The 70,642-nt window shown below is 45.3% G+C and overlaps 3 protein-coding genes and 1 long non-coding RNA gene across 4 annotated transcripts; 3 read left to right on the forward strand and 1 right to left on the reverse strand.

Annotated features, from left to right (window-relative positions):
* The first annotated feature begins 10,057 nt into the window (after positions 1–10,057).
* Positions 10,058–17,556, forward strand: TMED7 (transmembrane p24 trafficking protein 7). The gene is made up of 3 exons (XM_063179829.1): positions 10,058–10,228; positions 12,517–12,762; positions 14,638–17,556. The coding sequence occupies exons 1-3, from the start codon at positions 10,061–10,063 to the stop codon at positions 14,872–14,874; spliced, it is 651 nt and encodes a 216-aa protein (XP_063035899.1). The 5' UTR covers positions 10,058–10,060; the 3' UTR covers positions 14,875–17,556.
* Positions 17,557–25,664: 8,108 nt separating this feature from the next.
* Positions 25,665–26,577, reverse strand: LOC134432262 (uncharacterized). The gene is made up of 2 exons (XR_010031278.1): positions 26,247–26,577; positions 25,665–25,993 (listed from the first exon to the last, which is right to left on the reverse strand). It is a non-coding gene; the product is annotated as an uncharacterized LOC134432262 (long non-coding RNA).
* A 240-nt stretch (positions 26,578–26,817) lies between these two features.
* LSM5 (LSM5 homolog, U6 small nuclear RNA and mRNA degradation associated) lies at positions 26,818–29,600 on the forward strand. Its single transcript, XM_063179669.1, has 5 exons — positions 26,818–26,922; positions 27,365–27,460; positions 27,688–27,715; positions 28,339–28,411; positions 29,341–29,600. The coding sequence occupies exons 1-5, from the start codon at positions 26,877–26,879 to the stop codon at positions 29,371–29,373; spliced, it is 276 nt and encodes a 91-aa protein (XP_063035739.1). The 5' UTR covers positions 26,818–26,876; the 3' UTR covers positions 29,374–29,600.
* A 5,670-nt stretch (positions 29,601–35,270) lies between these two features.
* On the forward strand, positions 35,271–45,558 carry LOC134432552 (RNA polymerase II elongation factor ELL2-like). The gene is given in 7 exon segments (XM_063181397.1): positions 35,271–35,345; positions 36,799–36,954; positions 38,997–39,121; positions 44,668–44,799; positions 45,111–45,117; positions 45,281–45,325; positions 45,460–45,558. Coding segments are annotated over 7 exon segments (639 nt in total).
* The last annotated feature ends 25,084 nt before the right edge of the window (positions 45,559–70,642 follow it).

Below are 70,642 nucleotides of genomic sequence, written 5' to 3' on the forward strand. Positions count from 1 at the left end.
GCCTGCCATCGTGCTTGTTCTTTCTTTCTTTCAAAAAATATGTCTCCCTCAAAAAATAGGCAATCCTGCTGCCTGGTGGATGTTGTCATTCATCCCATCCATCAGATTTTGTAGCAGGACTTGGGTTACTGTTTTCTCCCAACAGAGTGTCAGATGAGCAGCAGATGCTGATTGTAATATCACCTCTCATATGAGCTGGTTTTGTACTTCTTCACAGGTGTTTGTCTTCCACATGACTGACAGCTGAAGCCAGTTCAAAAAGGATGACTAAGGCTGGAATAGGTATGAAGCCAAGTTTCCTCCTGGTTTCTTTTCTTCTTCCTGCTGTGCCCCATGTGGCTGGCAGAGCTTGGTCACTGTGGAACAGAGGCTGCTGGAAGTGAATTCTTCTTAAGCTGACTGGCTTTTGTTCAGTTTTGACTCAGGCTTCCAGTCCAAACTCTTAAGCAATCTGCACTGAGAAAGCTCTCTGTGTCTGTGTACAAGGTTTGTGTTGGTTTTGTTTTGTTTTTTGTTTTTTGTTTTTGTTTTTTTGTTTTGTTTTCTGTTTGTTTGAGTTTTTCAGTCTGTTGGTTGGTTTTTGTTGTTGTTGTTCTTTTCTAGAGGCTTCCAGTCAGATTCAATCTGTGGTTCAGAGAACCATTTTCTGAAAGACTGTGCTCTGCACAGAGGATCTTTATTATCAGCCTTGTGCTAGCATATTCTTTGAAATTTACACTAAATTAGGCTTTAGGTTTAGATGCAGATGAAATTATTCTTAGGTTTCTATACCTCAATTTCTTTATGTGGGCAAATTGTGGAACAAATCAGGGAGGCATACTGCATTATTTTACTTCTTGTCTATTAATTAATTCATTTTCCCCCTGAACAAATGGGTGAGAAAAGTCGTGTCTACATATGGTGTCTACATTAAATTTTTCTTTCTGAAAAAGGAACACATGATTCAACAGCTCATATTCTGTCACAGCCATAATTTCATCATGTGAAATCCAAGGGTGCTCTGTGTTCTAAAATATTCAGTATGTTCCTCATCTTTTTGTGGACATGCAAGAGGCAAAGAGTTTTATGGGTTTTACTAATCCTTTTCCACTTCTCTTGGTATGACTTTCAAATTCAGTATCTGCAATGTCTTTGCACAAGTCTACAAACTGAGACACTCTAGCAATATAATTTTTTTGGGTGCACTTATATCAGCACAATGTTCACACAGCATTTTGTGTAACTGTTGAAGGAGTATCCCTCTTTCATTTTATTAGTGACAATGGTAGACAACCACTCCTGTCTGTCTGGTAGAAGTTGTCATCACCTCTCACCCAAGTTCAAAGCATTTCCAGCCAGCCTTTACCTAACAGCTATTTTTGTTGAATGCTTTGGTGAATCATACAAAAACTGCATGTGCCTTTTGCTGCAATATACACTATATAGATCCTTTACTTACTTCTTTTCCAGCTAAAAAGAGAGGATTGAGTATTATAAATAGTTCTTATGTTTCTTCATCTAACTCCAAGTCCCAAAATTCACATTCACCTCTCTCTACCTTTTTCTGCACAAGGCAATTTAGAACAGCTACAAGCTCCTGGGTAACAGCTTTGTTGTTGATATTTTTAATCCCACCTAAGAGACTTGCTTTTCCCCCTTAATCCTATTTTCCCCATTCTCATTCCACCTCAAGAAATCCCTCTTCCTCTGCTATTTCCTCTCCTTCTCCATACTGCTTCATGTGATTTTCATTCTGAAACTGTTTAATGTTTGATCTTTGCCTGGTCTTAATCTGTTACAAATTGTCACATCCCAGCTTGAATTCCTACTTTTTAAACACCATGACAATATATTTCTTCTCCAAATACTTCTATTTTCTGTAAGAACACATGAATGTACCAATACCGTAATCTGTCAAATACCTTAAAAGCAGCAAAACGTACAGAATAAGTGAAAAAAAGCCACAAAACAGAACTCCAGCTGACTCGCAGTGGACCTGATTATTATGCTGGAATCACTATGAATGGAGTAGTCCCATCACTACATGCCCTTTTAAAACTCTTTCTCCAGCTCTCTTGCAGACCTCCTCAGACACTGGAAGGCCCTTAGAAAACTGTCTTGGAGCCTTCTCTTCTCCAGGCTGAGGGTTAGGGTTGGTTTTCTGGGCTGCTGGACATTGCTGGGTCACGTCCAGCCTCTTGCCCACCAACAGCCCCCCAAGGCCTTCACCGAACCAGGGCTGCTCTCAATTCATTTCCTACCCAGCCAGTACCTGTGATTGGGATTGCCCTGACATTGGCCTTGGTGAACTTCATGATGTCCACATGGTCCAATTTCTCCAGCCTATCTAGGTCTCCCTCCACGCATCCCTTTCCTCCACTGTGTCAGCTACTCCACACAGCCTGGTATCATCAGCAAACTTGCTGAGGGTGCTCTCAATCCCACTGTCTCTTGTCACCAACAAAAATATTAAATAGTGCTGGTCCCAAGGTTCCCTGATGAACATAATTTGTCAATGGTCTCCACCTGGACATTGAACTGTTGACTGGAACTGTCTGACTGCAACCCTCCAGTCATCTCCTTATCCTTCAAGTGGTCTAGACACCAAATCCATGTCTCTCCAGTTTAGAGACAAGGATGTTGTGTGGGACAGTGTCAAATATTTCCCACAAATCCAGGTAGATGAGGCCAGTCACTCTTCCCTTATCCACTACCTCTATAATCCTGTCATATTACATATCCACATATCTGGATTTGTAAGGCATGATTTGCCTTCAGCAAAGTTTGTCACCAATCACCTTGTATTTTCCACATTCCTTAGTTAGTTACCAGAAGGTTTGGCTTCATGGTTTTGCCAAGCTCTGAGGTGACTGACAGTTTGGTAGTTCCCTGGATCTTCCTTCCTTATTTCTCTTTTTGAAAATATGGATTATGTTCCCCTTTTCCAGTCAGTGGGAACTTACTGGACTGCCATGATGTCTAAAGTATGATGGATAGTAACTTAGCTACTTCCTTCATTAGTTCACTCAGGACCCACACAAGAATCTTGTTGGGTCCTATTAATTTGTGCAGCTTCAGGTTTCTCAGATATTCTTGAACCCGACCTACAGCAGGCAGCTCTTCATTCTCTCAATCCTTGCCTACACCTTCTGCAATTTTGACAGTGTGGCTGGAGAACTTATGGGTGAAGAAAGAGGCAAAAAAGTAATTGAGTATCACAGCCTTTTATCTCAGGGTTACAGCCCCGAGTAACCGAGTTTCCAATACTCATCCTTAAAGAGCTCACATTTTTCCTAGTCTTCCTTTATCACCAGTGTACCTATGGAAGGTTTTCCTGCTGGCCTTGATGCCCCTGGTCAGGTTTAATTGTATCAGTGATTTAGTTTTCCTAATCTAATCCCTGGGTATTCAATTTCTCCATATTCCTCCCAGGCTACTTGTCCTTGCTCCAAGCTTCTCTAGGTTTCCTTTTTTGTGCTTGAATGTGTCCAGCAGCTCCATATTCATCTCTGCACACCTCCTAAGGTTTTCACTTGGCTTCCTGTTCATTGGGAGTCTCCTGAGCCTGAAGGAGGTGATCCTTGAACATTACCCTGCTTTCCTGGGGTCTTCTTCCCTCCAGGGCTTTATCCCATGGCACTCTACCAAGCAGATCTCTCTAGGCCGAGACAGCTGCTCTGAAGTCCAGGCCTTGCTTTGCCCCTCCTCACTGCCCTAAGGATCTCAAACATCACCATTGCATGGTCACAGCAGCCCAGGCTGTCCTTGAGCTTCCATCCCGCACCAGCCCCTCCTTCTTGCTGAGAACAAGGTCCAGCACAGCACCTCTCCTTGTTGGCTTCTCTATCACTTGGAGAAGGAAGTTACCATCGAGGCATTCCAGGAAACTCCATGCTTAATGCCCTGCTCTATTGTCCTCCCAACAGATAATTGGGTGGTTGAAGTCCCCCAGGAGCACCAGGGCTTGTGAACACGAGGTGGTTCCTATATGGCCTGTAGATGACTCATGTCTCCTGTCCCTGCCATCCCTTTAATCCTGGTCCATCACCCATCCCCAGCCAGAGCTCCATGCACTCTGAGCTTATCATTGACAGAGAAGGCAACACTTCTTCCTCATTTCCCCTGCCTGTCCCTTTTTGAAGAGGAATATATAAAATATGGAGAATTTTTATTGGTTTTGGTCTTTTAAGATGTGTCAACTATTATGAAGCCACAATATTTGTTCTAATACTTTCAGACTGTTTCTGTAGGCAGAATGATATATTTTATTAGACCGATTATGTGTAGTTGTAAAGGCAGTAAGTAATTAAGTTTAACCCCAGATGGTGGCTCAGCCCCATGCAGCTGCTCATTACCCCTAGTGTGATAAGGGAAATCAAAAGGGTAAAAGTGAGAAAACCCATGGCTTGAGATAAAAACAGTTTAATAGGCAAAGCAAAAGCCACACATGCACGCAAAGTGAAACAAGTAAATAATTCGCTCCTTCCCAGGGATAGGCAGTCATCTCCAGGAAAGACAGGCTTTATATCATGCATAAGAGTGACTGGAGAATACAAATGCCATCTCTCTCTTTTCCTCTTCCTTTGTCTTCTCTCAACTTCATATGCTGAGCATGATGTCATAAGGTACAGAATGTACCTTTGGTCAGAGGGGGTAAGCTGTCCCAGCTGCATCCCCTTCTTAGCTCCTTGTGAATCCCAGCCCGCTCACTGCTGGGGAGGAGCAGAAAATGCCTTGATTCTGCATAAACACTGCTCAGCAAGGAGAGAACCCTGAGTTATCAACACAGTTTTCAGGACGAGTCCAAAACTCAGCTCCATACTAGCTACCATGAAGAAAATTTACTCCATCCCAGATAAAATCAGAATGTTTTATAACATGTTAAAAATCTAAGTGAATCTAAATCGGAGCGAATACAAGTGCACATATGGAAACACAAGTCTTTCTTTCATTAGGTAAAGTGAAACAGGATTATCAAAATTCAGCCATGACTGGGAGGAAAAAACCAAACCAAAACAAAAGGTGAGCCACTGAGAGGAGTGCTTTGGGAAGGAATCTTAAAATGCTTCATTTAAAATCTAGCCAGGGCATCCTTTAGGTTTCCTATCTAATTCACTGCAGCCAGCCCTTCATTGTCTTTCTCTCTTCCTGGGTTTTTCAGCCCTTCCCCAGATCCCTCCCCTTCACACTATCCACTGAAGTCAGGTTTGGACTAACAGAAATTGATCTTTCACACATCCTGAGCACTCCAAGTGCTAATGAAACTAAAATATTTGGGGTGGTCCTACTGTCATATCCTAGCAGTACATGCTGTGTAACAGGCTGGGGAAGACATCTGTCCCTGGAGAAGACTGGGAACTGCTAATGTCAGCTAAAGATTGCTGACAGTGGGTCACATCTGCCACTGATGCCGGGACAGAGACATTTCCCATGGGGTAACATTTCTTCATTTTCCATGGAGCAACTCTTGCAGCTCCCTCCCTGCTGAGAAGACGGGTGCTTGTAAGCCTCATTGCTGGCGATCCCTGTAGGTTACACACACGGACTGCTGGTACGTAAATGGATGTGTGGCTTTCACTGCTGAACTGTGAGCAGTGAACTGAAAGGAGTAGGCCTCAGATGTTGCGCTCTGTTGAGCTATGCCTACAATGTTTGGCTATGATTGCCACTATTTACTTAAATATTTTTAGCTTTTTGATATCCATTTATCACTGAATTGAAAGAGTCAGTTTGAAAGGAAGAAAACCTTAGGTACTGAATTTACTTTGAACAAAAACTGAGAAGAGGGAACTAAAGGGGTAATGATTTTAAACAGAAAGAGGATTTAGACTATTTAGGAAGATTTTTACCATGACATGGTCAAACACTGGCACAGCTTGCCCAGAGAGGTGGTAAATGCCTCACTTCGGGAAATACTCAAGGTCAGGTGGGATGGTGCTCTGAGCAACCTGATTTAATTGAAGATGGCCCTGCTCATCGCAGGGACACGGACTAGACGACCTTTAAACGTGCCTTCCAGCCCCAACCATTCCATGTTGAGATGGTTCCATGTAAATTGCGGTGACCAAGAGCTCCCTCTTGTGTGTCACAGAAAGAGCAGCAGATCCGTGTCTCCACAGGTCTCCTTGAACCAGTAAGTAAAAGCTTTTTCCTCAGACATTTGCAATCATGTAAAGTTTCCTACCTTATCTGAAAAGAAATAAGAAACAAACAAATAATAAACCACCATGAAATGGAAAACAAATTCTAATCCATTAGACCTTATTATGTACAAACATATTTTTAAAAGACATTGAAAGACATTGACATTTCTTGATATTGTGTTTATACAAATCCAGGTTCACAAATTGCTGTTGCCAATAACTCAGGACTCTGCAAGAGTGCATGTGACATATTTCAGATCATAAGAGGGGTCACAGCGTTACCAATATTCTCCCTTCTTCCAACTCCTTGCACAGCAGCAGCTCTCAGCCTGTTCCTCTGTGAAGCTGTACATTTGGAAAGACAGTAAATGCTTAACTTTGGGTGCACCTAAATTTGGTTTTCATCTAAAACATTTATTTGAATTTGTTATTTTGTTGTGTATTCTTTATGAAGGTGTTTGGGCTTTTATGTAATCAACTAACATAAGCACAGCCAGTAGTGCACTGACTTTTAAGACTCAAAGGAGCTCATTTCTTGTTCACTGCAGTTTTGGAAACATGAGAACAGAGGTTAGAAAATGCACTGAACCTTGAAAAAAAGGATAAATTCAAGCAGTTTTAAGGTCCACTGACTTTTTCCTCCACAGCATGACTTTGCACAAATCACACTGAAACAGTGTGATGAAAATGTGTTACTATACTTGACTGCACTCCAAGTGTTTTTTGCAAGTGCCAGAGTTATTCAATGCCACTTTTTAAAGTATGAAGGCCAGTGAAAAGCCTGTCTCGTTTATTTTAGTAATTTTAGCCTATCCAAAATTCAGCACTATACTGGGAAGTAAAAAGGAATTAATTATCTTGACATCAAGGTCTATTATTTATATAAAATCTGCCAAAGCAAGCCCAAAGCAAAGGCTTTTAAAGCAGAGATACTTAAAATGGGGAAACTTTACCATTTTAGGTAGTTTGAGCAGCAAGATAAAGTGTACTGTGGAATATGCTTTAAATGAGAATTAAATTAAAACAACAAAGTGGAGTTTTCTAAACGGTTACACAGAGATTTCAGGAAAGATATTAAAGGACTGTAAAGGTGAAGAACAGGTTTTTTTCTGTTCTACTATTTAAATAACAGGAACTGTTCTTTCAGTCGTAAGATCTTATAGGTCTGCAATTTCATCCATATCTACAACATCTAACACAGGTAAAAGATCTACCTCAGGAGAGTAGCTTGATTCAGCTACTAAGCTGAGAAGAAACATTAGGACCGGAACATCTTGTATTTTGGAGATTTCCCTGGTCTTTCTGCAGTGGTTTCCGTGTGTTTTGGAAGGAATGAGAACTGCTTGTACAACTACGGCTCATTAGCAGTCTTCAGGAGAGCATGTTTCAACTGTATGCACAAGAAACATGTGCCATTTGTCAATTTTCATTTTCCCCATACAGAAAGTGGCAACATACATTTACAAATCAAACCAATGCAAAAATAAAATGAATCTCTGTTTTTTTTTCCTAGTCTTTGACTTTGCATGTAAGGTAAAAAGGATCCTCAATAAAGTCATGTATCTATGCATGCGTGTATGGAGGAAGTTGTAATACAGACTTCTGCTTGAAAATATTCTGTCATAATAGAGGAAAAAAAACCCTATAAAGGTTTTTCTCAGGGAAAAACTATGCTGAGAGCATCTGAAACCAATTCTCACCCTACTTAAACAGATTGTCCAGGAGGAAAGGAAAACTCTTCATATTACTCTCTCTAAAATACATTTTTGAACTTATTATTATATTTATTGAACTTATTTCAGTTTCAAGCTGCTAAAGAATTACTGAAATTCATAAGCAGTTCATAATGCTAGTAACTAGTTCTCTTACTATCATGATTGCTACATATATAAAACAACTAGTCCTTAACAAATCTACACCAGGTGAGCTGCAACCCCACTACAAAGTGGAGCTGATGCTATGCAGTTAGTGCTGACAGCTCCGCCTGCTGATGGTGTAATGAGGAGTCACCAGGGTTAAGGGGACCAGCTGGAGAGCTTTTTGGATGCAGTCTGCCTTCCTCACTCCCTTGATGTTTTATAATCTCTGACCTCAATCCAAAAAGAAGTTGATGTAATCTCATCTACTCTTGCTGATTTATTTTGGAGATTGGAACATCTTCTCCATTTCTCCTTATTCTGCAGGTGTCACCAGACTCCTTTCTTGCCTGCTCTGTATCTCACCCCTTCTGTGTTGGTGATTATTTGGTGATATGTTTCCAATCATCATTTCTTAGGGAAGCTTCATTTTGCCCATTCAGTGAAACTTTCAGAAAACAGCTGGAAAGAATGAACTAGGAAACTGTAACCTGGACATGATCACTTCAGTTGCTGTGAAAAATCACAGAGGAAGTCTTTTTAAAATGTATTTCTTGCCACATAAGGAGAAGTTGATTAGTTGTTTCAGTTCCTGCAAGTCTTTGGTCACTGATTTAAGTAAAATGACTGGAGCTGCATCACATGGCCCAGATATATAAACTGCTTTTGAGCCACCTCAGCTACCAGCCAACACTTAAATGCCACCTAAAATAAAACAGTGTGTTTAAATGAAAACAGCAAACATCTGAGCATTAATTGTAAATAGATAATGTCTGCCTCAGCTGTAAGGTGGGTACTTGGTAAAGCATCTGCCATGTCACTATAATCCACACCTGCATTATCTATCAGAGCCTTCTACACATGAATTTTGGGTACCTCTGCCCTATGAAATCCACAGTCCTCAAACTGATGCCCAAGTTTCTTACACAGTGGTGAGGATGAAAATCATACCTTCCACAAGCTAGCACAGGGCTGCTCTCCAAGGCTAGAGGATTATACAGCAGCACCCCAGTATGGTGCCTCTTTTGGCAATAGGTACTTCATGCAGGTTCAGCCCCTCTTCCAGAGAAGCAAAATGGGTGACCAGACGCAGTGCATTCCAAGCTCATGCTCCTGACTGGGAGGAATTTTTCTTTTCCTACTTTGCCTGATTTGCCACAGAACTTAATATAATAAGAATGGAGGGTATCTTTTCTCTTTATTTTTTTCCCTTTTATTTATAAAAATAACTGAGAAAGGCTGAGAGCGTTGGGGTTAGAGAAGGAAAGGTTTTGTGCAGACCTCGCAACCTAGCAGTATGTGAAGGGGGCCTACAGGGAAGCTGGAGAGGAACTCTTCATCAGGATCTGTAGTGGTAGGACGGGAAATAATGGGTACTACGTGAAGGAAGGGAAACCTAGGTTAGACATAAGGAAAAAAATTCCTTACAGTGAGGGTAGTGAGACACTGGAACAGTGCCCGAGGAGGTTGGGAATACTCCAAACCTGGAAGCGTTCAAGGCCAAATGGAGCTCTGAGCGACCTGATCTAGTGCAAAGTGTCCCTGCCTAGGGCAGGAGGATTAGCAATCACTGAGATTTCCAACTTTTAACGTTCTACGACTCCATGACTGACTGCTGCAATCAGCGTGGGCACTTTAATCGACGTTTTATACCTCTGTTTATTCATTCAGTTCTTACTGACTCTGCAATGAACGTTCAAGGATCTGCACGGCAGAACTCCCCCGACTCATCTCGGAGGGCACCGAGTTCACTCTTTGCGTGCGCTCGGCCACAGGAGCCCGCCATTGCCAGCTACAGGGCCTAGGGGGACCCCGAAAAACTTAATCTGCGGGCAACGGCGCTGAGCGGACACCGAGGCCCGGCCGCGACACGGCGGGAGAAAGGGGCGAGGCCGCGGCCCCGCTCCCCCGCCCCTTCCCCGCCGGACGCCCGTCCCGGAAGCGCTCCGGGAAGGCGCGGGCGCTTCCGGGTGCCGCCGCTCGTCCCCTCGGCCACGCCGCGTCCCGCCCGCGCCTCGCAGCCCCGCAGCCCCGGCCGCCCCGAGCCCCTCCGCCCCTGCTCGCCTCTCTCCGCGCCGGGCGATGCCGCCGCGGGGCTCCCGGGGGCCGCTGCCGCCCTTGCTGCTGGTGTGGGCGCTGGCGGCCTGCGCGGCGCGGGCCTCCGAGATCACGTTCGAGCTGCCCGACAACGCCAAGCAGTGCTTCTACGAGGAGATCGCCCAGGGCACCAAGTGCACCCTCGAGTTCCAGGTACCCCTGGTGCCGCGCTGGGCCGCGGCCCCGAGCCCTAAGCCCGGGCCCCAGCCGGGGGCTCTCCCTTGGCTTCCTTCCTGTCGGGAGCGTTTGGGAACAGCGCCCGGCCAGGGAGTAGCGGCTGGATCCAGTGAGAGGTTTCCAGCTTGACTGAGGAAAACTCTGCGGGAGCGGATGGGAGGCTTCCGCGTAGTGCAGGGCTGAGTGAGTGGGACACAGAGTTGGTCCTGAAAACCGGCAGCGTCCGTAACGTGGTGGCTCCCAGTAGTGCCCTTCCAGAACCGCGCAGAGAATACCTAAAGCGCGCCTGACCAACAGGTCGGTGTGCCGCAGACATAATTGCCTAGTGGTTTGTGAAGCATCGAGAGGATGAGCACGGTGCCTCTTAAGAGCTAATAGTTCGTGTTTCAGAGTACAATTCAGATTTAGCTTACATACTAAACAGTGAAAGGGTGATAGAAGAAGGATGTGATACAGCATCACTGTTTTGGTGCCTCTGAGTGTATCAGCAGGGCTGGAACTTTTCAGTCTGTCACTTTAGTAGATGAACTCACTGATAGTACAGCAGCAGGAGAGAAAACTCATGCCCACTGACAAAAATCACAGTTATCTTTGGGGGCTTTTGAAAGGATTGTGTAATTTTTATGAGCTGACTTTTCTGGCTGAAGTCCTGTGCTTTCTAGTTTCTCAGTTGCTGTCCCATCTCAAGTATATTTGGGGAATGTTGCTCCCACATATCAGTCCTTGTTACTCTGTCCTGTCTAGTCTCAGTCCTGGATATCTTTTTCTCTACCCAAATATTTCTTGTCTCTGACTGTTTCTTCCGTACAGTCTTTTCTGTGCAGTACTTTACCCTGTAGTTTTGAAGTGGGTATTACTGGACAGGTAAGCATGCTGTTGCCACTTTTATTGGTGACCAGAACAGGATTAGCACTGCTAAAAGAAAAGTCTGGATTTGACCAGCCACTGGCAGCTTGAAGTGCTGTGTGAATGTCCTTTGGCAGTATGTCTCAAGGGCCAACAGGAGGCACAAGCAAGTTCAGTGGCAAGGAATCCTAGGGGAGCTTTAAAGTTCTGGCCAATCTTTACTACCTCTGTGTAAAAGCAATATTTTCAGGGTGCCTACACAACTGAATGCAAGTGACTTCCATGAAAAAGCACACCCTTATCAAATTGTAGATCATATTTCAAAAATGAAGAGCTGTGTTATTGCTTGCCCTCTGGATGCTTTTAAAATCTTGTCTTTGTGGAGGAGCTCTGCTCCAGTCTTTTGTTTCAGTTGTACCACTAATGTAATAATTTTAATAACCTGGCACTTGAGTAAATTGATGAGCATTTAAATAATGCCATGTGGACTGACGTGCAGATACAGAGATACTAAAATATTCCAGTGATTTCTGCACACATATGAAATAAGTCTCTTCCTCCTTAAAAGTAAAAAGTTTGCAGCAAGGATAAAGTGTACAACTGCTATGGTAAGAGTCATCAGATTACCAAGTTGTGAATACCTAAACTCCTGATCAGTCTTTCTGGACAATCCAGGTAGTAATACACTATAGACAAACAGTAATCAAAGCCTCAGAAATCCCCTTGAAACAGTTGTGAAGTTTTGAGTCAGTTGCAGGCATTATCCAGATGTGCTCATTTTTGCAAGAGCTCCTGTGTCTAACTTCAGAAGGGAGGCAGCAGGTTCTCCAGAGCTTGCTCTGTTGACAGCAGCTGACAGGAAAATGGACAGATTGAAGCCAGACAGTTCGAAATTCCTGTTATACTGGTTACACACCATTCCTGCAGCCTAATGCAGCTGAGATACAGCAGGGCAGTTACACTTTCCTGGCCACAAGAAGGGAGTGTCTTGCTGCATGTTAGCAGTCTCAGCTGGATGCATTAATTCCACGGAGGATTTGAGTGTACAGCAAATGTCAGACTCGTTACTGTCATGTTGTTGCTGTCCCATGGAGTGTCATCTACTGTAGACTTTGCTGTTGTACAGTTAGTAACAACAAAGTAACTAAAATTGTTCTCCTAAGGGTTTGAAAATACAGTTGACATTGCAAATGCTGAACCAGAAGCATTTTTAATTATTTAATTATTTTCTGTGTGTCGTTCATAGGAAAATAATTTTGCAGACTTTCTTTGAAAGATTCTCAAATGAATGCATTATATTTTACAACACCTGTCAAGGCAAAAAGCTTTGCAGTTCCATCTGCCAGACCAGACTTTTTAGAAGAAATATATAGGTGTCCATGTTTTTAAAAAGACGATTTCTTGGTTTTTGTTTCCAGGTGATCACTGGGGGTCATTATGATGTTGACTGTCGGTTGGAAGATCCCGATGGCATTGTGCTGTACAAAGAGATGAAGAAACAATATGATAGCTTCACATTTACTGCATCCAGGAATGGAACATACAAGTTCTGCTTCAGCAATGAGTTCTCTACTTTCACACACAAAACTGTGTACTTCGATTTCCAGGTTGGAGAAGATCCACCACTGTTTCCTAGTGAGAACAGAGTAACTGCACTTACCCAGGTAACTGTTGTTTTTGGCAAAAGTTGTTAAGTGAAGGCAGTTTTTCTTCAAGTTTAGCTGCTTTAGTTATCTACATTGCTTTTGAAAATTCATGAAGTGAAGCTGAGTAGGAATCACCAAATGTTTAAGAGGAAATTAGGACAGAAACTTAAAGCCGCTGTTGTTTGGGGTTTTGTTGTTTGGGTGGTTTCTGGTATTTTTTTGATTGTTTTCCATTTGGTTGGTGGGATTTTTCTAAAGTTTCTAATGGAACATCCTTTCAGTGACACAGTATTGTGTCTCTTGACATGTGGATTTCACAAAATAGATATTGGTGGAATAGGGTTTAAAATATTTCCAAGCTCTGGAGAAACTGTCAGAATTATTTCTATATTTAAAACAATAGAATTATTTCTATATTTAAAACTTTTTTTAGCAGGAGAACTTGTGTAATTATTGTTTTTAAACTGGAGAAGGAAATTCTAGCAAAATAAATAAAGTCAGCTATATTTATTTGGCTTCTAGATATTTGGGCTTTTTAAGTCTAGAAAGTGTCAGAGCATTATTGTTACTCTGTTTTCAGGATTTTATAGTTTTATACCCCCTGTGCACAATCTAAATACTTTAAAACTTTCTTTGGATCATTTCATTAATTGCTGCAGTGCTTTTATTTTGAGTCCGGATTCTTGATACTGTATCTCCTAGTTTCTTTTTTTTGCTGCTTTGGAAGGAGATTCTTTTTGCAGTTCTGGTCAGGCTTGTGGCATGACCAAATTTGGGCAGCCTTTCATGGAAGCAGTTAAAGGTAAATCCATAAAACCAGAGTGACCTTGTGTTAGATCCCTTGTGCAGATGAGGATGTTTCTACAATTTACAAATAGCAAAACTTAGTTTGAAAAAACTCATTCTGAATTTTGTCGAGATTATCTTAGACTTGTTCAGACACATGTCTTGAAAGTCATCAAAATGTGGTTAGATACAGATTTAAGGGACTCAGAGCAGCCCTACAAGGGCGTTAAACATTTCCTTTAAAATAATTTGTGCTGTTTGACCTTCAGGAAATATTAATTTTAAGCCATTAAAGAGAAACTTAAGTTGTGAGTAGAAAATAAGTATTTTGAAGATCTAATGACTGTCTCTTAGTGATCAAAACACAGTTAGGAGTACTTTTACTTAGAGCAGATAAACTAAAACTGCAAGAAGTTTATATAAAAAATTATCTAGGACTTGGAAAACCAATAATGCATTTTGGTTTTTTTTAAAATGAAAAATCATTAAATTGGCCAAGTTGGTAAGTATTTTTGTATGAATAAGGCATTGAGTGTTCAGGAGCACTGAAGGATAAAAATTGTCCCTTCTCTAACCAGTTTTGTTAGATGAGTAAGAGAATGGTCCCTTGACAACAGAGTACATGTTGTACAACTTGAGTGAGAATTAATCAATGCAGAATGTCATATTTGTGAAAACTGAAGCACATCGTATCTGCTCTGTGTATCTTAATATTATAAGCAACTGCTTTTTTTCCTGTGGAATTAACAGCTGGAGGATCAATGACATTTCAAAAATATTTCCGAGGGTCATTTTGAATCCAAGTATAAATTTGGAATTTGTTCATTAATTCTCAGAGCTTGTTGCTTTTTATTAGTTCTGTGGTTTTATCTGCTTCTGTATTTAACAGCATCACATTTTTGTGTGTAAAGTTTCATCAGTGTAAGTTACATTTTACTGTATTTACACTATTTCTATCTGACATTAGATAGAAATAGTGTAAATACAGTAAAATGTATTTACATTTTACATTCTTAGCTTGCAAAATTACATGACTCCATTTTAAATATCAAAGCACAAAATCACTAGAAGGGTTCTTAATTCTGTGTTGTGTGTTTGTTTCTCCAGATGGAGTCTGCGTGCGTTTCAATTCACGAAGCTTTGAAGTCTGTCATCGACTATCAGACTCACTTCCGCCTGAGGGAAGCGCAGGGCCGCAGCAGAGCAGAGGATTTAAACACAAGGGTGGCCTACTGGTCAATAGGGGAAGCAATCATCCTTCTTGTTGTTAGTATTGGGCAGGTATTTCTCCTCAAAAGCTTCTTCTCGGATAAAAGAACCACGACAACACGCGTTGGATCGTAACCAGTAGCGGCAATGCTTCAGGTGTGTTACTCACTAAGATTAGTGGTTCTCCAATTTAACTGTAGGTACAGAGGTCTGAATATATGCAACACTCAAATGTGTTTACTCCTCATCTCTTAAAAATCACAAAACAGATCCAAAAAGTTATGAAAGGGACACATAATTTGAAATATTTTTAAGGATCCTTCGGAACGTAAATATTTTAATTCCTGTATTAAAATATCTAGCAGTGTCTAGTGTCTCTTTATTTTTACTGATATTAATCCAAACCAAGTTTGATTTTTACCACTACAATTAGTCTGCAGTGTAACACTTTAAAATAACACAACAGTCTAGTGTCTGATACAAGAGATCATATATATGAAAATCTCATTTCATTTTAATTTTCAGGCTGAATATCTTGGATTACAAAACAGAAAATATTATTAACTGTAGTGCATTGGTTTGATTTGCTGTTTTAGAAAAATGGAATCATACCCATTGCTTTTTTGTAAAATCGTTGAAAGCTTGGCACTACATTGTGGTACACATTCTTTAGCAGCCTGGAAAGTCGTCAGATTTTGCTGAATTTTATACTTCATTATGATTGCTTAAACATCTTCTGTATTAAAATAAATACATTTTCTCTTTTGCAATGTTTGTTTTACTGAAGAAATTGTAAGCTGAGACTAAGACTACTCAGGAAATCCACTTCTGCATACAAAACAAAAAATCCAAGTTTCCAAGTTTATGTAAAAAATGTGCAGTAGAATAGGGAGTCTTCTAACTTTGTCATTGAACCTGTGCAGTACTATACATGCTGCTGCTGCTTTTTGGATTTAAGACCAGAAGTAGCTTGGTTTGTTAAGCAGCACAGCACCAGCACTGGATGAGGTTATATTATGTGTTAGGCACGTACAAAGCTTTTTACTAAATTGTTTTCCTAGTAAGAGGGCAATTTGATATTGATACTGCATTGCACAAGTGCTGTAAATATTCCTCTCTGTGTTGCACTGAGACATGACAGCCTTGTGCATCTAATTGCCACTCTATTTTGTTAGTGGTCAGGAAATGTTTTAAATATTTCAGGTTATCTTTTTGGTAGAGTTATTAGAGTTACATTGCTTTCACTGCTCATGTCTTCAGTAGCTTATGTGCTGTAAAATTCTCTTTTATTTCGTTGTTGAAGGTAGTAAATGTATATACATGCCCATTGTTTGAATTGAGCTGGTCATAGTAAGGTTAAACTCCTAATTGCTCTGGGGAAAAAAAAAAGTATGCTGACCAATTCTTTAATGCACACAAAATAAGCTAAAGTAAAAAATTTGTCATCAATTACTAGTTCAATCAAAAGATGCTTCTTACACAAGTTCTTGGCAAGCAGAGAAAGAGTTCTACACCCTTATTAATTGCCTATAGTATTTCTAGCAAAAACTTGAAATTACTTGTTCAGGTGACACTTGAGCAGTCTGAGGAATTGATCTAAGATGACTTGATTTTAAAATCATGTCATGGTTGAAAAAAATAAAAGTGCCCCTACTCTGTTATGAATTGATTGACTGCTCTTTTGGCAACTGAAGGAAAACATCAGACAGCTCAAAGACTATTTAGAAGGTCATGGAGGTATTAAATTTCCTTAAGTAAAATTCAGGATGTAAAGTTTTGCTATCCTGTACTGAATTTTGAATACTGCAGTCTCATTTTGGGATGCACGTTCCCCAGAAATAGTTAGACTCACTAATACAAGAAAACAAAAGTCTGCTTTTGTCTTGCGATACAAAGCTGTGCCTGCATACAACATTCTTGATTGTACCTCTGTGCTTTCTTCTTGTGCTTCAGCAACTGATGTCTAGTACTTTTTGTGCTGCATTGCACACAGTAGTAAAGCAAGTGGTACACTTCAGGTGCAAGTGTCAAATGAAAATATGATTTACTTTTGCTAGTGTTCATTATTTCTGGAGTTTGAATATTAGTTATGTAGCTTTAATCACAACAAAGGCATTTGGTTGAAGGCTTGAATTGTGTTGGGTTTTTTTCCTACTGAGTTGTTCTGTGTGCTGGCAAAAGTGGTAACTAGTGCTATAAAACTGATGATGATCAGCTATTGCATACATGTCTCTTTATTCTTTCACAATGTTTGAATGTGTGAAGTGGACTGTTCCATTCAATGTTACTCCCACAGCAGAGGTTTAGTGGACTTGACTTTTCCATTCAAGTTAGGTGTCTGAACCAGTGGTCTGGCATCCTGCTGCATAATGTGCAGCAACAGCTTAAAAATGCCTTTATTTTTGTGTTGTTAAAAACATGGCACAAACACACGTTTCCACGTAGCTGTATATAGTTTTTAACTGACTGAATAGGATATGATAAAACACACATGCTAACACGCAGTGGGTGAAGAAGTGCATTGTGACCTTTGGTTAAAGCTGCACCTTTTTAATATAGAAGCAGTTTGGTTAATCTTTGGTGTGATACACAAGAGAACACGCTGCGTTAAAGGGGATATAACTGTGTTTTTAATTGCTAAATGCTCTGGGTTTCAGCTATGCGTTGGATGTTTTATGTTTACAAGACTTCTTTTTGTGTCCTGAAATGTCGGTTCTTTAGTTTGAGGGCATGGGTGGGGAAATTTAGTTTGAATAAGACAGAAAGCAGACCCTGTGAATATTGTATGGGAAAATAAAAAATTAATATATGAATGTAGTCCAGTTGTTTTGTTTGCATATGGGATTGGGGAACATTATTCTTCAAAAAATCTTTGAATTATAATTTGAATAGTCAGCTTGTGTTTTAATGTACTGCAGTTAATCTGCCTCCTGACAGTTGATCATTACTTCAGCCATGCTTAGCAAGGTAGTGTGATTATTGGCTCTTTGCTCAGGACATCCTTAATGCAGGCAGTCACAGTCATAAATCTCTTCATGTTGGAGTAGAATTCGAGGTATTTAATTGCAGGTGCCAGGAATTATTTGGGACCTATTGCATGTTTTCACATTAATTCTGTAGATACAGAGTTACAGAGGGAGCTGGAAAGGTGCCTTCAACTACTATTTTCCGATTACAAAATATGAACTTCAAATAAACAGTGACTGAATGTGTGACTTAAGGTACTTTATATTGCATTGCATAGGTTTAAAGAACAGATATGGTAGGCATCATCGTTTTGTGTGGACACTTTCCAGAATTATTCTTCTTGCTAAGTCAGTTGCTAGATATTCAAAAATTTCAAGACTATACAGCAGTTGGATTAAGGAAAGCTTTTGTATAGAAGTATGGGTAAATACTTCTTTCAGTGATGTGTTAATATTATGGCCAAGTAGTTGTCTGGGGCTTTTTAAGGTGCACGGCACCCAACATTTTGAAGCAGTTAGTTGTGGTCGGTGGTGCTTTTCTGCTGAAAGGAGATAATCGTACAAAAAAAAAAAAAATTAGACAAAGTGAAAAGATGAATCAGTGGATCAAGTGACATGCATGATGATGATGATGAAGGCTTTTATTAGGAAGGGAGGAGAAATGTGCTCTGGACCCCCACAAATGTAAACAATTCCTGAACTACTAGGCTACCAGAGGGCACAAGTGCAGCAGCACAGTACAACCACCTCCTTCAGGGGTGAGATAAAACCAAAAGTTTAACACAGGTCCTAAATGAGATGGATGAAAAGTCTTTCACATTCTTCCCTTGACTTGCAGAATCAAGTTCCAGAAAAGCAAGGTTATGCTATGTGCACACTGAGGGTGCTACTGATTTCCATCAAGTTAAGTGTTGTGAGACATGAAGGAAAGTACTGACTCAGCCTAGCTTAGTAGAAGCTCCAGACAGTAATAGCTCTCAAAAGGCTCATTATTTGTATTAAAAAGGCCCGGTTGCACTCCACAGGGCAAGATGTTATGTAAATGTAAGGTGGTTTCACTTTTCAACACTTCTAAGCAGATTGATTTGACTCATGCCTTCTCCCCACCTTCTGACAGGAACCAGCATACACATGTGAGAGGCCTGGTCAGCATCTATTGTGTGCAGCACATTTTTAAGCACATGGACTGCCTTGTGTGTCCATGTTTTATGTTTCTTATTACAGGCTGTTTTGCTAGTGAATTAACAGGAAAGGCAGTGGCATGGGTTGTCGTTTTGTTGCCAGCCTCCTGTTTCAGGATGGAAGGTCCTTAAATGAGTCATCAGAACTGTAGTTTTATCAGAGTGCAGAAACAAGTCCTGACAGGAACACCAGGTTCCTTAATTTCACTGTTGATCATTGTGTGTTCAGTTGTCAGTAGATGCCATTGAACAGAACTTTCTTCTTTTTGTGATCTGAACGTCATTGTGAGACACTGTCAAGTTCAGAATACAGCACATGAGACGCGGTACAGCAGGATGCCATCCCTTCAACAGCCTGCATTGTTCAGGTGCACATGCTGTAGCTGAATGTATTTTTTGATGTGTTTCCACAAGAAGGATGCAGTGACCTCCTGCAGACGTGTGACAGTGCATAGTCCCTTATCAGCTGCATATTTAAGAGGCCTCCACTTGATGGAGTATTCCTAGCTTTAGCAAGAACCTTTTTGTTAGGGGTGGTTTCTATGCATATCTTGGACATTCTTTCCTAAATTATTGTACAGGGATTTTCCTGGCACCAAGGGCAGTAATTTATTCAGACTTTACTGTAAATGAGTATTCTTTATAAATAACCAAAACAGAAAGTATATTGATATATTTGATATGCAGGATATTAAAAACCAAAGACAAGCATTTTCTTCCTGGAAAAAATCAAACAGGAGGAAAAAGGGGTTGGGAAGGATAAAACTGATGAGAGACAAGAGCGTTTTTGGCACAGCACTGGCTTTTGCTCTGGTGTTTGGAGAACACAATACCACTAGATGTCAAGAAAGTAACTTGACAGGGAGGGAAAGGGGGTAAAAGAGGGGAAAGAAGGAGGAGTTAGGGTGTATTAAAAGGATAAAAAAAGAGATAGGACCCACGTGCTGGGTTTGTGAGGCTTAAGGAGTGTCTAGTTTGCTCCCTATGGTCAGGAGGTGCTCCATCTCCAGGGGTGCTGGTGACCTTTGGTGGCTGCTACCCCCAGTACAGGTTTGCAGCACAATCTGCAAATAGCAGCTGAAAATCAGAGAGAGTCAACTCTTCTAATGCATATTGGCACACGCATAATGAGGAATTCAATGAAAATTACCCTGGGGAAACTCAGAAGAAACGTGTCCAAGGGGGTTGAAAGTTGGAAGAGCAGGCAGCTGCTACAGGGAGGGAACGTGAAGAATGGAGCATGGTAACAACCAGGAAGTGCTGCCACCTGTGAAATACTCTGCCTCACCTAAAAACCAGTCCTTAATGCACTAACACAAACCCACAGTGACTCTTCATTTCTGTATCAGTGATTGTCCTGAACTACTGACTCAAGATAGTCAGCTGCCCACCCATTCTGCATGTCCCTTTCACTCACAGAGATGCCTAAGACATTAAAAACCTCACTTACCACCACACCACACTTGCCCTTCTCTGGAACAAAAGCCATCAGAATCCAAACATTCACAGAGCAGAAAATAAGTCCATATTTCATGACTTGCACTAATCCTTAGGTCAAGCCCCTAGAGAGTTAGACTTCATTAAGTGGAATTGTGTAGCAAATGGAATTTTTACCCTCCTGCAAAGAAATTTTTACCCTCCTGGAAAGAAATTGTTTGAATTTCAAAATGTAATTAACATCTTAAAAACATTGGAAAATAATGCTTTTAGGCAAAGTATGTGGCATTTCTGGTATAAACATTGCAGTTTAATTTCAATTATAGACTGTTACTGTTTACAATATCTTGGGACACAGACATGACAGGATGGCTAAAACATTTCTTTCTTCCAGGTTATATATTTTCCTGCAAGAATATTCAAAACCAAAATATTCCTTTTACTTTTTACTCAAAACTCCAAGAGTTGAAAGCTGAGCTGCTGGCAGCCAAGAGGCCTGCGTGCAGTGCGGTCAACAGCAGAGGAAAACACTTGAGGGTGTCCTGGGAATCTGTATCACTCTGTAGGGTTGGGCTCCAGATATCTGTTTCTTTTCCATAATGTTTTCTCATGACCTTGAGTGGAAGAAGGACTGCTATAAATTAAGATTGCTTCTAAGCACTTGACTGGAAGCAGTAATTTTACTGAAGCATATATTTGGAAGTACACAGAATGCAGAGCAATAAAGAAATAGGATGAATGGCACATGTCTGCAACTGTAAATCAATACACTTCATGAATGCCAAGACAAAACATTGCTGCCTACCTTCAGGTCATCTCTGTAGGACTGAACTTTCTTACCATAAGTCCTGACAATAGTGCATGGTAAAAAATCCAATTAAGTACAAAAATTAAATAGAAAAATTGAACTCTTGATAGTCATACAGGTAAAATTCCATATGGGGAAGGATAACTGATTTAGGGCAGGGAGTGCTAATAGATGTATTGGTAACTCATCTTCTTTACTAATGCATAAAGAAAACCAGTGTCAGTGAGTGATAGGAACCAGGTTCTGGATTGGAAGGCATTCAGAAATTACAATATTGGGGTGTCTTGCTGTAATGTGAGAATTTCAACATCTGAAATCGCTGCAGAAACTATACTTCTGCCTTTCCATTTACTGGTAGACCAAACACTGCATTCAGTCAAGAGATCCCTGCTTGGTGAATACAAACTGTCACTTAACAGTCTCACTGCCTTTAGCTGTTAGGATAGGAAAAGCTCTGATGGGCTTTTACCATATTCAAATAGTGATAATTATAAACGTCTTCATCTTTGTCATACCTGTGGTACATACTGATACAGCCTAAATTCCCTTGGACCAAAAGTAGTTCTGAAGTCATAACAAAAGCCCTCAGAGAGTGGGGCTAGCCTGGCACTTAAGCCAACTGGATGTGCCTTCTCCTCTTGAGGCCCTACTCCCTCCTCAGGACATCTGTGCATTTCATGGCACACAGAACCATCCACTTCCCATGTATTCCTAGGAATATATCAAGATAAAAACAAGGATCATTTGGATCACTAAATCACACTCCTTCAGGTGCATCAACCATGAAATGAGCATTTATGCAGGAAGGGCTCAAAGAACATCCTCCAGCCACTACAGCCTTCAGCACTCAATAGCAAGCAAATGGCCTGTCATTAAAATACAAGCTCAAAAGTCTCAATGAAGATTCCCCAGACAGTAGTCCACTGGAAAATCTTTAGCAGATCTTAAAGAAAGGTCACTGATGGAAAATAAAATTGAAGGAATGAAATTCTGAATGACCCAGAGCCATCACACCTGCTCATTTAGTTCTTTTAGTGAGTTTTGGACGCTGTGCTGGAAATAGCAGACCAAACACAGCTCTGCACACAGATTCAAAACTCCATGCTTTTAAATTTTTTGTGGGTATCCTTCAGAGCTCTTAACAATCTTTGTCCACATCAACCACATGTGGACACCTGGATTGTGGTACAAGATGGGCAGAAGAAACAGGTGCATTTGAATGGTTATTTCCTTGCCACATGATTAACACTAGCTCCTTTTATTGTGCATTTGGAGCAATAAAGGTTCTTTTTTCCCCATTCTGCAGACTAGGCAGTGGATCTGAGGAGGGCAAATCCTTCTGTCTCAAGTTCCTCATTGAGCTTGTGAAAATAACTCCAAGGCAATACTTGTGTCAGGATATGGAGCAAGACTCACAACTCATGTCAACTTCTAGAGTCCAGGACAGCACAGAAACCTTCCTACCCACCTTGTGAAACCTAATAACCCATGGTCTTGTTAATGCTTTCAGCCCACCCAGGCCTGCATGGCTGGCATCATGGAAGTGAAGGCACATAGTGGCCAGGGAAGAAGGAGAGGGACATGGGAAGTGCAATAGTTTGCTTCCCAGCACTTTGCCATGCATGCAGGAATGTGGAGGATCTTTGAGTCTGTGGTGATTGATGATGGTTCAAAACTGTTGCACAGTGTCTAGTTCTAGCCTTGAGCTGCATGTGTGGAAGCTGACACACAATCTAAAGGACAGAAGACAGCACTGGACAACCTGTCTGAGGTGCTGCACCCCAGGGATGCCTTAAGGCAGAGCAGGTGGCTGCTCATTAATTCCAGCTCCTCAAAAAAACCTATTCATTTGGAAGGTTTATTTTTAGTATGTCACCCTTCCAGTTTGGCTGATTTGGATAATGGCTGTCAGGATTTTCCTTCACATCTTCATTTCCAAAAACTGCTTTCAAGTGTGAAAGAAACACAAAATTTTTGGTCTCTAACATTAGTACTGCAGGACAGCAAGTGGATGCAAAGAGTGAGCTACTAATTTTTCTGCCAACATTGAAAAACTTTCAAGGACAAAAACTGTTGCTAGATGGCTTATGCAACAAGGTCCGTGAGATAACACAGTGTGACAGCAAACTCCTGAAGCTGAGTAGCTGGGTACTCTGAGCATATCTTTACACTTTCTAGACCAATAAATAATACTTCCTGTGCTCTAACAGACACTCTGAGTAAAGGCAGGGCTCCACAGTTTTTATGTAGCTCTGAATTTGAGTTCCACATGAGTTCCCTTGCCCTTTCCCCTCCGAATAAGTGCTCACCCAAGCACTGAAGTTGGCTTGGGTGCTTCAAAACTACAGTGCCCTTGCTGTAGTTTTGCCTGCCCTGTGGCTGGGCTGCAAGACTTCTGCTGTGAGATTATTGCACTGCATTTGGGACCCAAATGAAAGATAATTGTTTCCATGTCAGTAGCCTAAAGAAAAAGACTTCAGTGTCATTCTAGACAGTGGAGAAGGAGAGCAAACAAGTCAGCCTGGCAGGTTTGTGTAGAGGGGCTGGGCAGATGGAGAACACAGGTAAGTATAGGCAGTGTAGAGGCTGCAAGGCCAGATCTTTCCCAGACCCAGGCAGAAGTAAAGGACAGTAACTGAGCAGCACTGGGAACCACAAACAGGAAAGTTCTATGGCCATTTGCACCAGGTAGGGTGTGAGCTGAAGGGATAGGACAACAAATTAGCTGAATTGGCAGAACTACAGAAGTTCAGTCGACACAAGATTTCCCCAGATGGCACACTCAGGCATTAAAGAAGATAGGGATCCCCCAAAGGTCAGCATTGCAGGAGTTGGGATTACTTCACAAGTGACAGTTTCCTATTGGTGGCTATGGGACAAGAATCTGCTGCTTGTGCAGAGAGAATATTTGTTTTCTCAGATGGAGAGCTCTCTCCAAATGGCAGCAGCTGAGAGAAATGCAGACACCTTCAGTGGCAGTCCTCTAAAACTTATGCTCTCCTCAGGCTGTCCCAGTTTCCTAGGCAAGAGAGCAAGGATTGCAGTGCACCTTGGAGGAGCAAAGAGCATAAAGAACAGCAAGAAGCAACTTGATGCTGTCAGAAAATTCTGTTACTAGACCTGGGTAGCTGTGCTTGGGAAATTTAATGACAGCCAGCTGCTGGGCACACAGGCAGCAGGCTTTGTGCAACATCAAGATGTGGGGCTCCAGGGTCACAAATTAGTATTTTGGTCCACGTTTGTTGCATTGATGCAGGTCAATGGAAGGGACCAAGTTTCAGCTGTCAGACAGGTAGCTGAGGATGAGGACGTGGCACTCCATGCAACATTGTCAATTGCATGCATGAAGACAGGAATACATAGAAATCCTAGCTCTAAAAAAGAGTCTTAGTGCCCAAATGAGATACAGAGAGAAAGGTCCATGGAGCACGAGGAAGCCTTCTGGGACAAGAGGAGTTTGAACAAGAGGAAAAGGCTGCACTTTGATCTTAATGAAGTGAGGTTTTTGGCCCTAAAAATTCAAAGGCTCCCAAAGTAATATTGAAAGTAGAAGCTGGGAGAAAGCAAACAGGCACAGAAGAGCATGTAGTGTAGATGATGTGATGTTAAAAAGTGGATACATCTAGGGTTTAATGCCTCTTGTGAAATACCAGAAAGGAAATGAAAATAAGAATTGCAATAAGTACGGACAGCAAGTTAGACCGCCAATGCCAGTTCATTTTCACATGCAAAATTAAATGTTGGTGTCAGGACAAAACTGGCACATCCTTGCATGGAGCCTGGAGAAACAAGTTAGGGATGCTGAAATGGTTACCTTCACAGAACAATGGCCATCTCAGCAGCTGGGATATGGAGGATCAATGGCATTCGGTGTTACCTTGCTGACAGTTTTCATGGCAAGGAAAGAGTCAGTGCCCTCCCTCCCTTCTGCAAAGCTGTGGCCAATGTCCTCCTATCTCCCCCTGTACCAGCAGAATACTCCCCATATCCACTGAGCGCTGTTCTGCCCCTACAGGAGCACTGCCTGCACCTTCAAGCCCATTTTCCCTGGCACAGCTCCTGTGATGCCAGCTGGTGCCTGTGCCCAGCAGGACAGGAGCAGGTGGAGAAGGGGTGAGGGCCAGTGACCCCAGTGTCCACAGTTCCAGCGAGCACCTCCTTCTCTGAGCAGGTCTGGGGGCTTCCTGTGATGAGGGTGGTAGCCAGTGCCCCCCTTGTGCAGCACTCCCCATGCCCAGGAGGCCCAGAGGGCTGTCTCTGGCCCCAGCGCCTACTGCACACAGATGAAGCCAGCTGGGAATGGTGGTGGGATTAAGTTACTGAAAGGCTTCAAAAACCTCCCACACACATCTCTAGTGAGTCAACTGACAAATGTGGCAAATGAAAATCTTCACATAAAAGAGCGGGGCCAGCAGCAGCAGGCAGTGATTGCCCCCCTATGCTCAGCATTGGTGAGACCACAATTGAGTCCTATGTTCAGCTGTGGGCATGTTACCAAAAGTCAGTAAAAATAAAAACTCCTTAACACTAATGCAGCATTAAGAAGCCAGCATTCTTTATTGAGCTGGAATGCATGAGGGGATAGCTCCTCCAAAAATCTCATTCATGCTGAGTACAGAGCTCTAGTTTATGCACTGTATTTTACATACACATTGACAGGATTTCCTAGAAGAAACATACATATGAGAATCATTTCTCTGAAGTCCTTAACATATGTTCCCTCCCCTTTCTCCATGTGTTCTTCTGTCTTGGGGGTCTCTTTGGTGGTCCTGGGTGGTCAGGGACTCCAAAGTCATAGCTGACAGCCTAGTGAACTGGCAAAAGTTGGCACAACTGGGCTGGTCGCTTTCCAATTCTTCTTCCTACAGAATAAGCATTGGGCAGTTCCACAGGTCAACGGTTTTTGAAGAATAAGCATTGTATTAACCCACCCACTGCGCAAACAATTCTTCATCTGGCAACAGGCCCCTCTCTGCAAGAAGGATATTGAAGTGCTGGAGTGAGTCCAGAGAAGGGCAACAGAGCTGATGAAGGGTCTGGAGCTCAAGCGCCCTGAGGAGCTGCTGAGAGAGCTGGGTTGTTTAGTGTCAAGAAAAGGAAATTCGGGGGACTTACCACTCTCCACACCTGCCCGAAAGCAGGCTGTAGACAGGCAGGGGTTGGTCACTTTCTCCCAGGTAGCAAGTGACAGAACAAGAGGACAGCCTCAAGCTGTGCTGGGGAGGTTTATGTTGGAAAGAATTTCTTCACAGAAGATCTGCCCAAGGGGGTGGTAAAGTCAGTGTCCCTGGAGTTATTTAAGGAGAGACTGGATGTGGCACCCAGTGCTATGTTTTTGTTTACATGGTGGGATTCGTGGGATCGGCCTCGGTGATCTCAGAGATCTTTTCCAACCTGCCTTCTTCCGTGATGCTGTAGCAGCTGAGCCATCACAGCGCACACTACACAGTCCGCGGTCCTGGCGCGGGGGCACATCGGTACCGGCGGCAGCCCCGCCGGCGCTGCTCGGCTGGGCCAGCAGGACGAGAAGGAAGGGGGAAAAGGGGGGATTTCCTTCAAGTCTCGTCTCTGCCTGGAGGCAGCGCAAAGAGCGACTCCTGGGACAGGTCGGCACAGCGAGGGGAGCGCGGGCGCGGCTGCCGGCCCGGCCCTGCCCCTGTGGGCGGTGCTGCGGGCGGTGCTGCGGGCGGAGCGGCTGCCGGCCCGGCCCTTCATGTGTGGCGGCGGCCATTCGCCGTTTCCGACATGGCGGCCAGCGCGGTGTCCAACCCATCCCAGCTCCTGCCGCTCGGTAACGAATTCCCGGGATTCCCAGTCAGGGCCCGGGGCGGGGTCCCTCCCTGGCGGTCGGGGCGGCTGCGGGCCCCTCCAGGGGCCGAGCTGCGCCGGCGCCTGGCGGGAAGCGGGAGGGCGGGAGCGCCAGGCGGCGGGGCCCGCGCACGGCCCGCGAGGATATCGGGGTCTGGGGCCCGCGGAAAGGGGAGTGTGAGTAGGGGATCGGTGTGGGGGATGAGGTGTGGGGCTGTGGCACTGTCTGAGGGAGGCCGGTGGGAGTGGGGATGGATGTAAGGATGTCGGGGGGGTATGGGAGAGTGTCTGGTTTGTGTGGGAGGGTGGAGGAGGGGTGTGTAAGGTTGTGTGGAATGTGTCTGTTTGTGTAAATAAACTCAAGAAACCCCGTAAGGCACGAAACCCTTGCTTTGTAGAACGTATGCTTTTCTGTGTATCTACAGAACTTGTGGACAAGTGCATCGGTTCACGTATTCACATCGTGATGAAGAGCGACAAAGAAATTGTTGGGACACTTCTAGGATTTGATGACTTTGTCAGTATCCTTCTATGGACGTTTAAGGCTACCTGCTTTATGCTCTGGCCTAAGTAATTTATAGCTTTTCAGAGTTTTGGGTTCACTGAATAGACCTTTTTTTTATGGATCAGTTGTATTCTGATATTTTCAAATTTAAGGTAAAATCACATATTGACATAAAATGAAAATAGCATTAAATAGTCTAGTTGTAAAATCTGGGCCTTATTTTCCTTGAAACTAGATTTTCAGATATGGTGCTGGAAGATGTTACGGAATTGTAAGTACGTTTTCTGCCTCTTGTTGTTGTTTATTATTTGGTTCACTGAGACAAAGTACTGTGTAAGATGTGTAAAAAAAGTGTTTTTACAGCTGTGGAATACTTACCAGCTGAGTAGTTTAACATTGCACTTAAAACAATAGAAAGTGATCTTAAAACAATAGAAAGTTCAGGACAGCCATGTCATAGAGTAGCTATTGTGTTGTTTATACTTGTATGGGGATCCTATTTGTAGTCTTAATTTTGCATGGGTTGTGTGGGAAACTTTCTAGTAGTTAATTTGTTTTTACACTTCTTTAAGACCTAGGCTAAGATTCAACAAGGTAGCAAACTTCAATATTTTTACTTTGTCATAATATGTTGATATATCATATTCAAGAAGTTGTTAAGCTTTAGAGGGTGAATACACATCTCCATGTACTGAGTAGAAGAGACCTTTTCAGTTAGCTTTCTGTACCTAGGTGCTCCATTTATCCAGGTTATGCTGCCATGTAGCTGATTTATTTGTTAGTTCCAGCAATGGGCACCTTAATGCAGAGATTTATATCCGTTCTGTGGTCAAATCTGGAGCCATTGTCCCTGGTTCTGTGTTCTTACTTACTGTTTCTAATGCTCCTTCCCAGTGAGATCACACCTGAGGGCAGAAGAATCACAAAGCTGGACCAGATTCTGCTCAATGGAAATAACATAACTATGGTGAGTCATGCATGTGTTGACTTTCTGTGCCTGTAAATCAATCAGTGATTGTATTCAACTCCTTTAAGCCGAGCTTTCCTGACAGTTCCACTACATCAGGAAGTTTCAAGTAGCTTGCATGCATAGCTGGCCACAAAGCCTGGACTTCCAATACAAGGGCATTCCTAATTTTGTGGGAATAGGAAGGCTGAAGTGGAAAGATCTGAGTCTAATTTGGCTCTGTATGAATGAGGAATAGTCTCCATTGTGTTTTTTACCTGTCTTGCCTCTGCATTGTGTGTCGGAGCAGGTGCCATTCTGTGTTAATTTTTAAGCCTTTTTTTCTGCTTTGGTTATTGTTCTGCATGTTGAAAGGACAGCATATGTTCTGACTCCTTGTATGAGGTGAAATTCCTACCATCCAGTTAGGCTGGGCCTGTGTTGCCCTTGAAGAACCTGGTGAATTTTCAGCTAGATAGATAGATAGATAGATACATTTGTGCATTAGATCTCGTGTGTCTTTTGGTAATGTATCTTCCCATATCAGGAAGTCCATGACTTAGACTTTTTTTTATTTTGATCCCAAAACCAGTGAAGCTCTTTCTCTTTAGAAGTGCTCAGCTGATAATGAAAAAGATACCAGTAAAAGTAGTGGTTAATCCTTTTTTTCCCCCTCATGTTTTGTCTTTTGTATTTCTTTTTCTGTTCTTCAGTTCTTTGCTTTCTTCACAAGGAGGTGCTATGCTGATTTACTCCCTGCTGCCTTTTTGGTTTGTGCGTTTCTGGCAATAACTGACTTCATCTGTTGGGAGGGTCTGAAAGCCACTTTTGTGGTCTAGCATGAAGTCTCCATGTCCTAAAATGTTTCTTGTAAAGTATGAGCTGTCGTGTATGGGTTTATAAAGCTTAACGCTATGGAACTAATGCAAAAATGTCTTACTCTTTTATAGCTGGTTCCTGGAGGGGAAGGACCTGAAGTATGAAGACATGATATTCATATGTATTTTTTATATATATATGCAAAATCTAAATAGAGATTTTGTGGTAGAAATGTTTGGGTATGGATCGTTTGCTTTGCTTACACAATTGACATTTACAAAAGACAACTCTTAAGGAAGAGTGCTGGTGGTAATGTTGATTTTGTAAATTGAAATCATGTCTTTCTTGTAAAGACATCTGAACCTCTTCTGAATAAAAGGTTTTTTCTTCATTGGTTACTGTGTTCTGTTATGTGAGTGCACACGTTTGATAATTGTATAACTACTTAATGGAGTAGAAAAATGACGGTTGTGTTTTGATTGCTATCAGTCATAATTTTTTCTACATCTGTTGCATTTGTTGCCACGATTTTGCTGTGGTTTGGTGCGCGAACACGTAAGCGGCTCCAAGTCTGGCTAGCTAGAGGGGAAACGGCCGACCCCTCCACTGCATCTGAGATCAGCCCCCCTTGGCGTCGTGGCCTCGGGCTGGGCCGAATCGCGGACTGGATTATACGCGCTGGACGAGATGAGAAAAGGGAGTGAGCACTTGCTGGGGGTTAACGTTGGTTTATTGAAGGATGGCAGGTACCAACGGAGGGAGGGCACCGACCAGCAAAATGGCCTCGAGCAAGGGGAGAGGCGAGGTTTTAAAGGCAAGGGGCGGAGAAAGGAGGGAAACCCCGCTAGCAAATAGGAAAACATAGGGAGATGCACAACATAACTGACATGCAAACATATCCAATAAACACAAGGTTAGAAAGGAGCCCCGGGAGTCCAGCCAATTACATCCCCCCAAAGAGAAGAAAGTTCTCGAAAGCTGGGAGGAGTGGGGGGTGATTAACTGAGCCCAGGGAGGAGGAAAAGCTTACTTATGTGGTAAAATAAGGGAGGGGAAGTTACATAACTTGAACGATTGACAACTGAAGGGGGCAGGGGTAACCATAGTAACATAACTGTCAGGAGAGCTGTGGCGGGAAAACTGGGGAGGGAAGAACCATTTTACAAGGACAAAAGGGGAATGATACATAAAATGGGGGAACACAAGAGAACTTAAAAACGCACTACAAGATCTCCCCGTTTCTTAACAAATAAAATGAAAAGAACAGGAAGTCCATAGAAACTTAAAATTCAGGATCTCGCGGCTGGTCCGGCTAGGCCTCGCCTTCTTCGAGCTGGAATCCGCCCGCCCCTGGATGGTCGAAGGACGGTGCGGTCGCCCCCTCCTCATCTGCAGCTTCTTCGGCCTCCGAGGAGAGGTCTTCCAGCTCGATGGGCTCGTCCAACGGGACTGCGGCATGGTTGACAGATGCCGAGGTATCTCTGGCCATTAGTCTCTGGACCAAACTGCGGATCCAAATAATGAAAGCTAAAAGTATTATTAAACTCAGAACAACCTTGCAAACAGATTCTATTATGGAACCGGCCCACCCGCTGAGGCCCCAACCCTTAAAAATGTCCCCCAGCCAGTCAGAGGTCTCTTGCTTGACCTGAAGGACGAGGTCTTGCAGTCTCTTGATGGAATGTCTGGCGCCCTCAGCTCGAGAGGACAGGTTCAGGCAGCAGAGGCCCTCAAACTCCTCGCAGTGGTGATGGTGAAGCAGCAATAGAAAATCTATTGCTGCTCTATTTTGGAGTGTCGCCTTCCTTGTAATTTCGTCTGTAAGGAGGTCGTATAGCGCAGCTGATGTAAGATTCGCTTGTTTAGCTACCCAACACTCTAGGCGGCCCAATTCACCTGGAGACTTCGCCACCGATACCCAAGGTATAGAATGGTAAAGGCGATGTATTTTGAGTGTGACCAATGGGTATTTTCATCATCACAATTCTCTGTGAGATCTTTGAGATCTCTTTTAGCTCTGCCCAATCCGGATGTGATGTTTGTCCTCTTCCAATTTATAATTTGGGTAATATTGGGGGTAAACAGCGTCAACCGGCCAAAAGTGCACGGCCCTCCAACCAGACCAGAGGGGATGCCTGCCCCTGCTCGGTCGCCACAAATCAAAAACACTCCTCTAGGAAAGGTGTAAGGGGTCCGTCCAGTAGTGGTGGGGCCACCAATCTTTAGAACTGCTCGACACCACTGACTGGCTTGGTATTCTGTTTTTGATTGTTGGACCACCTCACTGCCCTTCTCTATAGGGGCAAAGGTGTAATCAAACTGAAAACAGACAGAGGTGTTGGCAGAACCGAGAAGATGCAACTCTGTGGGCTCGGAAGGTGCAGGATTCAGCCTGACCACTCCGTCTCTCCAGGCATTTGAGGAATCAAAATTAGGGAGGATAGTGAGACTCCGGGCCAAAATAGGGGAAAGGGCAGTCTGGAAGGCAGAGGGGAACTCGCCTGGAGAGAAAGGGATCCCCACAAGGCAAGACGACATCGGGTCCTCTGCTGCCCCAGTGTCAAGGCATATGTTGTCCTGTCCTAGCGACTGAGCCAAGGCACGCCAGACGTTGACCTTCAGCTGGGGGATGACCCATGACTCCGATGATGACAAGAAGAGTCCACAGGTAATTATTATCATTAGCAGCAGCGCAGGGTTGGGAGCCAACGATGTCAAAGCGGGGGCCATTAGGGAGGCGAAACTGAAACAAAAGAAAACAGTAAAATATAGGGTATTCACAAAAATTATTCTTCCCCAAACAGCCACTTCAAATAAAACATGCAGGGGGAAAGAACTGGACCAGGAGGGGAATATGAGGAAACATGACATAACAGGTCCAGGGGTGGAGGAGAAGCGGGAGGAGAGGGCTCTTCAGCCACAGAAGGGAGATCTGGAGAAAAAGATGGCGTCCGATAGAAGGGCTTTCTCCGCCGCCGCCAACACACTTGCCAGACCTGTGATACTGCCTCCTTCTTTGTCCTCTGCTTCGGGATGAAGGGCCTGACCCACTTAGATGGAACCCACCGGGGGCCTGAGGGAGTGGACACACAAGCGTATCCCCTCCCCCATGTCACCAGGTCAAAGAGGCCCTCCATCTGCCAGGTCTCCGGATCCTTCACAAGAACCGGGGGCCTGGTTTTAGGCTGCAGCTGCTGGTGGCTGCCGGAGTGTCGGACCACTGGAGGATTTTGGCTGTCAAAGGAGCAGTTTACAATGCCCTTGACAGCCGGAAGTTTCCTCCAGCGACCCGGGTGTTGCAGGTCGACAGACACCAGCTGAATGTCACTGTTAGGAAGACAGAGATCCCTAGTGAGCTGCAGCCTGTAGGGAGAAACAGAGGACATAGTGTTAAGTGCAGGAGTAGGCAAAGCACCACAGATTGGAGTTGTCAAGTCCAAGAGACTGGTCAAGTCCGGCAAAGTGAAAGGCAGCTCTCCCTTTTCTCCTCCCTCCCCGCTGGATGTTAACTGGCCCGCTGCATTTTTATCGTTACGCAGGGAGGGGCTGCGCTCAGGGCCTAGTTTTTTGGCCCTTTCTCTCTCTCCTCCTCCTTCCTCCTATATTCTAGAAACCCCTGCCTCAAGGGGCACTGGGGCATCCAATGTCCTATTTTGCCACACAAGTGGCAGGGGTGGGTGGCCGCTGATCTTCTGCTGGACCCTGGTGTTGAAGGTCCGGCGACAGGGGCAGCTTCGGCTTCATCATCTTCCCACTGAGAGGTAGCGACAGCCAGCTTATCCTGCTGTGCCGCCTTGCCGGCCTCTACTAGCTGCTGTGGGAAGAGAGCCCTTGCCTGCACTGCCCCGTTTGCCCACTGCCCTTTGCCTACCAGATGATCTTCTGAAATCACCAGACCATCTACATCATGAGACGTTGAAGGGCTCCCCCAAAGAATTGGGAGAACCTCCAAGATCTCCCTCCTCCATTCTGCTACCCAAACCCTAAACTCTATGGGTGCAGTGAGACTAGAGAAGAGGGCCCTCAGGTCCGCAGGCACCAGATCTCCCTGTGCTAGGGCGTTACGGATGAGCCCCCTGAAGTACTCGGACTCCCGGGTATACTCCTTCTGCGCCTTGCACAGTTCCTTGATCCGGGCCTGTGCTAAAGGCACTCATTGGGCGTGGGAGCACCCCTCTCCACTCAGGTGGTACGTAACCGGAGTGGCTTCCAATATAGGCGCCTGCCCCGGCTTCCGCTTCCGGTCATCCACCCCCCCCTCCCCCCCCCCCCCCGGAACACAAAGCGTGGGAACTGGAAGAGGGAGCGTGGGAACCAGAATAGGAGGAGGTTGAGGCAGGGTCTGGCAAAGAGGCGGGACAAGGGCGTGGGTGCGGCACACCACCCCACTCCGCCCCCTGGGTGGAGTTCAGAGGCGGAGCAGAATATGAGGGAGGAGCAGGGGAGGAGTCAATTGGGGGTGGAGCTGCAGGTGGGGCAATGGGAGGAGTCTTGGGAGGAGCTGAGGGCGGAGAAATGGGTGGGAAAGAGGGAGGAACCAAAGAAGGGGCAACTGAAACCGGAGGAGGGGCAACAGGAGGTGGGGTTGGGTCGGGGGGAAGGAAGGGGTTGGCACTGGGCCAGAAAGGGTTGGGGGAAGAAGAAGGAGCCTTGGCGGGAACGACCATGCGGTCGCTGCCATCATGTGCTCGTTGGGAGCCATTTGGCAAACCTTCCATAAACCGTACAAACTTCGGGACACTAACCGGGGACTTGGGAACTGGGTCAGAGGGTGAGGGAAGAGAAGGAGCCTGGCCAGGGCTCCTCGAAGGGGGAGGCTGAGCGGTTCGAGGGGGAGCAGGGGCAGGATGGACCCCCTCCCTCTTGTCGGCCCTCAAAATCCCCCTCGAGGGCTCCTGCCTATGGGAAGAGGGTAAGGGTTGAGGGGTAGGGGCAATCAAACCAGGAGAACGGGGAGACAAACACGAACTAGAAAGGCTTTTCCTCAGCTCCCCTGACAGGTGGAGTGTGGCATGCACTCTGCCCGCCCAATATGCCACGGTAGCCAACTTTGTTTCCCCGGATTTAATGGCTTCATTTAATTTGGCTACAACGGCTGCCAAAATTAAATGAAGCTGTTTTGCAAGTTCCAGGGAAACTTCGGGGAACTTAGAAAAAACCCATTTAACTAAAAGTTTCAGCTCCTGCTTGGGGGCCTGATAGCCACCCTGAAGCAGAGAGCCTTTAACAACATAATAAACTCCCTTCTGGGATTTTCCCAAGCCCACACCCATGGCACCTTCTAGGGCAGGAACTGCTGCCTATAGAAGGGGGAAAATCCACTGATGGAAAAACCACCCGCCCTGAAATAAAGAAACTAAAACACTGAGCCGCCCACCGCCAGCCCCTGCTCTCCCCACTGTCCCCAAGTCTGGCGGTTCAGATAGAAGGAAAAAGGGATGTTGGGTGGTGAGTCTGGGCCCCAAGTCTGGGGAATCCGGCACTCACAGGGAACCGAAATAAAAAAATGCAAGGGAGCGAGGACTATCCAGCCCTCAAGGGAAAAGGGTAGGGAGTAGGTCCCTAGAGCAGGGCATGTACTCCTAGGGAAAATTTAAAAAGGCAGGGGGGAAGCCCCAGTTCCAGGGCCCAGACTTGCCGATCTGACGGTGGCGGAAATGAAAGCCGGGGCGGCGGTTCTCGTCTCCGGAGTCCTCCTCTTCGGGTGCTGGGAGCTGTGACTCTGATCCCCAGGGAGCGCTGCCCCTACAACGGGGCCTGCTACCACCCGGGATAGTCTGGCGTCCAAAGGATAATTATAATCCAACTCCGCAGGGTCCGGTCGGTGGTCAATCGTCCACTTCACGGCCCGTGTTGGGCATCAAACTGCGCGAACGCGTATGCGGCTCCAAGTCCGGCTGGCTAGAGGGGAAACGGCCGACATCTCCGCTGCATCTGAGATCAGCCCCCCTTGGCGTCGTGGCCTCGGGCTGGGCCGAATCGCGGACTGGATTATATGCGCTGGACGAGACGAGAAAAGGGAGTGACCACTTGCTGGGGGTTAACGTCGGTTTATTGAAGGATGGCAGGTACCAACGGAGAGAGGGCACCGACCAGCAAAATGGCCTCGAGCAAGGGGAGAGGCGAGGTTTTAAAGGCAAGGGGCGGAGAAAGGAGGAAACCCCGCTAGCAAGTAGGAAAACATATAGGGAGATGCACAACATAACTGACATGCAAACATATCCAATAAATACAAGGTTAGAGAGGAGCCCCGGGACCCCAGCCAATTACATCCCCCAAAGAGAAGAAGGTTCTCGAAAGCTGGGAGGAGTGGGGGGTGATTGACTGAGCCCAGGGAGGAGGAAAAGCTTACTTATATGGTAAAATAAGGGAGGGGAAGTTACATAACTTGAACGATTGACAACTGAAGGGGGCAGGGGTAACCATAGTAACATAACTGTCAGGAGAGCTGTGGCGGGAAAACTGGGGAGGGAAGAACCATTTTACAAGGACAAAAGGGGAATGATACATAAAATGGGGGAACACAAGAGAACTTAAAAATGCACTACAACATAGGCACTGTCATTATCCATTAAATCTAATTGGGAAATTGAAAGAAAATGCCCTTCAGAAAGTTGCATAAAGAATTTCATAAGGTCAGCATGGGAAAACCATGCTTGATTTAATTTTTTATCTCGGTCATTAATAGCTTTGCAAAATTCTGCATTGGGTTCTTTTGAGGAAAATAGAATGGAAGATATTGATGTCATCTTGTCCATGGATTCCAACATTCCCCTCAAAGCACAATGTGCTTAGGTGGTGCCATTTGTATTAACCTGTTCTGAGTGCAGTTTCCCCAAGGAGCCTGGCTTTGGGCAGACACCAGGTGCACATTCCCCTTCCAGGCACTCAGTGGTGCTGCCTGCATCAGGGAGCTGAGGCAGGCACAGCCAGCTGCCCTGAGCAAAACAGGCTCTGACCTGGCTGTGGCTGCAGTCACCTGCCTGCAGGGACATCCCTGCCCCTGCGAGTGCAGCTCTTGCTCTGCCTTAGCCTAGTGCAGAACATTTTAAGGCAGCACCATGGTGGCTTCTGAAGAGACAAAACTCAACTTCTGAATTTCTCATTGGGGACTTTCTGTTTCACATGTGTGATTCTTGCTGGCAATCTACATAGATCCTAAGGGAATATTTAACACTGAATACCTGGGGTGTTAGGACTGGCAGTAGTGAGAGAGTTGTGGAACTTGGTGCTAATTTTGCTTTGAGCTGGCACAGAGAAACTCAGGTGAGACAGGACTGGTTGCTGGTAGGGTACAGGTTTCCTTTCCAATATGCTCCATACAGTACCAGTTAGGGACTGGGCTTTTTCACAGAATCAGACAATATGTGAGTTGGAAGTGATCCACAAGGATATTCAATATCAGCTCTGTCCCCAAGATATCCATCATCATTTTAAATCAACTGTTTTGCCTTCTGCCAACTTCCCATTTGACACTTCTTTTTCTGTTTTCCTTTCCTTTGGGAAAACAAGCAGATGTGAGAAGAGTAAAATCACACACTTCATGTCCTGCCCCTGAAGACAAGAGAAAAAGCCCATGAAGCCTGCAGAGAGGGAACAGTGCTGTTTATCGGCGACCCTACAGGGACAGGGTGATTCATTTACTTGCTCTGAGGGCTTACAAGAAGCCAGAGTTGCTTGCTTGCTTGCAGAGAGATGGAGTCATGCAAAAGGACAAGGGCAGCCTTGCAAAGATCCTTCAGCAGGTGAGACTGTGGAGTTTGTGACAGAATTATTTCCACCACACTATTCTTTTGTTCCTAATTGTCACTTGTTCCTCCACTCTTTAAATTAGATACTGGTGAACAACTTAGGAAATGCTCCCTGTTAAGTTTTTCCATCAACTTCATCCAGAGATCTCAAGCTGCAGGTCCATGTGACGAAAAGAAAGATAACTTCAAAACTATTGGGGCGTTGTTGTTTTTCTAGAATAGCTGGCAATGAGTAACAGTTTGTAATGTTGTTGCTCCTCTTGCCTTATTCCATTCTCTTTCTTTTCCCTGCACAGTTTAACTGCTTCATTGAGTAACTTCCCAGGGATTCCTTGATTGTGTGAAATGGTTTGTCATGGCACTAAAAATTTCCTGGGAGAAGTTCTGGAGCAAAAATTTCAGGAATTGCAGAGGCCTGTATTTCATTTGAACAGAGTGGGTGGCCTCTCAATAATACTTGGCTTCTGCTGGGATCTGTGGGGATTGTCTTCCAGGGGTGTTTCAGGCACATCCTCCATGACAGAGGTGGTAGCCAAACTTTGAGCAGAGGGTTTCTTTGTTGTCATATGAATTAAATCTCCATCTTCCTTGGAACTCTTTTATTCAGTAAATTCTGAGTGCTCCTCTGAATTCCATGGTTATTTTGTTATTACAGCCAGCAATAAGATGCACATGCATTGAAAGATGCAGTGGTTCTTTCCTTCCATTTCAATATTCCCTGTTTCCCTAGTCTCTTACTGAATTATGCCAGCATTATTATATCAAGTAGAAACATTTCTTCTTTAGCTAGGAAACCAATTTCTTGAAAGCTAGTCAAGGGAGGAAAATTTAATAAAGTTTCAGTTGATCCCACAGTGACTTTTAAGAACTCATTCCCTGAACCTGTGAAGTGTGTTGCTGGGTTTGCCCAGGGCAGTGGCAGGGCTTTTTTACCCTGAAGATATTCACAATATAATGACAGCCATGTTCGGCTGTCCCAGCTGCATGAGTCCTTTTAGATTTCAAGTTGATTATGAATTTTCAAAGCTCAACTCCTTAGAAGGTAATGAATGAAAACATTTTCTCCTGTTCCATTGCAATGTTTGAGATTTCCCTGTAGTCAATGTGCTGTAGGAGATGTGAACTGCCTCAGGGTCCAGGTTTGCAATCTGAAAGTTCTGTGTGAGCAGCCCTGCAGCCTGAAATGCCTTGCTCAGGCTTTTGTGGATATCAGAGCAAGTGGGGGTTTATTTTGTAGAAATCTCAACTGGGCAGAGTGAGCTTGCTGAGATCTGGTACACACACACGTGCTTCCCTTCCAACACAACCTGAGTTCTGCTTCTGAGGAGTGAATCCCTGATTCTGGGTATCTTTGCTACATCGACTATTTTTTCAGGTGTGTAAAAATACACATCATCACACATATAAATTATCAACGTTTATCGTGTTTTCCAGGAGAAAAGTCAAAGTTGTGACAGATGTTAGTGGTGTGTTAGATGAGTTATTCAGTGTGTTGCAGGGGTCAAATAGATGAAGACTTTCCCAATGAACTTTTCTGTGGAACTCTGAGCAGGTGTCAGTTGAAGAAGTCTAAACCTGAACTTTTGATATCAGTGGTCTTCAGGTTTTACTACTACAATTTACTTTTTGAGGTGGCTTTGTCTTCAGGAAGATATGGATCTCATTTAATTTCAAAGGAATTACAGCAAGGCATGTGCATGGCCTTCTCATGGCAGAATTTTGCTGGAATGAGCCCTGGCTCTACCACATGAAGAGGGACTCTGGGCCTATCCCCCTCTCCTTACACATTGTAGCTCTCAATGTTGTTTTCAAAGGAACACTTGGTAGATATGGATGGAGATCCTGGGTTGTTTCCAATTGCTGAGACATTAATATGACTTAAAACTCATGTGACAGAGGAATAATCAAACTGTACAAAAAGATATAATTGGTTGAAACTGGGTTCTCACAAGCAGCTGTTCAGGACCCATCATATTTCTGTAGTTTGCATGCAGCTAGCATGATAAAGATTTGTTTTGCTACATGTCTGCCTGTAGGTAGCCAAGTGGAATGCAAAGGATAATTCCTTCAGTCTGAAGGAACATCTCTTTCAAACCCTTCAGACTGATTGGCCTGGCTACACTGAAATAGACAGACAGAATTTGAAGTTAATCCTCTCTGGGTAAGTTCAGTCTTTCAGAGAAAGGAAAAAAATATTCCTGGTTAATGAAGCTTAGATTGTTAGAATATGGTGAGGTATCAGGGACCTGCCAGGATCCTGGCCCTGCACAGGACACCACAAGAATCACACCAGGTGCCCAAGAGTGTTGTCCAAACACTTCTTGAAACCTCCTGCAGTGACCACTGGCCTGGGGAGCCTGTTGCAGTGCTCCAGCACCCTCAGGGCCATGAATGTTTTTCTGCTATCCTGCCTAAAGCTCCCCCAACTCAGCTTCATGCTGTTTCCTTGAGTCCTGACACTGAAGGTCTGTCTCCCCTGCAAGGAAAGTATTTTGACAGTTGATATTTAGGCCTTGTAACATGAAATATTGGACCATCCATACAGAAAATCAGCTCCATCTCATAACACCACCAACACCAGCCAAGCAACGTCTCCGGGGCCTTCTGAGAGAGATGCTGCAGTGAGACCTGCTCAGGTATTTTGTGCATTTTTAACATTCTGGACTGTATGGTAAATTATAGCAGACTTGCTGGTGGTGTAAAATTGTCATGTGAATGTGCAGGACCTTCCCTTTTGGGGAAGCCTTTGATGGAGCTCCTGAAGGGAGTGTCTTTCTCCCAAAGCATTTTAGCTACAGACTTGAAGTAGGATGGGAAAGTGAGAATGAGATAGAGTCTGTGTTTACCCATAGTACTTCCTGGTTTGAATGCCTTTTTTTGTGTAGAAAGATGTGTGTTCAAGCTGGGCCAGTTCAGAAAAAACTACTTTTTCAGAATGGGAGGAAAATCTGACCCTGATCATAGGTTAATGACTGAATTGTTTTCTTATTGATGCAGAAACGGCCTCTGGCTTCTGACTTTACCAGTCCTGTGATGAGCAAGAAGAGGAGAATTGGCCACCAGCCCAGTCATGTCCAGCCAGCAGCTGGTGGCCACTTTTCTTCTTTCCTTCTGCCTTCCGCATTTCTGTTCTCTTTGGACATGTCTCCAAGTGCTGGCTCTATTTCCCCCTGCACTCATGTGGTGCAACCAACAGAGAAATTTCCGAGTTCCAGGATCCCAGCACCTGCCAGGGAGCAGAAGGAGATCCCCAATTCAAACGGGGAGAAAAATGAATTGGGGAGGCTGAAGCAATGGCACCACTTGGATTTTGATGAAGGTATTGATGTGCTGGTTTTCCTGACTCCTGTGTGGATAACTGTGGGATAAAAATTTGGTTATTAAGAGAAGCTTCTGCCCAAATTAAGGTGCAAGCATGACTCCTTTCCACAGTCAATAGTAAAAATGTTATTGAAGAGGGAATGCAAACTGGGAAGATAGAAAGAAATGAGAGAAGAGACGGAGGGTGAGGGGAAGAGAGAGACATTAAGTAGGGAGATATCATCACCACATGGACTCTCTGTTGTCCAGCCTGTCCTTCTTCACCCATGGTCTGCTCAGTGATGGGTGTCCCCAGGTCTCTCTGGAGGTGCCACCTTTATACTGTCCAAGACTGGAGTATCCACAGGTTGGTCACAGCTGTCCCCACATCTTGGGCTAGAAGCCATGCAAGCAGTGATTTTCCTTACCCACAGTCTCTACAGTGGAGGTTTCGTCTGGTGTCCTAATTCCAAACCTTCTCTTCTGCTAGCCCAAGGCTTCGTGCTTTTCTTCTTGCCAGTTGTGCTTTTCTCACAATTCCTGTTGTGGTGGCTTATCTTATGGGAAAATCCTTCTTTGACAGCATTCTGAAATAGTTAATTGTGCTCTTGCACCTTATGAAAAGGGAGCTCTGAAAGTGGGCACTGGATGCAGGAAGGCACTGCTCTACATGACTGCTCTGCCATTATCCCTGCTGGATGGTCATGATAAATCAAGACTTTTTTTTTTCTGCCATCACATAAGATTTTGACTCTTGGTTTAGAAGACAATAACAGCAAAGCCCAGAACCTGTGTTGCTGGATCCTTGTGGAAAACTACAACAAAACTACAATTTCTAAACTCATTTTTATAAATTCTTTCTTTAAGTAGTGTAAAACCAATGAAGAGCAATGAAATCTGAAATAGATTGCTGTTGGGAGAAGGTGGTTAAAAGGAAGAGCCAGGCACTAGGAAGCCAAAGGGAATGGATTGTTTTCTTTCCATCTGATTTCTACTGAACTGAAAGTAGACTGAGACAGCACTTTTTCCATTAGAAGATTTTCAAGACTGCCTGCTGAAGTCAGAAACCTGTCACACATTTATTGCAGACTAGTTCACTGAAAGATGTCGATCAAATCTCAGTGATTCCATGGTTGTTCATTGAACTCAGCCTTTTCATGGAAACCGCAAAAGCTGCAAAACCTAGGCTGTGGTTTCCTGGAGTTCTACTTTGACCTGGGCTGGGAGCTTTCTCTCCATCCCTGCTGCAGAATTTCATTTTTCAAAACCTGTAGAAGTGGTACAGACTGGAAACAGCATTGAAAAGCTAAACAGAAATGCATAAAGAACACTTGATTTCTGATGACAGGGACACACCCAGCAGGGCAGAGTTCAGTTGCTTTGTTAAATCTGTGGGTTGTCTCTTTTGGAGGTTGAGCTTGCAAATTCCCTATTGGGTTCAGCCTGGAGGCAGGTTTGGAGTGTGCAGATGCCTCTTGCTAGTGGTGGTGTGCTTGTAGAGACAGGCGCTTTGAGATGGTCTTTCCACATTTCTTCTGGACATAGACATGGTACCTGTGAACCTTGGGATGCCTTTGGAAGGATTTTTGCTTGAATCTATAAACTCATGTGAGCAGCATTCTTCAGGGACCAGTTCCCAAATTATGCCCAGCTTTTTTTCCAGTGAAGGAAATTCTGTTCTGTGTTTCAAGTTGCGGCTTAGGCTGAAGCTTTCTTGTAGACTGAGGTGTGAGAGCAAACATGCTTTTGGAAATGAAATGCTCACTGCAAAGCTGTTCTTCCAAGTGGTGTTGAACGTACAGTGACTATTGGTATTTCTGTCCAGTTTTATTACCACTATTACACTTCCTTTTATTCTTCTGCTATCCAACTAAAATCAACAAAAGCAAGTGGAACATCGCACAACAGCTCTTTCCTCAAGAATTGAAGCTCAGGTAGTTTAAACATTGTCAAGAATGGCTGAGTTTTAACAAGATTACTTTGTGTAAACAATGGCAATGGAAGCTAATAAGGAATGTCATGGATTGTGTGGGATTTTTCTGTTTGGCAAAGGACCTGAAATGGAAAACAGAAAGAGATTACCAAGATCCTGAGTATTCCTTCCTGTTTCAGCTGACTATTCCTTATGACAGATCTTTTTAATATCATCATAATTCTTGAACATTTCTTTTGAAAGAGGGCTTGATGTTATATGTGTAATGCTTCCCAAATGCCTTTGCCAATAGGCAAAGGGCATTTCCCAAGTGCAGAGCTGTTTCCAAGCCCATCCTGCCACGTTAATGAGGAGCACTGGGTTTTGTCTGCAGGGTATTGGAGCCTTAGTGCCAGTAAGCCCTATAGAATGGAATTGGCTTTCCTGCTGACAAGAGTGCAGGCACTCATCCGAACTGTGGTCCTCTGGAATTGGCAGAGAAATGGGGATAAAAACATTGCATGAGAAGAACTTCAGCTTTCTTCTTTATTTTTTGTTAGAACCTCGATGTTGATCTCTCTCAAGCTGTTGTCTTTTGTGAAACTGCATCTTTTGCTGCATGACTTGAACGGCTCTGCAGATGCTGCCTCATGCCTTCAAATACAAAAAGCTGAGCTGGGGCTAACACTGTGGGAATGCACAATCTATAGAATAAAGTGGCCATTTCCGTCTTTCTAATTTCCAAGAATGGGTTCTTTGGAGGTTGTGTCTGTTGTATTATTAAATGTTGTTGCTTCTTGTGAGTAATTAGCTGTGAGAGGAACACTCTGAAGGACTTTTTCAAGACTGTCCAATGGGGATCTTTTGGCCTTTTAACGATCTCCTGATGAAGAGTGTCAAAATTGTGCTTTTCTGCCGGAGCAAGAAAAGAGACTTCCATTGCCTCCACATGGTCTGCAACAAGCAAACAACCAGACCATCTGAGGTGAGTAAAAGAACAATTCACCCTTGCCACTCTCAGTGGGGTGCAGTGTCAAGCTGTTTCCTGTGCTGAAAGGGTGAGTTTGAGCAGGTTTAGTTGGGCCTGGAAGGCTCAGAGCAGAGATGAACACCGAGGTGGGTTAGGCCCAGACAGGCCCTCCCTTCCTGTAGTGCAGTTGCACAGGCTCAGCTGCAGCAGTGCTGCTGCAACCCCTCATCGAAGTTGCAGTGCAGGAGGGGAGGGAGAAGTGTGTGTGTGTGTGTGGATAAAAGTCTGGAACTTGCTGCCAGCTTGTGTGAGAGCAGGGATGTTGGCAAGGGCAGTCAGGCCTCCTGCAGCTCTGGGGCATCTGCGGCCTTTGGAGCAGGCCTGGCAGGGCCCTGGGTCACGTTGCTCCAGGGCCTCCCAAAATGTTGCAAGCCACCTGTAGTTTTCCTTTCAAAATTATCCTGCACACTGGTCAGGTGTATCTGGCCTGGGATGCATCCTTGGCACAAACTGTTGTCTGTCCTGGGACTGAACTTCAACTTGTTGAGGATTTACTGCTTGTAAATATCATTGTCAGGATGGTTTGAATTGTTTATTCCCATGTGAAAGATGTTAATGTCATCCAAAAAGATCCAGGTCTTCAGGCCCAAAGGAGCAGAAGCATTGGTGTGAGAGTGTTGGGAAATGGCATCTATTGTTCTCATTGCCACTTCATCTGGATTTTTATCATGAGCTTGATAAATGTCATGCCTGTTGATTTAAGGGAGAAGGGAATGAAGAAGGTTTGACCCCCATCAGTGGCTTTAGGCATTAATGAATTTTTCCCTCCTTAGGAGCAGATGCTGTTTGGGTAGTAGTTGTGGTTTCAGGCTGATATAGAGACTGATTTTTTGGCTATATTACAAATGCCTCAGTTCCATGGTCAGTGATGTAACTGCTGTCCACTTGAAGAATCAGATATTATCATTAACTCTGCCATTAGACAGACAAGAATGTAGCTCAGAAGTCCAGAACTCTGTGCACTCAAGTCAGAAGTCAGAACTCTGTGCACTCAACTCCATAAATGCAGTCCCTGACAAATACGTTTTACAGATGTATTGTCACAGGTAAATGTAACTAATTTAAGCTTTTCCTACAGAGGAAGAGAATATAATTTAGTAATGTATCTCCTCTCCATGAAGCTGCTGTGTTTGTTTGTCCTTTGATATTTGAAATGAGGGCATATGTTTTCTAAGTGTGCTCCACTTGCTAATGAAGAAAACCTCTACGATGTAAACTATTAGTAAGTAAGTTTCATAGAAATGTGGCAGATTCCTTGAGTTACCTGATTACATTCTCTTGAAGCACATGAGCTTGAAAGTAGAAATTGTCAGTCCCAGAGCAACAGACTCAAAACTTGAGTGTCTGTGTTTGACAATATCCTGTGCTTGGTGTAAAATTATACATGTGTTTTATGGACTAGAAACATACTGGAATGTTCTTTTAGAGTTCACTCATGGAAAAATGGCCTCATTTTTTCCCTTAGAAAATACGTAGCCATCGTCTCCTTGGAGCAACGCCAGCGCTACAAGGATGACTTCAATGCAGAGTATGACGAATACAGGAATTGACATTCCCTAATTGACAAGACTACAAAGAAGTTCAGACAGTTTCAGGAGTAATGGAAGTCTTTGATTCCAGGGTCTGAAACCTATCAGGTAAAGAAGGATAAAACTATGAAGGCTGTGCTTCATCATTGCAGCACAGCAGTGTTTTGGATTCCCTGGAACTGCTTAGTGAAACAAAGTGAACCTGTAGAATTGGCAAATATGCTCAGACACTGCTTGGGCTGGGTCTGATTTTTGCCAGACCCTGCCCCAAAACACCTTTTTGGAGCTGTCTATGAAGAAACAATAAGGGGAGAGATGTCCCAAACAGAGTCTTAGACCATGGGCTTCTTCTGTTGCCTGTTGAGAGGCTTAATTGCAGATCTTGGGTGATGCTGGGAGAGGGAGATTTGTTCTTGCAAATATCCCAGAAGAGTGGTGGCTGACAGGGAAGGAAAAGTCTAGAGTCAGACTGAATGAACTTTTAGTGTTTTACCAAAGTTTGCATTTTATGGCGGTGGTGAAACATTCCTCATGTTTTTTCTCTTGTAGGCACTGCATCATCAAATCCTAGCAGATTATCAGCAGTTACAACAGGTACGTGTGACACCAGAGCTGCAGGGCCATGGTAACTGCTGAGTCTGCCTCAAGGCTTTTTAAAAGCAAAGGACATCAGACTCTAGGGTCTGCAGAAGTGTTTGCATGCCCTAAGTTTTCTTTCTCCTTCACAGGGTAGCCCCAGCTACTCTGAAATGAAGAGCAGGTGCCTGTACCTCCACAAAAAGCTGGCCCATATTCAGAGCCGCATTTCTGAATTTGACCAGCAGTGAGTGGAGTCCTGGCACCAGACATCTGCTTCAGCCTCGTGACATCTGCGGACCCTGGATTTTTTATTTCAACTAGAAGATTAGGTTTTTAGGAATATTTAAGTTAGTATTGAACAGTAGGTTATGTTAGCACTGAGCCGTAGATTATTTCTTAAAAGTGTTGGATTAGTTCAAAGAAGTTTGGTAAGTTTAAAAAGTTGAAAGATGATAGTTTTGAACATTAACAATAAAGAAATCACACTATTTGTAATTCTTTCTCTTATTGTTGCTTGTATAATTTTTGGAGTGGATTTCTTCTGGTCAATTCTGTTCTTCAAGTCTTAAGTTTGTCCACTGAAATAAATTTATCGGTAGAGGGTGGAAGCCCATTACGTGTACTATGAAGCTGTGCTCCTTTTAAGAATAGATTTTGGCCAATGGAAATTCTTTATAAGTTTTGTGGTGTTTTTTGATCTTTCTTGTTAATGCGGAACTGGTAAAAGGCATTGAAGTTTGGACAACCGTGTCCGCAAATCACTTTGGTTTGGAGGGTTACAGAGGAGTGCGCGTGGGCTGCTCTCAGCTGTCGTCTGAAGCAGCTCTCAGAACAGATTTTAAATAATGGCCTCCCTTTGTCAGTGAGCCAAGGAATATCCAGATCTTTGCAAGAGTTTTGTAAAACACATGGAGTAGTGTTGGAGGGAGGTACTTCAATGGGTTTTAAAGGGAAATTGGGTTCAAGTGTCCCTATGAAAATGCTGTCCATTTCTTTGCATATTTAAACCAGTCTGTCTCAACCAGCCTTTCTTGAGAGACACAGATGTTGATTCCTGCACAGACCTCTGGGAACTTGGAATAAAGTCCTTTTCCTAAGTTTTCTGCCATTTATTTATTTAGCTGAAACGGTAGATCTGTTACCAGAAAAGACTTAACCTTCCTTTGGGGAAGAATATGAAATTGTCTGAGGCAGGATAAAGGGAACACTCACAGGGGGCTCTGAATGCTCCTTCCTTCCTTAGAGAGGATTCTACAAATTCTCAATTGTCTCCATGCAATGATGTTAAGTCCCTACCTGAGAAATCTTTGAGTGTTTTCTGATTGAACACCTGAGCCATTGTTGCCCTTCTGTTCCCCGTCAAGTGAAGTTCAAGAAATGTCACCTCTTAAACCCTGAGACTTGGGTGCTTTTTTGCCCGGGTCCGGGGTTGCTCCTACAGCTCTGCAGTGCAGCAGCCCCACGAATGCTGCCGTGGGGGGCATGGGGTGAATTGTGCTGGGGAGCCTCCCCTTGGCCTGGTGGCTGCTGCTGGTTGACAGAGTGTGCAAGAGTGCTGCTGGCCAAAGCGTGGGCTGAGAGTGGGGATTTTTCATAGTTACCCCTTCATGACCTATCTTGCCTTGTATGGAATTTCTTCTAACTAATTCCACACTGCATAAAGAAGTTATATTTCCATGCTTTTACAAGTCTAATCTTCATATTCCCAGCTGACTCTATTTTCCCCACCAGTTCCTTGTGTGTTGGGGCAGGCTTCCCTAGGGGGAAGATGTGTGAATGCACTGGTCCCATCTCCTTTTACTGCTAGAAGAGTGTTTAGGAATACTTGAAATGGGTCCTTTCCACTTTTCTTTAAGTGCCTTGTTGTTGTGCTTTCTGGCATACACACAGTCCCCAGGTTGATTAGGATGTACCTGAGCATCCAAAGTCCTCAGGGATGCTCATACCCAGAATTTCTGCAGAGATGAGAGAACCTTTTGCAAAGAGGGTTAAAAGGGACTTAAATTATCATTTCCTATCACATAACTTTCTCTAGAAAGGATTGTAATTTGGTGTTGTCTTCCTGTGAAAGTCTGTCTGAATTTTCCCTCATCTGCCTCATGATCGTCATTGGGGGGACCACTGAAGAGAAGATCCCCCCGTGTCTAGAATCGCTGGCTCTGAAGGAGAAAAGTCACACACTGAAGGCCCTGAGACCTAAAAGCTCAGTGTTAAGTTATTGTTTTTACAGGTCTGTTTGCTGTATGCTAAGAAGGGGGCACCGTGCCCCGTTTGCAACAATAGCTGCTCTGGAAGCTGTCCCACCTCTCGGCCTGGCTGGACTTCTCCTGAATTTCAGGTGGTCTCCCACAGAAGACCCTCACCTGTTTTACAACTGCCGTGACAGACAGACTGAGATGTAAGGAACCTCTCCATCAAGGACTGAGACAGGAGACCTCCATGTGAAAAGGCCCCTCTGCTCCTTCCAAGGACTGGGACTGAGACCCCCAGCCTGGGGGAGGTCTGTGGGGGAGGCAAGCTGGCCAAGCCGAGGTGTTTGCCTGCAGGTTGTGGCCACTGGACCCAGAAAACAATGGTTCTTGCCTGCTGTCTAGCTTGGACTCTGTGTACCCCCCTTTTTATCCTTTGTTTCAGTTGCGAAATTTATTCTCCCTTCCCCCAACAAAAAGAGTATAATTGGTGTGCAATTCAGCCGTGCCTTTGAGATCTACCCAGCGTAACAGGCGGACCCTTGGCTGGACTGGACCAAAGGACTTTGTCTCTGCATTGGTAGCTATATTCTCCCTCCTCTCTCCCTTTCTCTCTCTCTCTCCTTTCTCTTTCTCTATCTTTTTCTCTCCCTTAATCCCTCTTTCGCATTTTTGCTGTGGTTATTTCAATAAAACTGCACTTGTTTTGATTATCACTGCAAACCCCCTTGTACCATGTTGGTTTTTGCACTCTGAGATCACTCCTATGAACCATCAGGTCATCTGTTCACTAGGACAGATCCTGACAGAGGGTAAAAAAAACCAGGAATGTTCCAGATAAATCTAAGTTTTAGAAACTTTCTTTTCAATCCTAATCTACAATCCTACTCTACTATCCAACTCTACAACTCTACTCTTCAGTTCTACTCTAAGATGATTATGGAGTAAATGGTCCTGATGTGATTAGCACAGTGTTTACTTCACTTTCCTCCTCTTCTCTGAAATGGTGAGTGGCGCCAGGATGGATGCTGGCTTGGCTGATTCAAATGGATGCTGCTCACTAAAAAAAACCAACAAAAACCAATGAACCCTGACATTCCAAGCTCAATACTTCACAGATTCAATCAGGATTCCTCTGGTTCTTAGAAAGACCCAGAAAGAGGAGCGGTTGGACCATCTGCTCCCCAGGTGTTCCCAATGTACAGGACCTTGCCATCGCAGGCAAACCTGGCCCAGAGTCCCACTCATCTGTTTATCGTGATGTCTTCATCTTGCTGGGATTTTTGCCCTGCCAGTGCTCTAGAAATGGTGCTTTCTGTCCCTGGGGTTTCTTCCTTTCAGGAAACTCCAATGACTCACATAGGTGCCTGCCTATGCAAGACAGGCACTGTGCTGATTTCCACAGGGAGACAGAGCAGTGTCCACCTTTCCATGCCCTGCCCCTTGTGTGCTGGATGGCACCTTCCTTCCCAGCAGGGCCAGCCCAGTGGCACTGGGCCCTGCAGTTCCCTCTCTGCCACACAACCTGGCAGTAACCCTGGCACAGTTCCCGTCTGCTTGAGCGTGCCAGGCAGCAGATGGGGCTGGGACAAGTCCCTCCCAGCTGTCCCTGTTTGCGTGGCAGAAACCTCTAAGGGTGGGCTGGGGGGCACAAACCAGGGCCCCTGGGAGGCTCACAGTGAGCACCCCACGACCCCTCCTGCCCACAGCCAAATCTCTGACCCCTAGGCTGGCTTCCTTGGGTTCCTGCACCACCATTTCATGTCTCTGTACCCTGCATTGCTCTGCTTCAGTTCTTTTGCCATTAGATAAAACTGAACACCCCACCAAATTGCAAAAGAGGGTGACAGAAACAGTCAGAGGACAGAGCATCTCTCCTCTGAGGAAATGCCGAGAGAGGTGGAGGTTTTGTGAAGAACAGGCCCCAGGGAGACTTTATTGCCACTTTCCAAGACTTCAGAGTGGCTTTGAAGAAAGTGGGGGACATCTTTTTTTAACTGTTTTGCGGAGAAACTCTGTCTCATTACAGGGCCAGTTACAATAGGATGTGGGTGAATATTTTTAAACACAAAGGAGATCTAATCAGAGTAGGTCTAAGGAAGAACTTGTTTACTCGGAGCATGATGCCACCCTGGCACAGGTTGCCCCAAGAGATTGTAGGTGCCCCATCCCTACAACCATTCCGGCTCCAGTGGGAAAGGGCTCTGAGCAACCTGATCTCTTTGAAGATGTCCCTGCTCATTGCAGGACACTTGCACCAGAGGACCTTTACAGGGCCCTGCCAGCCCAGCCCAGTCTAGGATTCCTCACCATTTTCATTTGAAGAGCTCCAAGAATGGAGGTGAGGAGGTAGGGGGCTCATGTGATGCCTTGGACTTGAGTGGAGGAGGAGCCCATCCCTCAGAGCCTGTTTCACCTGCAGCCCCTTCACATTTTACCTGCAGGAGCTCCCTGGCAGACCAGCGCTGCTCCTCATCTGTCTGCAGGCAGCAGCTCAGGAAGTCACACAGGCAAGGCGAGAATCGGTTGGGCTGTCGCAGCCGTGGGGTCCCGACTGTGGCTATCAGTTGTGTAGCCTGGAGAAAAAGGAGACACCAGGCTCCACTTGCTGCTTTCACATCTCTAAGTGCTCTCCCACCTCCCTTTGTTTAACCTCTGTTCTTCAGTGGCAGTTTCTGCCCTGGCAGAGACCCAGAGATCATTTCCCTTTACCAACCAGAAACCCAAATCCCGATGCAGCCACAGCTTTTCCACCATCCCACAGATCTTGCCTTGGCAGCTGATTTCATTGACTGAGCTAGTTAGTGGGAACTACATCAGCAAAAGCACATTTGCTCCCCTAAGGATTCACACCAGCTTGAGAGGCTTTTTGGAAGAGGGACTTTGCTATACAAACTAATTTCAAGGGTTAGTACATGAAAGGCTTCTCTGCATTGCTTCTTGGTCCTTTAAGTGCACCACTGCCCTAGAACAAAACTCATCAAGCTGTTTGTGCTGTTCTTGAAAACAGTGGGAACTGGAAGGATAGAAAGGAAATCCACAAATCCAAATTGGAAAGGAAAGGAAGGTATTCCTCAGGTAAGGACACTAATATTTACAATCTCATCTTCAACACAGACACATTAAGATGCCTGCACAAATGTATTGGGATGAAATGCCTGCTTGGGCACACAGGAGCCACCTGCAGCTCTGTCTCTCAGCAGTCTGAAAATTTCTGCTTTCCTTATGTGTAAAAAAAAAAAGTTCCCATGGTCAAAAATCAGAAGGAGAGTTTCCATCCCTACGGTGACCCTCTACTCATTTGGCTACTCAAGTCAATGCATTAAAGGTAGGCCTGTCCCAGAATGTGCCAGGAAACAAATGGGAGGTTTTGGCAGGCTCTCCACATCACCAGGCTCTGGCTTGGTTATGTGGAGAACGTGCCTTGGGCTAGGAGAGAAACATGGTCACTGACTGTTTCAGCAGCACTGCACAAGAAGAAGAAGAGACCCTGTGGCCTTTACACCCTCATGCCCAGGTTTCGGGCATGTTTCCCAGTGAGAAGGACCTGCACAGGGGGTTAAGTTCCTCTCTAAAGACCAATGCTTTAGCTATTATGTTGGGTTTGGGCTTCTTTTCTTCATTTCTGGAAATGTAACACCAGTTCTGAGAGGCTTGCATTGTGGTTTTAAGGGCATCTTCACAGACATACAAGTGGGAACAACTTGAAACCCAAAGCAAATGTTTCCTGAGGAGAGTTGTGGTGTGTTTGTCTGTCGTGAGGCTTGAGCTGTCAGGCAATCCCCTTCCATGATGTGCAGAAACATCCAGCTGCTCCCCAGAACTCAGTCCCTCTGGGCACACAGGCATCTAGAAACACCTGAGGATTCTAGCCTTTCTCCTGCTCAAGAGCATCTAACCTAAGCTGAGCTCCAGTTTCTTCAGCAAGGCCAAGGATGCTCATTTCCATGCAGCTGACAGTGTCCATGGAGCTCAGCAGGTATTTCTGATACTCCTCAGGCCAAGGAATTACTGAGTAATTTGGCAAGACATCAGGGGAACAATACCCAATGTGGTTCATGCAGAACCAAGCTCTAACAGGCTGACAAGCCAGAGGGAGAGAGCTCATTCTGCTTTTGCAAGATGTTATTGAGAAACAGACTTGGAACTACTCAAACCTTAGTGTCCTGGGGTGACGTTATGATGCTTGTATCCCCATTTATCTGTTCTGTGCCTTTAAGACCGACCCTGAAGAGTGGAAGTTTTGTTTGGGTTTCTCTTATCAGGGACTGTCATGGTTTGACCCAGAAACAGGATTTCTGGGATGCTGTAGATAGGGCCAATGAGTGCTCAGATTTGAATATTGCCATCTGGCCCAACCACTAGGCATGTGGATCCACCTCCGAGAACACAGGGTAAAAGCAGGGCTCTCCCCCTGGCAGTTTCTCTTTGGATTTCCGGCGGGAAGGAGTTGGGTCTCTCCCCCGGCCCAGTTGCTGGCTGGGCGGGGGGAGGGGAAAAGCCATGCGGCCCGGCCCGGGAGAGGTAGGCCTGGCCCCCACCAAGGGTGGAAGGAGGAAGTAAAGAAATGCCAGGAAGCAATGGGCAGCCTGTTCCACCCGCTTGGAGACAGAGAGAGAGAGAGAGTGCAGCCTGTGTCGTTATCTTGAAACTCAGTAAACATGTGCTGGCAGCAGGCAGCCCGGCTGAGGAGATTGGGGGGTGTGCAGCCAGGAGTCCAGCTGCCTGGAGGAGTTTTTAACCCTTTTTGGACAAGGAAAACCTTACAGAACATTAACCCTTCCTAGACGAGGGATAAGAGTGGAGGAGGACAAAGGAAATGAGTGAGTGGTGGAAGTCTGGACCAAAGAGAGAGTGAGAGATGTTGAAAGAATGGAGAAGATGGAGTGGCATTTTATGCTGGACTCTTTGGTGTAGCCATGGACAGAGCCATGTTTCCGTGTGATACAGAGACTGAGTCCAGGGGGAGAAATGTCCCAGTGCCAAAGAAGATTCAGTGTGGGTACCCCTCGGCCCCAGGGGGTATATCAAATATGGGGGGGACAGATGTCCCAAAGGTGAGAAGGTGAGATACTGTGCTTTTCTGGAACTGGACAAAACATCCTTAAAAAGACAACCCTGGAAGCAGTCCTGATCCCTGTTCGGTGGTGAGAGCACCGGAACAAGGACGGAAAAGGCCACCACGACACACGAAAGGACTCCCTCTCCTCCTGAGGAACTGAAAGTTGAGCATTCTAAAGGGTGGTGTTGGACCCAGAACTGGTGATTTTGGAAGATGTATTGTATTGGGAATTTAGGGGGGAGGAGGAGGAGAGTGTTTTTGTGAGGTTTTCATTTTCCTTGTGTTTTTTTTTTTCTTTTTGTGTGTAGTTTAGTAATTGTTTTTTGTAGTTTAGTCAATAAACTTTTCTTTTTTTCAAGTGAGAGCCTGCTTTGTTTATTCCTGGTCAAAATCTCACAGCAGACACCAGAAAAGGTGTATTTTCATGGGGGCATTTGGCCTTGTGCCAGTGTCAAACCATAACAGGGACACAGAGACAGGCAGTACATAGGGATGTTTTTCACTTCTTGCTTGCAGCTTGCTGCTTTGCTTACTTGCTTTTCTGCTCTTGCTTCTGCTCTCGCTTTTGCTTCTGCTTATTAGCTAGTTTAGCTAAACAGTCCAAATTCCTTCCCGGACTGTTTCTCCTTTCCTGTTCCTGTGACCATCTCGAACCTGCTCCGGACTGGGACTGGGAACACCGAGGGTTTGGCTGCAGCAGCTGCCCAGCGCCGGAGGGACTGAGAACAGAGCAACCACCCCCGAAAGAGACTTTCTGATTTTGTCATCTTTCTCAGAGCAGTGTCAGCTGATATTGTTCATTTTGTGTGCTGCGGGGTGCTGGGCCAGTCAAATAAACAGGTTCTTTCCACCTCTCTCCAAGGAATTTTTTCCCGAACTGGATGGGGGGAGGGGCCGTGTGGGTTTTCCTTTCTGGAGGGGCCCTCCTTTGCAGATTCTTTAACAAATTTGCCCTAAACCAGGACAAAATGTTGGCGCCCAACGTGGGGCCTGAGAGAGAGTGGAAAAACCCTTTTTTGACTGCATTTTGGTTGCTATTCCACTGTGTTCATTTAAATCAGCTAATAACCATGCTTTTTGAATTCATAATGTCTATTGGGGTGAAGGTTTGCATGCATTTCTGGTCCCTAGGGTTTTTTGAGATTTTAATACCTCTCTGGTCCCTAGGTTTATTTTCTTATCCAGAAATAGTTTTAGTATTGCCCCTAATATGTAGTTTTTACATCAGAGGGGCAGTGACCAGAGTAGCTATCCTGCTGGGCTTAGTGGCAATAATGTGCAAGAAGTTTATAAACATGCTAGGGTCTGCTCCAGGTATGAATGGTTCATGGCTATGGTTATGCATCCAGTTTGTTGCAGGAGGAGCAGGAGGGAATGAGGTTTTTCAGCCTCTGCTTTCCTCCTTCTCCTATGAATCAGTTGCATCACTAGTGAAGGATGTTCAGTTTCCCCTCAAAGTTAAAGAAACCATCTTCCTGGTATTCAATCTGGTAACCTTCCTCTATACAGCCTGCTGCTTCTCTAGAATGAGGGCTGAGATTTCTAGACGGGCTGATGAGACCCCTGACTCCGGTGTGGAAAATCCTAAGTGGTGTGGGAAATGGGAGGATATGGGCCAAATCCTGAAGGAATTCTCTGACCCTATAGTCTGGGATTTTCCCCATGAACAAATTCAGAACCCAGCTGAGGTGGGGAAATATCTGAAAGAGAAGTACCAGGATGAGCCTAAGGAGAGGAAGGTCATTGCAGTGAGCTGGGCCCTGGTGTATGCTTATCGCACACTGCTAGATACTGTCGGGCAGCAGATAGAGGCAGGGGGCAGGGAGATAAATCAGCAACTGTCCCAGTGACTCAGGCTGCAGCCAACAGCCCAGGCTCAAAGCCAGCATCTAAACCCATGGCTGTTGCTACCAGCACTAGAAGTGGGAAATGCACGGACAAGACCAATCGACCAGTGGATGATGATGATGATGATGATGATGTTGATGAAGGAGAAGGAACCTCAATGCCTCCTGACATAAAATCAGGAGTCAAAGCAGCAGGTGCAAGATCAGATGAGTCCTTTTCCCTGAAGGACCTTCGTGGCCTACGGAAGGACTACACTCGAAGGTCTGATGAATCCATAATTAGTTGGCTTGTCCGTCTCTGGGGTGCTGCAGGCAAGGCTACAATTCTGGATGGCACTGAAGCCAGGCATTTGGGATCCCTGTCACAGGATCCTGTCATAGACCAAGGAATGATGAGGGGGGCTAACCCTCACAGCCTCTGGGAATGGGTCCTAAGAAGCGTAGGAGAAAGATACCTGTGTGCAGACAATCTCTATATGCAGCAGACACGGTGGAAGACAGTAGAGCAAGGGATCCAATGCCTGAGAGAAATGGCAGTGGCAGAGATTATCTTCACAGATGATGTAACAACTAGGAACCCAGACTTAGTACCATGCACGTCTGTGATGTGGCGAAAACTCGTACGACTTGGGCCACACGAATATGCTTCTGCCTTAGCCATCATGGAGAGGGAAGAGAGGGGTGAGACTGTGCTTGACATGGCAAGGAAGCTCCGAGCATATGCAGATGCTGTGCATGGCCCAACACACGCCAGAATCGCAGCGGTAGAAACACGTCTGCAGAACTTAGAGGATAAGATAGAGGAGAACCATAAGAAGCTTAGAGAGGAGATTAAAGAAGACCTTCTCCAAATTTCAGCCGTACAGATCCGAGGTTCTGGTCTCCAAGGCAGACGTTTCCCAGATGGCGAGAGAAGGCACACCCCACGAGCTGAGCTGTGGTTCTACCTGTGTGATTGTGGGGAAAACATGAGAAGGTGGGATAGGAAACCTACTGCTGTTCTGGCACAACGGGTGTGTGAACTGAAGGAAGTCACCAGGAGGAAAGCAGCTCCAGTTGCCCGTAGCCGAACGGCCAGGTATGATGATGATGACATGTCTGATCCCCTCGAAGGAACATCCAAAACATACGCCCAGGGAAAGAAGGATAACCAGGCTTAGAGGGGCCCTGCCTCTAGACAGGTAGAGGCCAGGGAAAATCGTGTTTTCTGGTCTGTGTGGATTCGTTGGCCTGGCACATCGGAACCACAAGCGTACAAAGCTTTGGTCGATACTGGTGCACAATGCACATTAATCCCATCAAGACATGTGGGGACAGAGTCTGTTTCTATTGCTGGTGTGACAGGGGGATCCCAGGATTTCACTTTGGTGGAAGCTGATGTGAGCCTAATGGGAAATGAGTGGAAGTAGCATCCTATTGTGACTGGCCCAGAGGCCCCATGTATTTTGGGCATAGACTACCTTCGGAGTGGGTACTTCAAAGACCCAAAAGGACTCAGATGGGCATTTGGAATAGCTGCTGTAGAGACAGAGGGCATCCAGCAATTGAACACCTTGCCTGGGTTGTCTGAGAATCCATCTGCAGTAGGATGCCTGACGGGAGAAGAGCAACGAGTGCCAATTGCCACTTCCATAGTGCATTGACGACAGTATAGGACCACTCGAGATGCTGTGATCCCCATCCATAAGATGATCCGAGAGCTGGAGAGCCAAGGGGTGGTCAGCAAGACCCACTCACCCTTCAACAGCCCCATTTGGCCTTTGCGAAAATCTGAAGGAGAATGGAGACTGACTGTGGACTACCGTGCATTGAATGAAGTGACTCCACCACTGAGTGCTGCCATGCCAGACATATTAGAGCTCCAGTATGAGCTTGAGTCCAAGGCAGCAAAGTGGTATGCCACTATAGACATTGCCAATGCATTTTTCTCCATTCCTCTGGCAGCAGAATGCAGGCCTCAGTTTGCCTTCACATGGAGGGGAGTGCAGTACACCTGGAACTGGCTGCCCCAGGGGTGGAAGCACAGCCCCACCATCTGCCATGGACTGATCCAGACTGCACTAGAAAGGGGTGAGGCTCCAGAACATCTGCAGTATATTGATGACATCATTGTGTGGGGGAACACAGCTGCAGAAGTGTTTGAGAAAGGGAAGGAAATCATCCAGATCCTCCTGGGAGCTGGTTTTGCCATTAAAAAGAGCAAAGTAAAGGGACCAGCTCGTGAGATTCAATTCCTGGGAGTGAAGTAGCAAGATGAACAGCGTCAGATTCCTACAGATGTCATCAACAAGATCACAGCAATGTCTCCACCCACCAATAAGAAAGAGACACAAGCTTTCTTGGGTGCAATAGGTTTTTGGAGGATGCATATTCCTGAGTACAGTCAGATTGTGAGCCCTCTTTACCTGGTCACGAGCAAGAAGAACAATTTCCAGTGGGGCCCTGAGCAGCAACAAGCCTTTGTCCAGATCAAGCAGGAAATTGCCCATGCAGTAGCCCTTGGCCCAGTCAGGACAGGACCAGAGGTAAAGAACGTGCTCTACTCTGCAGCCAGGAACCATGGCTTGTCCTGGAGCCTTTGGCAGAAGGCGCCTGAGGAGACTCGGGGTCGACCACTGGGATTTTGGAGTCGAAGCTACAGAGGGTCTGAAGCCAACTACACTCCAACAGAGAAAGAAATCCTGGCTGCCTATGAATTAGTCCAGGCTGCCTAGGAGGTAATAGGCACTGAAGCACAACTCCTTCTACCCGACTACCGGTGCTGTGGTGGATGTTCAAAGGCAAGGTTCCTTCCACTCACCATGCCACCAGTGCCACATGGAGCAAGTGGATTGCTCTCATCACTCAGCGCACCTGTATAGGTAAACTGAATTGCCCTGGGATTTTGGAGGTAATTACAAATTGGCCTGAAGGTGAGAATTTTGGTGTCACAGATGAAGAGGAACAAGAACCAGTGACACGTGCTGAAGAGGCTCCTCCCTATAACCAACTGCCCTCAGAGGAAACACGCTACGATCTTTTCACTGATGGTTCCTGTCGCATCGTAGGGATGAACCGGAAGTGGAAAGCAGCCGTATGGAGCCCCACACGACAGGTTGCACAAGCTACCGAAGGAGAAGGTGGATCAAGCCAACTTGCTGAACTCAAAGCTGTTCAACTGGCCCTAGACATTGCAGAAAGAGAGAAATGGCCAAAGCTCTACCTCTACACTGATTCATGGATGGCAGCCAATGCTCTGTGGGGATGGCTGGAGAGGTGGAAAGAGGCTAACTGGCAACATAGAGGGAAACCAATTTGGGCTGCTGATGAGTGGAAAGACATTGCTACCAGGGTAGGGAGGCTACCTGTGGAAGTCCGCCATGTAGATGCCCATGTCCCCAAGAGTAGGGCCAATGAGGAGCACCAGAACAATGAGCAGGTAGACCAAGCTGCAAAGATAGGGGTGTCCAAAACAGACCTAGTTTGGGAACATAAGGGACAGTTATTCCTAGCTAGATGGGCCCATGATGCCTCAGGCCACCAGGGCAGAGATGCCATCTATAAATGGGCATGAGACCGAGGGGTGGATTTAACCATGGACAGTATTTCTCAGGTTATCCATGACTGTGAGACGTGTGCTGCCATCAAGCAGGCCAAGCGAGTGAAGCCCCTGTGGTACAGTGGGCGGTGGTCCAAGTACAAGTATGGGGAGGCCTGGCAGATTGATTACATCACACTGCCCCAGACACGCCAGGGCAAGCGCTACGTGCTGACCATGGTGGAAGCCAGCACTGGATGGTTGGAAACCTACCCTGTGTCTCATGCTACAGCCCGTAACGCCTTGAAAGGCAAGTTCTGTGGAGACATGGCACCCCTGAGAGGATCGAGTCAGACAACGGGACTCATTTCAAGAACAGCCTTATCAATACCTGGGCCAGGGAACATGGCATTGAGTGGGTGTACCATATCCCCTACCATGCACCAGCTGCAGGAAAAGTGGAGAGGTACAATGGACTGCTAAAAACCCAGTTGAAAGCTTTGGGTGGGGGATCTTTCAAGAATTGGGAGCAGCATTTAGCAAAGGCCACCTGGTTAGTTAACACCTGAGGTTCCACCAACCGAGCAGGTCCTGCCCAGTCTGAGTCCCTGAATGTAATAGAAGGAGACAAAGTCCCAGTGGTATATATCAGAGGTTTGTTAGGGAAGACTGTGTGGATCACTTCTGCCTCGAGTACAGACAAACCCATTTGTGGGATTGTCTTTGCTCAGGGACCAGGTTGCACGTGGTGGATAATGCAAAGAGATGGAACAACACGATGTGTACCCCATGGAGATCTGATTGTGGGGTAAGAATGATATGCAATATCACTGTTCATTGGATGTTACTGCCATTGTCTGTACATTAAACCATACAGACATGAGATAGAAGGAAATGTGTAAGAGTTGAAGGTCTGGGCAAGTGGAAGATGGAGAAGGAAATGTGTAAGTGTCAAAGGTCTGAGCAAGTGATAGATGGAGCTTTAAGTGACTAAAGTGAAAAGGGGGAATCCTGCAGCTCTGTAATATAGGGCCTGGATTCAGTGGTCCAGTGTGGGGATGTGATGAAGGCCTGATGGGTATTGCTTGTAATTTTGGAGAAACAGATGGAAATTTTGTATGAATAATGCATGATGTGTTGTAGTATGTTGATGATATGGGGATAAGGGGTGGAATGTCCTGGGGTGACGTTATGATGCTTGTATCCCCATTCATCTGTTCTGTGCCTTTAAGACCGGCTTTGAAGAGTGGAAGCTTTGTTTGGGTTTCTCTTATCAGGGACACAGAGACAGGCAGTACATAGGGATGTTTTTCACTTCTTGCTTGCAGCTTGCTGCTTTGCTTGCTTGCTCGTCTGCTCTTGCTTCTGCTCTCGCTTTTGCTTCTGCTTATTAGCTAGTTTAGCTAAACAGTCCAAATTCCTTCCTGGACTGTTTCTCCTTTCCTGTTCCTGTGACCATCTTGAACCTGCTCCGGACTGGGACCCAGGAAACACCGAGGGTTTGGCTGCAGCAGCTGCCCAGCGCCGGAGGGACTGAGAACAGAGCAACCACCCCCGAAAGAGACTTTCTGATTTTGTCATCTTTCTCAGAGCGGTGTCAGCTGATATTGTTCATTTTGTGTGCTGCGGGGTGCTGGGCCAGTCAAATAAACAGGTTCTTTCCACCTCTCTCCAAGGAATTTTTTCCCGAACTGGATGGGGGGAGGGGCCGTGTGGGTTTTCCTTTCTGGAGGGGCCCTCCAGATTCTTTAACAAATTTGCCCTAATCCAGGACACCTTAGCTTGCAGAATCCATCTAAAATAGACAAAAATAACAATGGCAACAGGCCTTGGAGTCTCCATAAAAACACCCATCAGGATAATAATAACTCCTCACTAGTCGTGGTGAAATAGATGGTGGCCAAAGAGACTTTGTTCCTTTCCTCTTCAACACAAAGGAAAATTTCCAAACCTAAAATGGCCAATGAACTCATCTTGATTAAAAGCAGATATGACAATTCATTCAAGTATGCAGGCGTGAGCAGAACAGATGGATCAAAGGTCACGCCTGATTTTCCCTCTTCATTGGTGGAACCTGTGGGAATCTACAAAATTAGAGGGTTTCGGGAAAGCTCTAAAAAAAGCAGGCTTCAGAGGCAGTAGAACTGTGATTAGAGCTAAGCAGCAGCCATGAGATAGGTCAGCAGAAAAATTATTTAAACTGTAGAAAAGCAAGGAGAAATAAAACAATGGTCTGTGTATTAACACTTGTCTAGAATAACTCTTTAAGCTACAGAAAAGTTTATCTAGCAAGATATTCAGAAGGTTGAAGCCTGACAATGGAGCTCTGTGCATTGTGTTTTAAGACTTACAAGTAGGTATTGTATTCAAAATAAGCCTAAAATGGCCAATGCACTCTCCTTGATTAAAAACAATTATGACAATTCGTTAAAGTACACTGACATGAGCTAAACAGAGAGATCACAGGTCACGTCTGATGCTCCCTGTTCATTGGTGGAACCTGCAAACTCTGATTTTTATGCTATTTACAAATATGTCAATTGTTGGTTTCATAGAGTGTTTTTGGCAAAAGCGTGGGTTACGGTTTGTTATGTTATAGAGCCCCTCTCTTGGACTTACAAAGGTGAAATTTTAGTTAAAAGATCAAAAGCAAAGTTTTAAAATTGATATATATGGGAGGATCTTTTGCCAAAACTTAGCTCCCAAAAAGCAGGGAGCAAAATAGAATGGTACGCTGGTGTCGGTTGGTTGGTTTTAAAGGCTTCTTGTAGTGTAGACTTGCCTGTGGAACAAGGAAAAACAAATGTTTGGGTGACTTTACCCAAGGCACAAGGCTTGGATACCATATGTTTGTCTAATTCAGAACCAGAAAAGCCTTTCTCAACCCCTCTAGTCTGTGTGCCAATAAAGGATTTGCTCTTGGTCAAAAAGCACTTCAGTAGTTAGCCTGGTGAAATTGACAATAACCTGTATCGGATGGGAACATCTGGGCCAAAGAACTGCCCAAAGTTGTATCTGAGCCCCAAGAATTAGAAATCCTTGGTAGTTTAACAATGGATTTCGGCCTTACACTTAGAGCTAATGATTGGTGAGAAGGTGATCCTCCAAAGTACAATGTTACACTCCATTATACTGCATATAAAAATTCAAGGTTTGGGTGTAATTATTCAGACAATCCCTTCTGAGGCTGACCAATATCATCCACGACAATTACCAAAAGGATGTTGGTTCACCTGTGTAGATGGGCCCTGGCAGGGCATCCCATCATGCCCTGAAGGTGGCCCATGTAGCACTGGAATGCTCACTGTGGAAGAACCTACTGCTAAAGCAGTCATTAAGAAGAAACACAAGTGAACAAGATCTTCTCATCACTATGATGAAAATTGTAAGAGTGATTTCATGGCTTGGAATGCTTCCAAAAGGGTTTCAGCAGGTTTGTTTTTACCCCAGCTGGCTTCAGCAATGGCATTGAAACAATTAGATCAGGTTGGATGTTGGCTGAGTAAACAAACTAATGCCACATCCACTGCAATCAGTGATATGCTGACAGATGCTAACAGTGTTGGCATGCTACCCTTCAAAACAGAGCAGAAATTGATTTTCTTTTACTGGCACAAGGACATGGTTGTGAGGCATTTGAAGGATTGTGTTGTATGAACCTGTCAGATCATTCTGAATCCACCCACAAAAGCATCCAAAAGCTGAAAGATTTGACAGCTCCCATTAAAGAAGATGGTGGGTCCTGGTTAGATGATTTGTTCCAAGGATGGAGCTTCGCACCTTGGCTAAGGGGAGCTTGTAGAATAGGTCTCCATATGTTGGGTGTTTTGGGAGTGATACTGGTAGTAATACCTTGCAGATGTCAGTGCGTGCGACAAATGATGGGCAAAACGATCAAAGAAGTTTTTATCACACAAGAGAGAAAGGTAGGAAATGGATTCACAGAGAGTTCTCAACATCTCACACAGATGGTGAATGAAGGTATAGACATGGAGGAAGGTTTTGAATTAAGACCTTGGATCAGGCAAGACATTTTTGGAACAATGCCTTTTAATTGCTATCAGACATGACTTTTGTCCTTTGAACTGACTGGACTTTCACAGCATTAAAATTGCTGTGTTGGAGTATAGCAAGGCTTAATGCGAGCAAAAATGATGCTTTAAGCAAGTAATAAGCAGGTATACTACAGTAAGGCTATGAAATGCAAGGTAGTTTATAAATGACACAGATGCAAAGGTTTCTTTTCATTTGTATTGAGAGGGGGAATTGTGGGAATCCTTCAAATCAGAGGGTTTTGGGAAAGCTGCAAAAGGCAAGCATCAGAGACAAGCAGAACTGCAGTTAGAGCTAAGCAGCAGCCATAGGATTTGTCAGCAGAAAAGTTATACAAGAAGTACAAAAGTAAGGACAAATAGAACAATGGTAACAATGGTCTGTGTATTAATTCTTCCCTAGAATAACTCCCTAAGCTTCAGAAAAGTATATCTAGCAAGATATTAGGAACTTCTTAGCTTAATAATGGACTCTGTGCATTGTGTTTTAAGGCTTACAAGGAAGTATTGTATTCAAAAGAAGCAAGCACTGTTTTAACAAAAGCTACATGTGTTTATAGTGGTTGGACAGAACTACTGTCAATATGCTTTTGCTTTGTGTAAATGGTCAAAAATCTTACTTAAAGTAAGTTATTACATTTAGTTGTCTACTTCCAGGGATGTGAGCTGCTGGCATCTTCCCATAGTCATACCTAAGTAACGAGACTGATGCTGGAACACAAACAGCTCGAGGCACGTTCTTCAGCAGTCCCGTCTCATTCGTGATTTGTACGTAGAACTCCGGCCAGCAATAGTGTATAGAGGTTAAATTGCATCTATGATAAATTAATATTAATTACTTCATACATTTTGAAATGTTTGGATTTCATATTGATTTATATATTTTCATATCATGTAGATTTGATAAATTCCTCCAGCTTGGGAGAGTGAAGATGTACAGGAGTCCAAAACCTTCTGCCCACACAGCAGTCAGCCCGAGTGTGTGCATGCACACCCACGCACTGTGCTTGCTCTTCTCAGCATCTCGGGGCTGCTGTTTGCACAGAATTGGGATGAATTTAACTCAACAGAGCCACGAGTGGGGTATGCAGCTCGTCATGACCACTCATGGCAAGGCACAACACAGAGCTCTCAAATCACAATACCAAAGGCCCTTTCATTCCTGTTGGGCATTGAGGAACTTTTGACACTCTGTCCGAAGTTTCTCTCACCTGCCTCACGATCATGATTGGGGACCACTGAAGAAAAGACCCTTGTCTGAAGTTTCTGGCCCTGTTGGAGAAAGTTACATGCCAAGGGCCCTGAGATCTGAGCAGAGCTCCTGACGTTGCTAGGCTGTTGTTCACAGGTGTGTTTGCTCTATGCTACACTGAACCCAATGAAAGGAAGAAGGGGGCAACTTGCCTTTTTGCAACAATAGTCTTGGAAGTTGTCCTACCTCTCGGCCTGGCTGGACTTCTGCTGAGTTTTGGGTGGTCCCCCCCAGAAGACCCCTCACTTGTCTTACAACCGCCATGACAGACAGAGTGAGATGCAAGAAGCCTCTCCATCAAAGACCGAGACATGAAATCCCTATGTGAAAAGCCCTCCCCTACACTCGTTCCAAGGACTGGGACTGAAACCCCTAACCTGGGGGAGGTGTGTGGGGAAGGCAAGCTAACCAAAACAAGATGGATGTTGCAGGTGCAAGCAGTGGACCAAAAAGACAATGGCTCTCACCCACTGAAAACATGGAATTTGTGTACCCTTCTCTAAGTGCCATTTTCTCCCCAATCATAACTGGGGAGAAAAAATATAATAGACTACCTTTGATTTGGCTTCAAGATTTACCCCTTCCTCACCCCAAAAAAAAGAGTGTGATAAGAGTTGGGATGAACTGCAACCCCAAGATCTCCCCAGATGTGACCTGGTGAACTCCATCGGCTGGACATCAAAGGACTTCACCGTTTCTATGTTTGGTAGCTGTATACCTTCCTTTCGCTTCCTCCTACTTTTCCTTATTTTTCCCTTTTTTCTGCAATTCCACCCCAACACATTTTGCTGTGGTTATTCGATAAAGGTGCATTTGTTTTCGATTATCACTGCAAACCCCCTGTGCCGTGTCGGATTCTGTTGCACCCTGAGATCAAATCCACAATCCATCACGAAACCCGTTCCCAAGGACGACTTGTGACAGAACCCTTAAATACACCAAAGACACAGAAAAGAGGTGGGGAAAATTGGCATCATGCTACTGCTGGTATCCTCATGGAGGAAAATCTCTTGGATTTCTTAAGGTCATAGCTTTCCAAAAACTAGAACAAAAAACCTACTACTCAGCACCAGTGGCCCAATTGTGAATGGCTTTCTTGACTTGGCAAAGCTGGGGTGTTAACAATGGACTCCGTCCTTGGTTCAAATCACCTGCCCTCACCTGCAGACAAAAGCACCACCACCAGCAGCAGAAGCTACTTCAGTCAATTTTCTCAAAAAGCTGTGTTAAATTTGGGAGAGGAAAAGAAAACACATCAGACACTGTGGATTAATGACAAGACTCTGAGGAACAGTTCCAAAGCAAAGGGCAGCAGCTTCTCTCTGGGCCACTCCTTGTGCTCCAAGGCAGCCGGGCTGCCCTGGCTGCCCAGGACCCTGCGCCCCGCGGGCTCTGCAGAGCTGCACAGCGGGGAGGCAGCTTCGGGCACCTCAGCCCCGGGCAGGAGTGGCTGCTTGCTCTGCAGGGCTGCCTGTTGTCGCAGACATTTCTCCACAGAAATCCTTTCTTTTGGATTTCTGCATCTTCGGGAGGCCAGAGGCCCCCGAAGAGAAGGTAAACAATTATTATCAGCTGCTGTGGAATGCAACAGGGACACCTTGATTGGTTCATTTCCTATGTTTATAATTAAGGGCCAATCACCAGTACAAGCTAGGGGACTGAGTCCCTGGACACAGCTTTGTTTGGGATTCTTTTCTATCTATTCTTAGCTTAGCTAGCAGCTCTGCAAACCTCTCTCTATGTTCTATTTAGTATAGTCATAATGTATTATATATCATATTTTAATAAATAAGCCTTCTGATCAAGATAAAAGATTCACCGTCTCTCTATCACCAGCCGCGCCCACTCAGGTCGCTGTAATAGCCTGTGGACAAAAGCAGGGTGCTGGCCTTCTGCTCTTGGCCCTAGCCTGGCCTTGCAGGGCTAATCCTGTTCCCTGTCTCAAATGTGCTAAAGACAGACTTGTTTGTTTCCAGCTCTGCACAGCATTGATTTGCACCGCAAAGTACCAAAGGACTAAGGCCTGAACAACAGACCCTGACTGAATCCTCAAAAAGAGGAACTTGAGCAAAAGGTGCCCTCTAGATGACCTTTCCAACCCAATGTTCTATGTATCTGCTCCTTTGCCAAGTGTTACAATCAAAATTATTGTTGCATCCATTCACTGGCGAAACACGTCTTCACCTTTCTGAATGAGGAAAATGGACACGGCCACACCTGGCCTTGGTTCCTGCTGGAGCCTTGGGCAGGCTCGGGGAGAAAACCAAGAGGAGAATGAAACCAGCTGTGCCCCCAGCAGAAGCTCTGGCACATTGCTCGTCCAGCACTGTCAGAGCCGGGCTACTCTCACAGCGCACTCGGGAGCCTCGTGGCCGGCAAAGGTGGAGGCACCGCAGCATTTCCCGGTTCCTGGCCGTGGCTCTGTAGGGCTTGGCTGGGACAGCTTCCCCCAGCTGATGTGCAGCACTGGATGAAGGGGAAAGCATTGTGGTACCTGGTGATGTATCTTCCTTAATCACCAGAGGCACCCTTTTGTAATAATGCTGAGTGCATTGCTTAGCTTATTCTTTCCTGACTCTTTTATGCACTTTTGCATGGCAGTAAATTACACTGTTCCTTCAGATGGTGTCTGTGTCTGCGTCTCTGACCCTCCCCAACATCAAAACAAACACACAGCCAGTTTAGCACGAGACCTGCCTCTCTGCCAGCCCATCTCTTGGCAAACACCCCTGGCGGCCATCTCCACAAATGAAATTCTCACTTTGCAACTTCCTTTTCTGCAGAGAAGTGAAAAAAGAAGCCACTCCCAGTTCTGGACACCTCCAGAGACCACCTGCTTTCAGCAGTCACAACCCTGGAATATCAACCTCCTTCCTTAATGTCCTAGTTTAGGGCAAATTTGGTAGAGAGTCTCCACAGGAGGGCCCCTCCAGAAAGCAAACCCACACAACCCCTCCCCCCAGCCGGTTCGGGAAGAATTCCTCAGAGAGAAGTGGAAAGAACCTGATGTGGAAAGAAGTGGAAAATACCGGATGACACCACTATGAAAAAGATGACAAAATCAGAAAGTCTCTTTCAGGGGTGGTTGCTCTGTTTGTCCCTCCGGCGCTGGGGCAGCTGCTGCAGCCAAACGGTGCAAACCCTCGGTGTTCCCAGGCCCCAGTCCAGAGCAGGTTTGAGATGGTCGAAAAAAAAGGAGAGGAGAAACAGTCCAGGAAGGAATTTGGACTGTTTAGCTAGAACGAGCTAGTGAGCAGAAGCAAAAGCGAGAGCAGTGAGAGAGAGAGAGAGAGAGCAAAGCAGAAAGCCAAAAGCAAAAAGCCAAAACAGCCCTATGTACTGCCCATCTCTGTGTCCCTGATAAGAGAAAGCAAAAAAAACTTTCACTCTTCAGGGATAGTCTTAAAGGCACAGAACAAATGAGTGGGGATACAAGCATCATAACGTCACCCCAGGACAGTCATGAAAGAACTTGACTGTGTAACTTGACCTGTTACCAAGTGCTTAAATAGTGATTCCCTTTGCAAGGAAATGCAAACTCTAAAGCAGTGAGTGTCAGCCAAAGCTCAGGGGGATTTTGTGGAAGCTTTTCTGGGCAACTGTTTCCAGCAAGTAAATGAGGATTAGTGCATGCAACTGATTAAAAAAAGGAAAAGACCTGAAGAAGAGGATTTTAAAAGCCATTTTATGTGTTTTCTAGAACAGGAGCATTGAGTCTTAAAGAACAATTTGCATTGTCTTGCTCGTGTTTGTAGTCATTTACTGGCAAAAGAGGCCAAAGTGTAGGCACAACCAAGAATATTGACCTGATCTCTTGCTGGCTGTGTGAATGAAATGTGTCTCTGGGAGGGATGTTATGAAATGGGAAATCATCTCTGCTTGGGTTGACTTGTTCTGTTGGATTCAGCAGCCCAGGCAGTTTTCTCACAGCATCTGATTCATTTTCCCTGCCCACTACAGGTTACCTGAGGCGTGTATTCAGAGGTGCTGATCGTGAGGTGAGTGAGAAAAGGACATTTCATGTTCCTGGTGTTTAAGAATTGTAGAGGAAGCTGAGAGGTTGGCCAGTGGCAATAGAGTGTAGAGGGCCAGCTAGGAAGGCTGAACGAAAATCCATTTTCATGTGTGCAACAAAAATACCAAAGCCAGAGATGGATATATTTAAATTTCCATCACAGAGCTTTGAAGAACTAGAAACCTACTTTTACAAAGAGAATCTTGCTTGCTGACAACAGATAGGGTGTAATATTTACTTAAGAGCAATTTCAATTACAGTTGAATTAGACCATTTTAATTTAGCCAGAGTGCCTTAGAATACTGTTCGTATAAAAATTTATGATATCTAATTAGAAGATGTCGTTATAGAACACGAAGGCCATCTTGCAATGGTGCAGTATCTGAAGCGAAATGGGCACCTTTGTGGCTGAAGGGCTGCGTGGCCCAAAAGGAGCCAGGGGTGCTGGCGGTTTTGAGCAGCTGAAGATGAGGCACCTAAAGCAGCATCCCTTACAGGAGAGGATTAGAGACATGCTCCCTCGACCGATTCTGAGCAGGAAGAGATGTTTCCCCCTCTCTGGTATTTCCCACAGAGTTGTTTTCATCCTCCAGCCTCTTGTGCCCTGAAGTCCCCAGTTAATTCTTTAAATTTCCGCCTCTCCTAGAGAGGTGGAACAATTCCATGTTTAGGTGGTGTTTGGTGACTCTGCTCATACGTGCCATGCATTACATGATGCATGGTTTCCTTCACTGGCATCCCCAGGGCTGTGTAAGCGCATTCGTTCATGGGGCCTTAGGGGAGTCTCTGTTTCTGCTGATCAGAATTCTCACTTGACAAAAGAGGGAGAAGAAACACCTTGGTCCTCCTCCATATACTGAGGTGGCCATAGAGGCTCTGTGATCTCCATCAGAGATCTTTACATGCATCCTCATCTCCTGAATGACCAGGTTTTCTAACAAGAGGGTGGATGTCAGAAAGGCAGGAATGCTGGTGCAGGCCTGAAGAGAACTCCAGAAGCATTTCTGACAAGGAGTGAGCTCACCCAGGAAGCCACCTGAAGAGCCAGGATGGAGCTGTGGGACAGGGCAGGGTGTCACTCACTACTGAAAGACAAACAGGACATGGCACAAGCAGAGGGAGGCCCTCACCACACCCTTGAGAAATGCCACACCTTCCCTGTCAGCTGCCTGAGAGGCTCTTGCAGCTTCAGTCCCAGATGGCCCCTGATTGTAGGGCCAGGGTCACTTTGGAATCTGTGCCTCCCCTCAAACAGAGAATGACCCAGCAGAGCAGCAGCACAGTGCTTTGGGAACGAGTGACCCCAGCAGTCTTTGAGCCTTGGCCCACAAAGGTCCTATGGGAAGCTGAAACCCATCTTCTCTTGCTTTCTGTGCAGGTGCTTCTAGAGAGAGAGCAGGAGCAGACTGCTTCATCAGAGATGCCATGGCAGACTCAGGGAGAGCTGTTCCCAGCCCAAGAGCAGGAAGTGCAGCTCAGGGAGCAGGTGGAAGAGCCACAGGAGAAAGGCCAGGTAAGCCTGCCTGGCCAGGGGAAAGAGGGAAGGGCAGGAAGAAGGGCATAAACCACAGCTCTTGGGACTGAGGAGGCCAGGAATCCCACAGGCACTGGAAGCACAGAGCCTTGGAATCTGCAGAGATCAGCCCTGGGACAGAAGGTTTGAAATAGAGGCAGAAGGGGGGAGAGAAGCAGAAAGAAGTGGCTGAATCAATGTGATTCTGAGGCTGCAAGAGGAAAAAAGCTGAGCCTGGTGACAGCTCCCAGTCACTTGCTCTGCATTTGTGTGCACAGAAGATCAAGGCAGAGCCACAAGCAGAGCTGCCTGAAGCTCAGAGTGCCATCATGGCACTGAAGAGGAACAAGGAAGACATGGGAAGAATTCAAGAGGAGAATCTCCATCAGCAGAGGGGCGATCAGCACAACCAGGTGAGTGAAAGAATGGCAGCCACTCCACTCAAAAGGCATCCTCTTCCTCCCTGGTTACAGAACATCAAGGAATACCTGCAGGCAGAGCTGCAGAAAACTGATGCCAGGATCAAGGCATTGGAGAAGAGGCTTGAGGAAGACATGAAAATCATCAGAGAGGAAGCTATCTGCCTCCCTCAGGCTCCAGAAAAGCAAGTGAGTGAAAGAGGGATGCAGTCACTGCAGTCACCAAACTGGTGGTTTCTGCCCTCCTTGCCTTTCCAGTGCAAAGCAGCAGGGAGTGGGGCCATGCCTCTGAGTGCCATCCTGCTGTGGTGTGTATCACAGTCACTCTGAGGGACATTTCCTCATTTCCTGGTGTGCTGAATCTCAACTGCTGCCCTGGACAGTAAAACTTGTCCTTTGGCCTTTGGGCCAGCAGTCATCCAAATTGATTCCTGCTGGCCTGTTCCTGCTCTCCTTGTTTCTGGAGGTGTTTCCACAGTGGAACGTGGTGATCCAGATGGAAGATTGAAACAAGCTGTCCGTATCCCCTGTCAATCTGTTCTTTCCCTTTCCTCACAGTCGATGACTCCTGGCTGACAGGGACAAGCTGTAGTGTCTGACTGCTTTGTTCTGTTTCACTTGAGCTGCAAGTGCTGACTTCTCACCGGGCAGCCTGTGAAGACTTCCAGCAAATGTCTGGCAGTGAAGGACCCCAAGTTAGGAGTGAGGCACAGGAACAGTGCCCACCAAAAATGCTCCAGGTCCAGCACATCATGGGCTCTGAACCTGCTGCCGCAGCAGCGTCACCTCAAGGAAGCTCTTCTGTGACACCTGGGACACCGGGGAACTCAAGCTTGGGCAGTTCATCTCCCTGGAACAGCAGACTGAGGAGAAGTACCTGGAGATGCTGGGTACGTCCACCAGGCTGTTTCTTGTCTGAGGGACAGTGTGTTGTGTGCAGGTATCAGCAGAGCTGTACCAAATGTTCCCCCTGAGTTTGGTGCCACAGGGCCATTTAGGACTCCCCAGAGGAAGCGCTGTGCTCCGAGGCAGCGAGAGAGCGCTCTGGGTGTTCCTGCTGCCTCTCAGGGCACCTCGGACTGGCTTGGGTTTGCCTGAGCTTGCCTCTCTGCTAAAGACTGAAGCAGGGATTGTTCTTGCATCAGCAGAAGGATGTGACCTTGCAAATGATCTAGACGAGGCCTGTGTGCTCGTGGCCAAACTGAACAGAATTTTTAGCTTCCTAAATTCTCCTTAGACTCCTGACTTCCAAACAGTCATCAGAGAAAAATACCTTCACAGAAATGGACTGGCTTCGGACTTTTGTCCTTTTGGTTGGGGATTTTTTATTGGTTTTTTTTTTTGTTATTTTGTTTTGGTTTTTTTTTGGGGGGGGGGGGGTTGTGTTTGGGTTTTTTTTGCATTTTTTTTTCTATTGTTTTGTGGGGTATTTTTGGTGGAGTTTGTTTTTCTCCATCCTGAAGCGA

Source organism: Melospiza melodia, chromosome Z (assembly GCF_035770615.1).
Source record: "Melospiza melodia melodia isolate bMelMel2 chromosome Z, bMelMel2.pri, whole genome shotgun sequence".
NCBI lineage: Eukaryota > Metazoa > Chordata > Aves > Passeriformes > Passerellidae > Melospiza > Melospiza melodia.

Excerpts from the sequence above, each read along its gene's own strand:
- LSM5 (XM_063179669.1), top strand. The coding sequence starts at position 26,877 with ATGGCGGCCAGCGCGGTGTCCAACCCATCCCAGCTCCTGCCGCTCG. Across the intron at positions 27,461-27,687 it reads AGGATTTGATGACTTTGTCA|ATATGGTGCTGGAAGATGTT; the intron begins GTATCCTTCTAT and ends CTAGATTTTCAG. Across the intron at positions 27,716-28,338 it reads CTGGAAGATGTTACGGAATT|TGAGATCACACCTGAGGGCA; the intron begins GTAAGTACGTTT and ends GCTCCTTCCCAG.
- TMED7 (XM_063179829.1), top strand. The coding sequence starts at position 10,061 with ATGCCGCCGCGGGGCTCCCGGGGGCCGCTGCCGCCCTTGCTGCTGGTG. Across the intron at positions 10,229-12,516 it reads AGTGCACCCTCGAGTTCCAG|GTGATCACTGGGGGTCATTA; the intron begins GTACCCCTGGTG and ends TTTTGTTTCCAG. Across the intron at positions 12,763-14,637 it reads GAGTAACTGCACTTACCCAG|ATGGAGTCTGCGTGCGTTTC; the intron begins GTAACTGTTGTT and ends TTGTTTCTCCAG.